At 40.1% G+C, this 61,973-nt stretch overlaps 1 protein-coding gene across 2 annotated transcripts; it reads left to right on the top strand.

The window, feature by feature from the left end:
• The first annotated feature begins 3,760 nt into the window (after positions 1 to 3,760).
• LOC113033000 (metal transporter CNNM4) lies at positions 3,761 to 56,411 on the top strand. Of its 2 annotated transcripts, XM_026186219.1 has the most exons (7): positions 3,761 to 5,453; positions 26,921 to 27,064; positions 27,523 to 27,657; positions 29,666 to 29,835; positions 41,609 to 41,705; positions 52,338 to 52,516; positions 54,555 to 56,411. In XM_026186219.1, exons 1-7 carry the CDS (start codon positions 4,052 to 4,054, stop codon positions 54,810 to 54,812), a joined length of 2,385 nt encoding a protein of 794 aa, XP_026042004.1. In that variant the 5' UTR covers positions 3,761 to 4,051; the 3' UTR covers positions 54,813 to 56,411. The 2 variants fall into 2 exon arrangements, with proteins under 2 accessions (XP_026042004.1, XP_026042005.1); XM_026186220.1 differs by lacking the exon at positions 54,555 to 56,411 and having other exon boundaries at positions 46,896 to 52,405.
• The last annotated feature ends 5,562 nt before the right edge of the window (positions 56,412 to 61,973 follow it).

The following is a 61,973-nucleotide window of genomic DNA, read 5'->3' as shown; positions in this document are numbered from 1 at the left end:
AAAAGCTGACCAGGTTTTCTATTAGAAAACTCGTATTTGTTAAACTGGTGCTAAATGTAGTGTAAAAATGGCAAACGCTATCCGAGTAGTTAAATTGTCTTTCACTTTCTTTAGCTGCTGCACAAATCTGTTTAGTACATTATTGAAATCTTCAGGATGTCTTGACAGTTTCTCAAAGTCTCTTCTTTCTTACACCTTCATTTCCTGAAACTGGCATTTACGACTTTGTTTCCTTTTGTTTTTACACCACTGACATGTTCCTTTCTTTTTCATCTCAGTTTTGTTTGGTTGAAAGTTTCTGCAGCATTTCTCACAGCTCCCTGTCTGAGGTTTCAGTTTCCTGAATACCAAAGGAGGAAACCACTACTGCTTAAAGCCTAAAGTCTAACGCAACTCCAGAAAACTCAGAGAAAGGTTGCAATGTTCAGCAGCTGCAACTAAATGATTTTTATCAGTAATTGATTATTATAAAGGTGAAACGTGCCACAGTGATGACTGCATAGAGTATATGTACCAGTAGGAAAGGTTGAGGACAACATTTTATAAGAATGTATAAAACAAAGAAATTAAATGTTGCCATATATTGTAATCTAACAACGTATTAACACTGTTGTGTTCGTGTGTGCTTCTGTGAACTGAGATCTCTACTGCAACAACCTTCTCACATTTTGGCTTTTTTATGGAATTCAGGTTTTCACGTCACTTCTCGTCATAGACCGCCATGCACAATGCTGAAAACAGCATTGTGCATGGCCACAAGGTGTCGCTAAAAACATATTTTTAAAAAGCACCTTCATGTTCAAAGTTTCATATGTTTTATTCTTCATTTGTTTTCAGTAATCATCCTTTTCAGATGGCTCGCCTTTACTTTACACACATAAATTATTATTAAAAACATAAAAATCCATCAGCAGTCAGTGACTGCAGCCGGGAAATTCTTAACCACTTTGGTCATGGTCTTCCTCTAATTCTTCTTTGTCTTCTTACTCTTTTCCAGGAGTGAACACGTCATTCAAATAAATCATTTGGACACATTTGAGTGGTTAAATATCTCTTTAGGTACTTTTTTTTACTAGTAGCTTGCCACAAAAGACAAAATGTGTTCCCATTTCTTTAGTTGAATCTGATCAAAATGCCAAAGATAGTTTGACAGGAATACATTAGTATTTTTACACCAACAAGGTGATTCCCAAATAGCTATTCACAGAATATTGTGTGTCCTTGAAAAATATTTAATGAAACAAGTGAGGGGCATATTAAAGAAGTGGCAGGGCTAAAAGTAGCTGAGGAATAGTATCTGAAAGTCAGGTCCTTGAGAAATAGGGAGAAAATCCAACAAGGACAAGTTACAGAACCTGAGAGATGCATCAGGCCTTCAGTTGATCCATGTACAGTTCACTGTAGCATCATCAGAAGGGGTCTCAGTGGAAGTGTGGCTGTGAAGAAGCTATTTCTAAGGAAGGGAAATGGGGAAAAAAGACCGGGTACACCTAATTATACAAGAACTCAACTGAAAATCAGTGGCGACTCATATTGTGGAGTGACAAATTATGAATGCAGAGAAGTACACTGAAAAAGGAGACTGGCTATTTCTTGCAAGTTGTCTTGTGTTTTAAAGTTAAGTGTTAATTTACCTCAGTTGTTTAAGTTGCTGCCAAAGAAAATCATTTGTGCAACCAATGTCCACTAGTGAATTAAGTAAATCCAACATGTTCTTTTTTTCAGTGTATGGTCAGAATTTTAATACTATCACTACTATCAGGAAAGCAAATGATGGACCTTACAATGGCTACATTTTTCAGCTTGACACAATGAAAGAATAAATAATAAAGGTTCATGTTGTTCAGTTCCTCGAATTATAGAAACAGAAACATGTGCGAGCTTCTTCACAACCCTGTGAGGAGGGCTAGGTAAGTTAAATAAAAATTTGAAGGAAGTTTAAATTAATCAAATGAATAATGTGGCTCTTCATGTACTTCCAGGTTTTTCTCTAAAGAGAGATTTGTGTTACCATTACACATCGTACAGTGGAGAAGATTATAAAAGGATTGGTGACAAAACACTTTATTTCTTCATCACGTCCTCTAAAGTCTGGAGAACTTTTGTTTTTTATGTTTAGAGTATGATCCAAAATAAAACAGAAATAAGAAAAAAGTACACACAAATTAAACAAAAAAACAAATAAAAGAAAAATGTATTTAGAATATACTAAACACCTCTAAATTCTACGTGCAAACATGATTACCATACAATGAAATGAACATATTGGTTTGTTTGTTTGTTTTTGTTTCTCAAATATATTCAATGTAACAAAGCCAAAGAGGTGTCTTTGCAGTATTTCCATGGATGAATGAGCAATATGTGATTCTCTGTTGAAGACAAGTTTAACTTACAGTGAGATGCAGGAAATCATGCATATCTTTGCTAAAACAAGACTTGTTTAAGGTTAACATGAGGAAATAAAATGGAGTGATAGTGTACAGGCATCAGTATACAATCCTCTGAAAACAAACTAATCCAAACAACATCTGATTAAAGGTTGAAAAAAAGGCTACAAGTTACTGTCAGAAGGATGGAGGAAGGCAACAGTTTTAAAAGATGTTCAAGAACTAGAAGACCTAAAGGTGGGAAAAGAAGGAGTGCAAAGAGCCTGAAAACAGGTTCAGATAAGCTGTCAGATGGGCCAGAAACATTTTCCAGCCTGATCTCAGCGGAGAAAACAAAAAAAGTTTTCTGTCACTAATTACAAGTAAATGCAGAGAATTTAATCCTTTCACTGCAGTTTTCACATTTTACAAATCCATCCAGTGAACTGAATTAGATCCTGTATGGGTGTAGCTGCATGCCTGAAGGCCTTTATTATGTATATACACAATTCTGAGCCTCATTTTTACTTAGAATCATTCGATTAGAATCATTCTCATTTCCTTCACTATTTTCACACCAGCACGTTAGGCTGCATTCACCACGGTTTGACCACTAGATGGTGCTCTGTCCCTCAATAATTGCATTTACATACAATGTCAACAAAAAAGTAATTCAAGATTAAAGTAATACATTTACACACGTGGTTCTATTTACCAGCATCTTTTCGTTTAAAAAAACCGTGTAAAAACTACATTTTAAAACGTTTTATTTATTTTCTCAAAATGCTAAGAGGCATGTGTGTTTCAGAGATTAATCCTTTCATTGTCTTTGGTGTTGTATCTTATCCACCGGTGAGTGTGTCTAGTTTGGCATTCTATTCACTTGTGACCCAAGGTTTTTCTTCTTGCCTCAAATATTCAGTTTGCACAGCTCACAGCACACAGAGGAGTGTTAATAGCATTACTAGAGACAGTAGATAACATTAACATGCATTGTATTTCAAATCAGTGACACTACTTACCCCTTCTAATCTCGTTAAACTGATTTCATTAACTGTCACATTGTGCATACTGCGATTACAAAGGTTCTGTAGACTAAATCATTGACTTTAAACACATTTCTCTGTATTCTACTTATTTTGATACTGCTTCACAATTAAGACAGTTGATACTTTTATGACTCAGTTTGGGTTTTTCTGTGCCATAGAGTAGCTAAATATACAACTTAACTGGTATTTTCTTCAATAAAAATGAAGTTAAAGACCACGTTAATTACTTTGTAACACTGTTTATCTTTTTTCACAATAATTAAGTTATATATATATATATATATATATATATATATATATATATATATATATATATATATATATATATATATATGTGTGTGTAATCGTTGTGGGAAAATATCATAAAAGGTGATTATTGGATGACTTGTGTATTTAAAATTTGTTTATCGTGAATGTTTATCATTCATGCGTTGATTTTCGTCTGCTCCCACACGGTCCACCTTTAAAAGAAATTTCGTCAGTCGACCTTAAAAAAATGAAACTGTTGGGGCTCGGCCCAAGTTTTAGTGACGTAAACGCTTCCGATTGGGTGATATTTATATGTAAATTTGGAGGCGGGCTTGTGGAAACGAGTAGGTGACGTCAGTTCGCCTGTTGGCAGAGAGCGAAACAAACATGGCGATGGATTCGAGTGGCTGGGGATTTACGTTAACTTTATTCGTGTTTTCATACGTTTTTGCGACGAGGCTGGTTGAAGCTTCGGTTTCAGACTCGAGGGAAACCACGCGGATACTCGGCATGAGGCTAGAGAAGAGCGACAAGCCAGCCGAGACCACCGAAAGGGGAGATATTCAGGTGACCGAGGGGAGCGACATCTCCTTAAGGGTCTACGGGCTCCACTTGTTCCCCAACAGCTCGGATATCATCGGGTTCGGTAAACTGTTCGTCAGTAATAAAGAAGATGATGATTTCTCAGATAAATGGTTAAACAGGACTTGTCCCAAAGATCAGAATGATATTGATGTTAGGGGACCCATGAAGGTAAACGACGAAAACACCTCAGGGACAGTCTCCCTCAGCATCAAGCAGCTCCGTAAGAATGAGATGGTGAAAGTGTTCGGCTTGTGCGTCCTGGACGCCCGGGATCAGAAGTGGTACCTGATGGACGAAGAAGACGGCAGGCTGCGCGTGGTGGAAGCGAAGAAGTCCCTCCTGCCCATCTGGCTGCAGATTATCCTCATCTGCTTCCTGCTGGTGCTGTCCGGTATGTTCAGCGGGCTCAACCTGGGACTGATGGCGCTGGATCCGATGGAATTGCGCATCGTGCAGAACTGCGGCACAGAGAAGGAGAAGAAGTACGCGCGGAAGATCGAGCCCATTCGTAGGAAGGGCAACTACCTGTTGTGCTCACTGCTGCTCGGTAATGTCCTGGTCAACACTACGCTCACCATCCTCCTGGACGACCTCACCAAGTCCGGGGTCGGAGCAGTCGTCGCCTCCACTGTCGGCATCGTAATATTTGGCGAGATTGTCCCCCAGGCTCTTTGCTCCCGACACGGATTAGCAGTCGGGGCGAACACCATCGTCCTCACCAAGCTGTTCATGCTGTTGACTTTCCCTCTGTCCTGGCCCATTAGCAAACTCCTCGACTGCGTGCTGGGCCAGGAGATCGGCACCGTGTACAACAGAGAGAAGCTAGTGGAGATGTTAAAAGTCACCGAGCCCTACAATGACCTGGTGAAAGAGGAGCTGAACATGATCCAAGGAGCGCTGGAGCTCCGGACTAAAACAGTGGAGGATGTCATGACGCCAATCAACAACTGCTTCATGATCCACAGCGACGCTGTGTTGGACTTCAACACCATGTCCGAGATCATGGAGAGCGGCTACACCAGGATACCCGTGTACGAAGACGAGCGCTCCAACATCGTGGACATCCTCTTCGTCAAGGATCTGGCCTTCGTGGACCCAGACGACTGCACCACCTTGAAGACCATCACCAAATTCTACAACCATCCGGTCCACTTCGTCTTCCACGACACCAAGCTGGACGCCATGCTGGAGGAGTTCAAAAAAGGTTTGTGGAAATCTTGGTGCTGGTGATATGGTGTGATAACGCAGGAGTGAAACCTGTGATTTGGTTCAGCAGTGTACGGTGCCAGCAAATGTTTCTGGTACAGCTTCATCCACTTCTTAGGTGCATGGAGGAGACGATGAAGTAATCAGAGCTCCAGCAATGTTTTCGCTTATAAGACCTCTGAAAGCCACATGCTGAAAAATGCAGTAGTCAAGCTGGTGTTTTGGCATCTTCAAGTCAAAGTCAGGGGAATCTGTACCCACAGAGTCAGGGGTTAAGTTTGCTCTCAAAAATATGACTGGTCGTTTTTTCAACTCTTTTCAGTAGAAGTGTGACACTGGTTATTTAAACCTTTCCCTTTATCAAATCGCTTAATTTAAGAGTAAATGAAAGTTTAATTCCTGAGATGTATCCTACCTGCACCACAACTCCTGCATGTGGGTCAAGTATTTTGTCTAGAGATGGTCTCTCAGTGGTAGATGCCCTTTTTCTTGAAAAACGTATTCGTTCAAGTTTATCAAAGTGTCGTCTTAATCATTTGCTATATCTGTCTAACAGAAGGTTGTTGTGAGGTTCCATAAGTAGGTTTATTTCTCGAAGTAGTTGTAGTTCTCTTGATCACTTGACAGACAGAAAGTTCTCTGTTGAAAGCTAGGCAGGTTTGTGTTTTGAGATACCATAACACTTCCCAGTTTTACTTCTCTCTTTTGCCTCACACACACACACACACACACACACACACACACACACACACACACACACACACACACACACACACACACACAGGCTCACGTGTTCACACTCGCTCTCAGGACGATTTACAAACACTGACGCTATCTCCCGCTGCAGTATATTTTTCCTTCCTCAGGCTTCTCATCTGAAGGTCAAAGACACAGACACACACACATACACACTGGCTTACTGTGTCTAAATCTTGTAGTATCATTAATATCCTGTCATTGGACTTTGTCGGCATGTTGTCTCTTTCACTGTAACAATTCATTTAGCTCTAATCAAGTGTTGGAAATTGAGTTTTGAGTTGCTGTAGTGGTGCATAGTGTGATATTTGGCCAAGATGTATCTGCAGCTCATCGAAGTGAGCTCGGCTGGCAAGGTGGGAGGCTATGGTAATAAACTGCAGTGCATACAAAAACACACACACTGTAAATCTAGGTGCTTACAGTGTTGAAATCTTGACAGAGAGATTTTCTTTAAGTAATTTTGACAATATGAGAAGTTTGTGTGTTTAAAGTCTTCAGTTTGAAGGTTACAGTGGAGAAAATGTTCGGGCCTCTCGTTGCTGCTATGAGTCATAGTTGATTCCAGTACCGGTACTTATTATTTTTGCTCTTCTTTATTTCTCCCTCTATTGTGACAGAAAAAATAACCATACATTAAAATAGATTTCAAAGACTTTGATCTCTTCTCTTTATCAAGCCATCTTGTGATTAAAAATTTGAGCCAGAGCAGAACTGATGTAACACAACAGATAAACATCTGTTTATGACATCTGTACAAGTCGTCTTATATGCTGACAAGCTGATGAGATTTAGCAAGGGCAATAAATTTGTGCATCTTTTTCTCTCGCCCCCGCTAGTTTCGGCAGATGGCCACCTTCCTGTTAGGTTTCATTTTTTCTCCCTGCTCTTGCTAAGTGCTTGCTCATGTGAGGTGGACGGATTGCTGGGGCTTCCGTCTATAACCTTCTATGATCTTCACCTAATCCTAAAAAGTGCCCTGAAATAACTGTTGCGGATTTTTGGGGGAACTTGACTAAACCTGTGCAGAGTTGAATGCTGGAACAAAAGAAACACAGCAGTCTGACCTTAAGGTTAATCATCTTTTTAACACAATTAGAAACACTTATAAATTAACTGGAGTATTGTTTTTTTTTTTAACCACATTAAAATGTTAAGTCAAATAAGTATTGCTCTGCCAAGCAAACGTTATAGTCAGTGTAATTTAATTAAGGACATAATTTGAAAGACTCTCAGCAGAAAGTTAAACCAAGTACTTTCAAATGTCATGCCTTTTATGTAGATTAGCCTGCTGTGAGTAAGACTCAGTGCTAGTCACTGCATTTCTCCTTGATGACATCCTAGTCATGCAATGTGGAGGGGCCAGGATTTGCATGTAGGTTGTTGGGAAAGAGGCTTTTTTCACACAAACTTCAGCCAGTGTAGAGAAAATCTGGGTTAGACATTCTTTGAAGCTGCTCTTTCCCCACACGTAACACAAAACCTTCAGGTGCATTCTCACTACTGTTTGGTTTATGCTAGAATGTCTCCTAGAAAGAGCATCTAGGTGGCAGGGCACTTGATGCCCATCATCCTCTTTGTTCTTATATCAGAAGCTGGCCGTATAATGTCTGCTCTGACTAAGCTGAACATTCGGTTCTCACATCTGCTTTTCTGGGAAATGCAGAGAAACTTTCAGGGCTGCGGTCCACCTTGATGTGGTGAGCGATTTGTTCCATAAAACCTAGTGAAATTTGTCTGTAGTCACGAAGAACCATATCATTTCTGAATCTGTACTTTGGGTCAGTTGGAGTGGGGGTTCACAGTGGGATTCACGGAAACAGCTGAAATGCATACCTAGCTGTTCTGTTATGGTTTCAGCTAATTCAAGACAGGCAGCACAAGTAATGTTATTTACAGGAGATGATAATCTGTGGTCTGAGAGCTGCTGTTATGCGAGTTGATGTTATCTATTTCCGCTAACACATATCTGTTTGTTTTTATATGACTATTGGTATGAAAGCTGGACAGTTATAAAAAAAAAAAAAACCTCAAACGTTCTTTAAAACTGTTTTTAACAGTAAGGGATGATTTAATATTTGCTATGTTGACATTCTTGCAAATACTGCAAAAACACTGCAGAGTCTGAACATACCTCAGAGTATTACCTTTACCATGTCAGCCTTCACGCTGTGACTGAGGAGCCTATGTTCAGGCTGTGGTGGACGGCTTTAACGTGGTTATAGTATGTGCAGGCTTAATTTCCTGTGCACCCCCTGCTTCTCCTGTGACCCGGCTCCCTGCCTGCAACTCGAGTTCCTCTCACTGCAGCTCGGCATCAGTTACCACAGCGATGGCATCCTGCAGCTTCGAAGCGCACACACAGATTTTTCACAGGGTTTTGCTCCACGTAATCAAAACCACTGAATTTACATTTTGATTTTAGAGTTTGGCTATTAAGTCATAGTCAAGACTGTTTTGAATAGATACCAGTGTCTGTTACACACTCACACACACACAGGAAATGAGTGTGTGTGTTATTCCCACTAGCCTTTTCTGTCAACATGACGTGACATTTCAGATGGACTATGAAGTGACCTTATTAGATGAGATCAAATTTTAATGACATACTGGAAATGGCAACAGCAGACATCAAAGGAAACTTTTATTTATACATGATATTCATCCTCATCCCAACATTTTCTTCCGCTTATCCACGTTGCGATGGCAGCAGGTTAAGCAGACATTTGTTTCCCTAGTAGCATTTTCCAGTTTCCCGTGGGAGATTTCTGAGGTACTCGCAGGTCGGATGAGATTAATAATCTCTCTAGTGAGTTCTAGATCTACACTGAGGTCTCCTGTCAGCTGTGTGCCTGGAAAATCTCCACAGTGGAAGGTGCCCATAAGACATTCTGATTAGATGCTCCAGCCACCTCAGCAGGCTGCCTTTGACACAAAGGAAAGGTAGCTCTCCTCTGAGCTTCTGGATATCTGGAGATCCTGGTATCTCAGGAGACAAGGATTGCACTCACTTATTTTACATAGCCCAGCCGTCCTATAGAAGAAACTAGTTGCTTCTGTGATAATTAACTACTACAGACATAAGTCCGAACACTCACTGGTAAATTAAAACCTCTCATATAAGTTTATGGAACATGGTTAAAGGCCATACTTCTATTACTCGTTCCTCTATAATTTAATGAAAAGGTGATGGTAAAATGGCCTTGCTTGTGGCTCTTGTGTAATTGGCTTAGTGCACACTGGACATCAGGCAAAATTTAGAAAGCACACAAACACAAGTGAACCGCGAATTTCCTGGAGATCCACGTGCACTCTGTCAACAGACTCTCACATGTTGTAATTCGTGTATTTTATTGGCTTGCATTTTGCCCCTGAGGAGTTGTCTTTTGAAAATGCCATTAGGATTAAGTGACAAATGCTTTAGAAAATCTTTATTAGGAATACTAATCTTGTCACAATGAAGGATCGCCACAAGCAATATCATCATGCACGAAGTTGTCATTTTAAGTATGAAGTGAGTTTACTAGTAAAATCATTATATTTTGATACTTGAATTAAGCAAAATGATCTTTATAACCATCCAGTGAAGTAACGGCACTGTGGAAGATTGATTGTGTGTAATTTATGACATATAGATTGTTGCCATCTAACCACAAGCTCAGTGATGCAAAATCTCCACCCAGTAACCACAATAGCATTACTTTGTGGGGTTTTTTCTTGTTTTGTTTGCATGTCTGGAGACAGATTTTTGTCAGTGCAATAGTGTCTAGTAGTGTGTAACTGTGCAATATAACTCAAGTTAGCCTCCTACAAAAGCACAGACCTGTTTTTCCAGATGTTGTCCAGGGTTCTTGTGTGAAATGCCTCTGGTCTCAGGTGTGTACAATAATTCAAAGCCAGATAAAGGTTTGAGTTTGAAGATGGGTGTGGCTGGACACACGAATGCAGAGTAAAGGGAACCTGTATGTCCGTCCTATGTTCTCTTTACTGTATTTGTAATTCTTTGATGTTTTCTGACTTGTGTATAAACCTATAGTATTTTTAACGATGGGTATGATCTTGAGTCTCTGGTGCTTTTGTTGGTGGTTGTCAAGGCCGTCCACATTGTCTGCAGTTTATCGGCGTTCGGGCACTTATCTGCCCCTCCCACCCACCCTGTTATTGTGTGCTCTGGTTTAATGACCGTTTGTCTGTTAGGCTGTGGGTATATTTCCAAAACAGATTAAAAATGAGATTTTATGGGCCATGTAGTGGTTAGAGTTTGGTGTAAATGAAGGATTTCTAAAATAAATTCATAAGATTAGCTTGAAATTCAAACCCTGTGAGGTGAGTACTTTTAGAACAGCTGACAGCTTTCTCCACCTCATTTGGACATAACAAGAAAATCGAAACTTCAGAAGTTTGTGATGGTGGGTTTGCACTGTTTGTTTACTTTTTTTTTAAAATCCGTGTGTTACATTTGGTCCCTTCTCTCAGCACGGATGGTTTTAATTAAGCCTACTCCTTTTGGTGACTGGTTCTTGCGCTTCAAAGCGGGACATTCAACAACAACATGACCAAGTTTATGACAATAGAAACATTCCCTTTCAGTCCTTGGAGCAAAAGTCTGTCGTGGGCTTGAAGGATCCTTTCGTGGGGGAGGTTCTCTGGTGGTAACTTCACGTTTCTGCACAAAAACAGTTTTATGAGTCAGCACAAATTCATCAGCTATCACAGCTGCTTCTTTCAAAGTGGAAACCTTCTGTTCATTAAGGTGTACAACAATGCGTTCTGGCAGGCCATTCTTGAACTCTTCCAGCAGTATCAGTTCACGTAAGGAGTTGTAGTCAGGAACTTTACTTGCTGTTATCCATCTATCAAAAAGAGTAGCTTTTTCACGAGCAAACTCTACAAAAGTCTGATTTGCTGTTCTTTTGTGATTGCGAAAGCGTTGCCTATACGCTTCGGGAACAAGTTCATAAGCAGCAAGGATAGCAGACTTCACTACATCATATTTCAAACTTTCTTCCAAAGACAAAGCAGAACAGACTTCTTGTGCTTTGCCTACCAATTTGCACTGAAGAAGCAATGGCCAAACTTCTCTCGGCCAGTGCAATGAGGCAGCCACACGTTCAAACACATTGAAATATGTATCAACTTCTGATTCACGAAATGGAGGTACCAACACAATGTTTTTACTCACATTGAAACCACCTGGGTTTACAGGGGAGGAGGTTGTTTCACCAACAGATGAATTTGCAGAACTAGGTTGAGTAGTAGTACTTCTTGAAGTCTGTGCCTGTAACTCCAACTGACGCAGTCTGACCTCCCTTTCAATCTGCAACTCCAGCTCCAACTTTTTCAGCTTTAACACCTTTTCTGTCTCTGCTTCCAACCTGCGAAGTTCCAACTCTGCCTGACGAGCTTGGGCTTTATCCTGAGCCTCAAATTGTAATTTAGCCAAACGTACCTTGAGTAATACTTCTTGTCTTGAACGAGGAGAAGATGGAGTAGCAAAAGAAGGTGAGCCATTAGTGCTTAAATTTTCCACCATTTGAAGATGAAGAGTTGGTATGATAAGAAAGCCGTTCCTCGATCTTTCAATCCAGGTGACAAGGTTTTGGTTCTTCTACCAACTGCTAGCTCTGCATTGTCTGCCCGCTTCTGTGGACCATACCAGGTGGATAAGAAAGTAAATGACACTGACTATGTGATTAAAACCCCAGACAGGAAGCGTAAAACACGCTTGTGCCATCTCAATATGCTCAAATCTTTTCATTCTAGAGCTGACTCTCTCTGTGGTCCTGCAGATAAGTCTGTGGCATCTCCGTCCAAGCCAATCTCATCTCCAGAACCTCTCTTGTTGAACTCTTCCTCAGGATTGAGGTCAAGTTTAGATGAAGACGGGCTCAAACTTTGTGATGCCAGCTACCAGAATGCCAGAATGCTTAATTCTGAGGTACTGTCCCAGTTGTCTATATATCTGTCTCACTTGACCCGTGAGCAACAGTTGGACATTGAAAGGCTCGTCACCATTCATTTAACACTCTTTGGGGACATGCCTTCCCGTACTACTGTAATAGAGCACGACATTGATGTTGGGAATGCCGTGCCTATTAAGCAGCATGCTTACCATGTGAATATGGCAAAAAGGGAAATGATGAACACAGAAGTAGACTACCTTCTGAAGCATGGATTGGCTATCCCAAGCTATAGTCCATGGAGTTCTCCGTGCCTGGTTACGCCAAAATCAGATGGAACACCTCGCTTTTGCACAGATTTCCGCAAGGTAAATGCAGTAACAGTGCCTGATTCCTTCCCACTGCCCCGTGTTGAGGACTGTATTGACAGCGTCGGATCTGCTGCTTATGTGAGTAAGCTTGACCTTCTTAAAGGTTATTGGCAAGTACCTCTGACAGAAAGAGCATCAGAAATCTCAGCTTTCGTAACACCTGATCACTTTTTACAATATACAGTCATGGCATTTGGAATGAGAAATGCTCCTGCTACCTTTCAGAGGTTAATGTCAACTGTATTATCTGGTGTGGCAAACTGTAATGTTTATCTTGATGATGTGGTCATCTATTCTTCCAGCTGGTCAGAGCATGTTGACACCTTAACCACTGTGTTCAAGCGTTTAGCTGATGCTTCCTTGACCCTCAACTTGGCTAAATGCGAGTTTGGTAAGGCTACAGTGACCTACCTTGGAAAGGAAGTTGGGCAGGGCAAGGTTCGCCCAATCAGTGCAAAGGTTAATGCCATCCTCAACTTTCCTGTGCCAACAACACGCCGTGAGCTGCGCAGATTTCTGGGGATGGTTGGTTACTACAGGTGTTTCTGTAGGAATTTTTCTGAAGTCGTAACACCACTGACAAACCTGTGCAGCCCGAAGACTTTTCTAAACCTTTCAAGCTTGAAGTGGATGCCAGTGAGGTGGGGGCTGGAGCTGTTCTTCTTCAGGATGATGGACAAGGAGTGAGTCATCCTGTCTGCTTCTTTGGCAAGAAGTTCGATACTCATCAAAGGCGGTACTCGACAATTGAAAAGGAGACTCTGGCCATGCTTCTGGCTCTTCAGCATTTTGACGTGTATGTGGGATCTACTTCCCAACCTGTAGAGGTCTTCACTGATCACAATCCTCTCGTGTTCCTCTCTCGTATGTATAACAACAATCAGCGACTGATGAGGTGGGCTTTAATTTCACAAAACTACAACATTGAAATAAAGCATAAAAGAGGATGTGAAAATATTGTGGCCGATGCCCTCTCAAGAATGTGATGGTGTAAGGTTGACAAACTTATACGTTTGTTTTTCTGGGTGGGGGTGTTACATCCCCCAGGAGGATGTCTCTTCTCCCTATTAACCCTTTGTTTTGTCCAGGCTCCACCTCCTCTGTCCTGATTGGATGCTGTGCAGAGTCCGGCTGATTGGTAATCAGCAGAGCACTATTTAAGGCCTGTGGAGCTGTGCTTCTGAGCCCTCCGGCCATTTTGGTTGCCATACTGGTGCAGGCTTGCATGCCTTTGTATTTTGTGTGAGCATTATTGTTTCATGTTCAGACTGCTTGTAGGGGAGAGCTGCCTTTTGTTTTGACACCCTGTTTTCTCCTGTTTATGTGTTGTTAGGTAGGTTATGGTTATAGGTTGTATATTTTGTTTCTTTGGAGTTAGGTAAGTTTCTTTTATTTCTACGTCAGGGATGTTTTGTTTGTTATGTTGGCCTTGGCTCTCCCTGACGTTACACCTCGGTCTGAACCCACGTCCCATCACCAGTATTAAATAAACCTTTTAAATTTACCATCTTGGCTCCTCCTTCTCTATCCACATTTATGTTCGTCCCTTCAACCCCCTAGACTAGCCAGGGGACGTAACACCGTGAATTACTCGGGTAACTAAAAAAATTAAGAAATAATTAAGTAAGAAAACTATTGGCAAATAAGGATGTAGTTAAAAGCCACAGATGTCTGTATGCGTTTCTAACATCCACTGTATAAAAACATTGGATTTAATATGAAAGGCACTGATGATGTTCCATATGTGCACATAGTTTCAACCACCTGACAGCACGAGCAGCTCCTGGGACCACTGCGTTTGGGTCAAAGCCATGAAAAAGAAACAAGAAGAAGAAGAAGAAGAAAGTGTGTACATTATTGTACTTTATTGAGCCCCGTGGGGAAATTGCTCTCTGCATTTAACCCATTCACTCAGTAAAACAAAGTGCTGCCGATAAAAAGAACAGGGCCAAGGACTCTTATTACACTGCATTACATTCTCACATGAATGCAGTAAACAACATGAATGTCAGGTTCACTTTTCTAGCAGGCGGTTTGTTTGCTTTGCAGACAGCTCAGCGTGAAATTAAGAACTGCACGCTGAGTCCACGCTGACCCTCGTGGTCCCTCGCAGAGGGGCGAGGAGGATATTTGTTTTCTTTTTTGTTTAATCTAAACTTAACTGTTGGCTTTGACGTGCCCTGACACATCAGCCTCTTAACTTCTGTGCCTGTGAAGCAAGCACAGATACACTCGTGCTGGTGCTTGTGATACTCCCTGCACATTTGCACAGACATGGATATACAGTTGTGATCAAAGACATACACACATCACGGGGTGTTCAACAAATCCTTCTTAAGATGGCAAAGAGAAACTATTAGTTGTAATCAATCATGATCACTAATGAAAAGTAAATAGGTCTTGGCCTTGTATAGTTAAAAGACCTTGTAGAACCTTCAGCACCATTTAAAAAGGATTTAAGTGAGTGCATGTATGTAATCGAGCCTGTACGTATGCTTTTGATGCTGTGTGGATTAGAGAAAGTCTGAAATAGCTGTGAACATGAGCCCGGGAACCTGCAGTATTTACAGCTTCTATTTGAGCCTCTAAGGAATGTTTTATGATGTTGAGTAAAAGATTACCCAATCTCAACATGATAGGGCTGTCAGAACAAACCTATGTCCCCACTCCTGTTTTTATGGTGGGTGTGTCTCTCGTCTCCCGCTTTCTCGCTCTGTGCCCCCCCCCCCCATCACTGCCTCCAGTTCTTTCCAGTTTCCTAGTTTTTGCCTCTTCCCATCTGTCCTTGTTTTTTTTGTTTTGACTTTCTAGAGAGGAAGAGTTCCTGTAACTCCTGGTAGAGATTGGGTTTACTGGAATACAAATAGTGTTATGGTTCTAGAAAAATGTGCAGTTTTGTAGAAAGCGGTTGCCAGGTTGTGCAATGACTGTTAGTTACAACTAAAAGCTGGAATTGTACAGATAACTGAACCTTGTACAGACATTCACACAAAAAAAATTGGTTTTTAATTAAATGCTGTTTATGAATCACTTTGAAGTTGGACCTACTTACTGCCTTTGCATTCGTTTTGCTTTATGTGTTGTAAAAATATTATTGTCTTCTCCCACTCTTTTTATAACATAACAAAACAAACTTTAATCTTACATTATATTCATATTTTTCTTTTATTGCTAAATGTCACGTCTATAAATATGTGAATAGTCCACTTTAATGGAATGCATTTATATAGCGCTTTTCTAGGCACCCAAAGCTCTTTACAATTCCACGATTCATTCACTCTCACATTCACACACTGATCCAGGCAAACTACAGTTGTAGCCACAGCTGCCCTGGGGCAGACTGACAGAAGCGAGGCTGCCATATCGCGCCATCGACCCCTCTGGCCAACACCAGTAGGCGGTAGGGTAAAGTGTCTTGCCCAAGAACTCAACGACCAGGACAGAGAGAGCTGGGGGATCGAACTGGCAACCTTCCGGTTACAGATGAGCTTCCCAACCACCTGAACCACGGTCGCCTCCCCTTTAAGACACCTACATATTTTACAGTCACAGCCAAAAGTTTTGAAAAATGAGTTTGCTGCTTCAGTGTTTTTAGATCTTTATGTTGGTTGTTTCTGTGATGTATCATGGTTAATTACACGCACTTTATAAGTCCTAAAGGCTTTTATTGACAATTACATCACGTCTATGCAAAGAGTCAATATTTGCAGTGTTGCTCCTTCTTTTTCAAGACCTCTTCAAATCGCAATGGCATGCTGTCAGTCAACTTCTGGACCAAATCCTGACTAATGGCAACCCATTCTTTTTTTTAATAATCAATGGTTGGAGTTTGACAGAATTATTGGGTTTTTGTTTGTCCACTTGCCTCTTGAGCATTGACCACAAGTTCTCAATTGGATTAAGGTCTGTGGAGTTTCCTAGCCATGGACCTGAAATATCAATGTTTTGTTCCCCAAGCCACTTGGTTATCACTTTAGCCTTATGGCACGGTGCTGGAAAAGGCATTGTTCTTCACCAAACTGTTCTTGGATGGTTTGAAGAAGTTGCTGTCGGAGGATGTTTTGGTAGCATTCTGTATTCATGGCTGTGTTCGTTGGTAAAATTGTGAGTGAGCCCACTCTGTTTGATTAGAAGCAGCCCTACAAATGGGATGCTTTACTATTTGCATGAGACAGGACTGATGGCAGCACTCACCTTTTCTTTTCCGGACAGTCCTTTATGCACTTACCCCAAACAATTGGAAAGGGGCTTCATCAGAGAAAATGACTTTAACCCATTAGCAGTCCACTCGCTGTATTTTTTGCAGAGTACTAGTCTTTCCCTGATGTTTCTTTGTTGTTGTTGTTGTTGTTTTTTTCCACAGCGGTGGATGCTCACATTAAACGTGGTCAAGGTTTCAAATGATCGGGTCAGTGTTTGTGTCAGCAATCCTAATGAGCCAAAAGCTCAGGCTTCAGACTACTCTAATCACTGTTTTAGATTTCAAGCTAGTTTTTCCCGTACTCCTGTCTCTGTATGATGTCACAGAGAAAAGGATATGCCGCAAATGTCAGTCTCAGACAAACCACAATCTTCCTGTTCAAATCTTATCTTTGAATCATGCAAGTGATCAGAAAAAAGCCGGCCTAAAGGAAGGGGTGGCCTTAAACGGAGATGAGCTGCGGCACTGTTTGCCTCTTTGCACCTGATTTCCACTAGCGACAGCTGCGACCTCCAGTAACAACTCGCAAACTTCTCAGCAAATACTTTTTTTTTTTTTCCATAGAAACCAGTGTTTCATTTACTGGTCTCTAGGCCTTTTTAATGGTTCTCTGACAGGACTCGTTTCAGGTAGTGAGCGAACAGACCAGTTGCCCCAAATCCATTGAAAATAAAAAATGAAGTCCCCTTAAATAAAGAATTATTTTGAACTGTACCGTGTATTTTGAATTTCCCCTATAAATCTGTAAAGGTCCTGTTATTATTTGGTGGCTGCACATACTGTTCTGTCTTTTGTAAGAAAAAAGAGCACCTTTTCTTTTTCTGCTAGCCAGAGCTCACCATTTTTTATTTATTTATTTTTTGGTAAGTGTGCATGCTTGGCACTTGTCCATGTACACACACAGACCTGATTGCAGTTTGCAAATGGGTATGTGCAAGGTGGTGGTTTCTTGCGGTTGCCCGCTAAATGGGTTCCTTTGGTAAGATAAATATTGTTATTTATCCAGGATTTTGTGTCTTTTTAACATGGCAGTAATGGAGGATTACTGGTGTCGAAGCCAAACAAGTTCACACTGTAATGCTGAGGTTTACAAAACCATCTTTAGCTTCTGAAGTCTGTATATTTGGCCATGTTAGAGTTTTTGGACAAAATATTTACCTACCAACTAACTACCCAGCTGGCGCTCAACTGCAGTCTCCAGTCCTGTCATTTTTTTTAACAGGTAGTTGTGCCTGTATTCATCTGTTAACAAATATTTGGCTTTCTATTTTTAAGAGACAGACCCTCAGGTGTTCTGCTGAGTCACAGAGCGTAAATGCACACAAGCACACACAGCGACGCATCGAATTTGACTCGCTCACACGCTTGTCAGCTGACTTTAGTGTCTACAGTGACTGAATATCATTTATGGGGGATTAAACCCACGTGAATGATGGGTCTACAGCCATTTTATGGCTCTCTCCATAAAAGGTTGCTTAATCGAAAAGACAGTCAGCCATCCAGACGTGAAAATATTTGATCTGTTAAATGGGTTCAGTGGAAGATGAATTCAAAACCCGTCCTTACATTACATTTTCTATTTTTAGGCTATGATGCTAAGCGTATTTCTCTCATAGAGCAGTGTTCCCATTATGAAAGAGACCAAGTTCTTACACATCTATAAGGTCAAAACGTCATGAACACTTTTGAACAAATCCTTGTCTGTGCTGGCTTAAAATTGACATGGAGAGTTCCTTCTTGTACTTGGGAGCAGCAGTCATAACAAACTTACTACAACACGATAAGCGTTATCAATGTACTGCATTAAAATTGTCACTATTTGCAGCGGGAGACAGAAGTGGCAGGGAACTTGTGGAGAACCTTTGTTTTGTCTAATCAGCACTTATGCAATCAACAGAGTTTCTCTGTTCTTATCAGCCATCCCCGTCTTTCTCTCTTCCTGTCTTGTCCCTGTGGCTGTGGCTTGAGGTGCTGACAGTGCGACTCCAAGTTGGTGTATATGTTTTGTGCACGTGCGCGTGTAAGTGTGTCACATCAACACTTCCCGGCTTACTGCCAAAATGATATCAGTCAGCACGAAGAAAGAGCAACTCAGCAGAATTGTATTGTGTCTCAAACATAGCCACACATGATTGCTTTGTCTGTCAGTTCAAATTACCCGTAAGTGATATAGCATGTAAAATAAACACAACATTGTCATTCCTGACATGTTTTGGATGAGAAGAGTGAAGGTTTTGGTTTTGGATTACACCGGCTTGTTTGTATTTGGGAGTTTTTTGGCATGTTATAAGTTCATGTGCAGTTTGGCCTCGAGGGCCGGTGTCCTGCAGGTTTTAGATGTGTCCTTGACCCAACACAGCTGGTTTAAATGGCTAAATTAGCTCCTCAACATGTCTTGAAGTTCTCCAGAGGCCTGGTAATGAACTAATCATTTGATTCAGGTGTGTTGACCCAGGGTTGGACATAAAACCCGCAGGACACCGGTCCTTGAGGCCTGGAGTTGCCAGCCCCTGGTCTAGTCCCGCTCAAGCTGGTTGCTGAGAAGATGCTGTCCAAATCTCTAATCAGTTTTGGACATTCTCACCCATTACATCACTCTGTGAACACCAAAAGAAGCTGTTTCAGTCACAGACACCTACTTTGTGCCCACTGTCATTACGCCCACGTATCACGTCCCTGAAGGGGCTTTCAGACTGGATGCTAAAATGTCACCTTTGCACTCTGAAAATTATTATTTTCAAAGGCTTGTGCCAAGCAAGGTGTAAACATGTTGTTTCGTGAGGTTTGGGAACTCGTGTGGATCAGGATTCGCATAACTTGAGCTTAGACAACTTAAGAATGAATCCTCCGTAGTCAACAGGAACATCCAGGGCATCCAGCCGACAGCAGGCAGGGGGGACAAAATATATACTATATGTGCGAGGTGGATTCTCATGCTAAGCACAGCCAAACATTCAAATGATGAGCTCAACATATCTTCATATAATCCCTATTCTGCTCTAATTTTTGGTTTCAGACAGATGTTCACAGATGTTTGATGTTGGAGAAAGGGGTTAATGCATAACACACCTTCAGCTCTGCCAATTGGAACAAAGTTGGCTGAAAGGGAGGGTGGGAGGCAGGAGAATGATTTCATTCAGACAATGAATGAAGTGAGGGTACCATCAAGTTCATGTTTGAGATAAATAGGGGTTATATTTTGAACTGTGAGCCATGCAAAAACTACTCAAGTAGAGTCTATGAATAAAAGCTTGAAGTGAGCTTAATAGATCTCTCGTTCAAGGCAGGATGGTGGAGAGTGGACAGGGAAACTGGGAAAGAGAGGTGGGGAAAGACATGGAGTAAAGCTATTAAAATGTATTAATTAAGATAATGAGCAGGAGAATTATAGTGCGGTGAGCCCAGTGATGAGAGGCGATACATGTATCGTGTCTGAAAGCAGTTAACATGTCATTCTATTTTTTATTTTTCATAAGTAATTTGTCTCAACACTTGGTCATATTTTTAAATAATCTTCTACACTACAGTACTTAAAAGCCATTTGTGTTTATTACCAGATTAAATTGTTTTACTGTGCGAAGCACTCTTAATATTCGCTGCATTTCATTGTAATTTTGCTGCTTAAAGTAGAAATGCTCAGGAGGGTGAATAAAGTAGATTCTGTCTCTCTGTCGAGGGTTTTGTTTATAAAAGAATCCGCTATGCTCAGCAGCCATTACTTTCCAGCCCTGCCGTTCCCTAAGATCACAGTAGCTCTATCTGCACGGGGTTCCAGTTTTAACTGGAAAAACGGGTTTGAAGAGTTTGACCTGTCCCACATAACGAGCAAGTGTATGCATGTGTGAATGCAGATTGTTTCGGTGAAGTTTAATAAACTCCTTGCTATCTAAAATATAACAGGACACTGGAGTATATTCTGGAGCATCTCACACTTCTGATAATCAGTTGTCTGCTTGATGTTTATTCAGCTGTGTAAAAACTATAACTTTAATCTCAGACAAACTGATTTACTCAGGAACAAATAAAATACTAAAAAAAAAGCCAAACAATAACATAAGTGACTCATATATATATTTAACCTGAGTAGCGAAAGACAGCGGTGGGTTTGAAAACGATTTGCGGGGAGTCCGGTGTTCTCACGGCGCTAGTGAGCCTAGCGCCCGGCTCGCTAACGAGCTAGTGGGTAACAGATGTCTCCGAAAACGTCGGAGCGCTTTTGAAAATATGTGGTGTCCTGATAAACTGAGCCGATATTTGAGGTTTACACAGCTACATTCTCGCCTGAAAATATGTTAAACGTTTATTTTGTGACCCAGAAAGAATAATAAGAGTAACATTAAAACTAGTGCGTACATGCGTCTGCTGCCGTCCGGGTTTGTTTCAGCCTCTCACAGTGGATATGTTTTGAAGTTGTTGGCTGTGGTCCTGCTGATATGTGGTGGGGTGTGTTTTGTGTGTGGGTAGAATAAGTGTGGCATTCCTTTCTCATTGCTCTCCCCCTCATCTTTTTGTCACCAATATTTCATGTCAACAAGCAGGCCTGGTTTACAGGCTGGTGACATAGAAGCTTGAGGGCAGAGAAACGAACTACACTGTCATCTGACCTGCTGGGACTGTGTGTGTGTGTGAACGCCATTGATACATTCAGTTTAATTAGTGATCTATCAAACTGATAAGAGCAAACTAATTTTCAGATGTCGTATGAAAATAGAGCAGCTGCATTAAACACTTTGGTACTAAATGCTGTGGAAGTGCTCCACAAAAAAGGGAGAAGCTGCAGTTAATAGTTGAGCAGAGCTCAGTTCTTATGGTAAAGGTCAGATTGTTTCTCAGTTCCTGTTTTAGCAAGCTCTCCTCCTGTGCTTTCGCATGCTTTGCTTACTTTATCTGCAGTTCTAGAGAATGTCTGTGATTAATGTTTTTTCTCAGGCTCAAAAAGAATTTACACCATCTGGCTGTGGTGGGTTTTTTGGAGGGTACAGATTTATCAAAACAGTCTCCTGCTTTGTAGCCTGCAGTCGTCCTATTCAAATGACTGAGGACATATTATGTTCTAGCTGTTTTTTTTTTTTTTATTGTTTTCTCTTTTTTTTTAATAACGAGGTTCATCCGTTTAGTGCTGCAAGTAAATGGCATTTTCAAAGCCACTGGACAAGCTGAAAATAAAAGCTGCAGACACACTTGTTCTTTGTGAGAAAGAATTCACTGTCTTGTCTATTGGATTATTTTCTTTGAACAGGCCATTTGGTGGGTGACATTCACTTACCAGCACTTAACTTTAACCACACAAACAAGGTCTCCACAACACAGCACTGGCTAGACATTTACTTAACTGCATTTTATAAGCTAACCATTGTGATTTCTCAGGGTAGGGTAAATCACTAAATTAGCAAAGTTAAAGACAAAACGTCCAGAAAAACCAACCTGGGCTGGTAGCTGATATATTTGTACACTTGTCCAATAAATATTGCATAGATTTGAACGGTACTGACACTTTTTTATCGATATTGCATAAGAAATTACCTTGTTACCTGTAATAGCTGAGTGCTAAATCTGTTTAGTCACTTGTAAATCACTGAATTCAGAGTTTGTTCTCTGCCACCCCATTTTCACATGTCCAAGACTATGAGAAACTCAGTTAACCTCAGTTTTTCCCATGGTTGTTGTATTATTTATTCAATTCAATTTTAATTTAGTTTAATTTAATTTGTATAGTACCAAATCACAACAACAATTGCTTCACGGCAGTTCATATTGTAAGGTGCAATATAACCCTAAAATAATACAGGAAAGACTATAACAATCAGATTAAGAGCATCGCTTGACAACAGTTGGAAGGAAAAACTCCCTTTTAACAGGAAGAAATTTCTGGCTGTATTTTCACTTTTACTAAATAAAATAATTTAAGTCATTTTTTGGGGGGGGGAGGAGTCAAAGTCTAAAGTTTTTAAGTTGTCAAAGTCAAGGAGCTCCTAAGGTGTCAACTATCACTTCAATGTAACAGTGTCTCTGTGTAAAACAATGACAGAGGGATGGATTTTTATTAGAAACACTCTGCTGCCATTTCTGATTCACCATTTGATAAGTGAGATCTGAGTGTTTTTGTGGGAGCCTGAGGTGAGAATGCTGCTCTGTTATCCTCTTTTTTTTTTTTTTTTTTTTTTTTTTTGGTGACAGATCTCAAAAGAAGATCAGCTGGGCAGACAGATGGTACGGATAGTAGCTACGTGTGTTTATTTTTTTAACCGTAGCCTCAGCTCACACAGCTCAGATAATGAATGCATTAAGCAGCCAGTGTTCGGATGAACCTCCTTGTGTGCAAAGTTTTTCGTGTCTGTTAATATCTGTAGACTCTCCAGTGACTCTCAAGTAACTGGGGCTAAGTGTATCTCCTGGGGTCCTACTTCCTCTGAAATATTGACTTGCCAATACAGTGTGGGGTCTCACACACACACACACACACACACACACACACACACACACACACACACACACACACACACACACACACACGGAGCATCTTTTTCCATTACAGTGCTTCTGTTTTCATTGCTGCAGTGATCTTCTGTGGAAAGAGCAATAATCAGCTAAAGAATGTATACTTCTCAAATACCCAAACCACTCTGTTACCAACATTTTTTCCACTCATATTTCGGGATAGTTTCACAGAGAACAGTTATAGATAATATGGTGATCTCTGCAGCTCTGAGTGAGCACAGAAGCCCCGCCCATCACCTCTTCAAATCTTCTGTTTTCAAGGGGCAGCCAGTCAGAAAAGAGTTGATGTAAAAAGGGGGGGGGGGGGGGACCAAGGTCCACTGTAGGATGGATAAGGATAATACTGAACTGTAGATCATGCAGATCGACTCAAGCACAGTCCAGTAATTGATACAGAGCTAAATATAAAGCGATTAGCTTATCTTTTCTATTTAGGTTTCTTAAAACTATAAAACACTACTGAGTTTGTTATTTTAATTAGAGGTTGGCTAAAATGTTAATTACTAAAGAAAAGATACAACTGAAGTGCTGAAGTAGGTAGGATAGCTACTTTTGAAGTTAGTTAAGCTGCTCTCATATTACCTCAAACTCAAAGTTTTATGGCTTCTTTTTCTTTCAGTCATAACACTTTTTTGTTTCTTTCATTTTCCCATACAGTTGAGAAAATGTAATCAGGAAGAATTTGCGTGGGAAACCCACAAAAGGGAACATATAAAATATTGTGATAGATAAATGATGACTCAAGATGAGATCCTGCCAAGATGAGAACTGCTTGCAATTTCTGTGAGCTGACATTGAACAATGTCTTCCGTCTCTCACCCCAACCGGTCTCCGCCCCTCCCTGAGCCTGGTTCTGCCGGAGGTTTCTTCCTGTTAAAAGGGAGTTTTTCCTTCCCACTGTCGCCAAAGTCCTTGCTCATAGGGGGTCATATGATTGTTGGGTTGTTCTCTGTATCTATTATTGTAGAATCTACTGTACAATATAAAGCGCATTGCGGCGACTGTTGTTGTGATTTGGCGCTATATAAATAAAACTGAATTGAATTGAATGTTGAGCTTCCTCATGAGCATCCAAAATAAGTAGACAGACATCATCCACCCACCCCTACTTGCCATGTCTTCATATCAATGACTTTTACTGTAAAGCCGGCCTAGTGGGACACATTCTTCAAAGCTCCTTTATTTTTAATCGTGAGTTAAAACCAGGCAAGGTCAAAGCTGAGACTGTGAAGTGTGTGTCAGTGTGCCAGCAGCATCCATTTTGCAGGACAAACAGTAAGGACATGCTCCCGGAGAGGAAAATCCCAGTGCCTTTGGTCTACATTTAATCGCTGGTCATTTGTAAATTCCATTCATCACACGCTTCCCAACAAAGACCACTGATGGACCTGTGTGGTTTCTCGCATTCAGAGCCTCTTCTAGTGTTTCATCCTTTATCACAGCTTAAAAGCTTGAAGTTATGTGAAAAATGTGAATAAATGTTGTATTTATAGTGTAGCAGATGGTTATTTAAATGTTATTTAATTGACCGTAAAGATAGCTCGCCTTTTATTTAGGAATTAAATTGTCAGAGTTGTTGGCCAGCAGCTCAGATCTAATCTCTTAATGGCTTGTGTGTGTATGACTGTGTGAGAGATGGAGTACTGCAAACTAGCAATTTGCATGTCAATCTCTATGTTATATATGCAAGAAAAATAAGGATTTGAGTCCAACTTTGACATAACACATCTCTATCCAGTTGTTATTAAACACATTGGATTTGAAGTTATGTGGGGTGGAAAAGTAAGTTAAATGGTAAATGGACTGATTCTTATATAGCGCTTTTCTACTCTTCCGGAGTACTCAAAGCACTCTACATAACATGCCACATTCACCCAATCACACCCATTCTCACAAGCACTTTCTCTATACATAGTGTTTTCTAAGTACATTCACACACATCCACACCGAAGGATACTTGACATGCAGACTGGAGGAGCCAGGGATCGAACCACCAACCTTCTGATCAAAACTTTTATTTATCTATTTTTTACCAGCATAACAGAAAGGAGAAATTTATGACAATTCACCCCAACAAAATTGTTTCATCTGTATTTATGGGATGTCTTGAGGGCCCTCTTCAGGTTGTTGCGTCACAGCTGGGTACAGTCAGGACTCTAGCTGTTCAAAAACATTTATTGCAGGCTTGGCCAAATCAAGGCTTCAAAGGCCGGTGTCCTGCGGGTTTTAGATCTCACGCTAGGTCAGCACACCTGAGTCAAATGATTAGTTCATTATCAGGCCTCTGGAGAACTTCTAGACATGTTGAGGAGCTAATTTAGCCATTTAAATCAGCTGTGTTGGATCAAGGAAACATCTTAAACCTGCAGGACACCGGCCCTCGAGGCCTGGAGTTCCCCCACCCCTGTTATTGGTTTATTTATGTGCTTTTTGTCTTGTAGCATTAGCTTCTCCCCCTCTTCATTTTATTGAACTGACCAATCAATGGAAAGAATAAACTTTGTCAGCCATCAGAGTTTGTATGCCTTTATTTGAATAAAGGCTCGAGTTTGTCAGTCATTGAGACTTTTCCTGCCAATTTTGGTTCTTCTGGGTAGAGTCAAGGAATTTACCCACTTGGGGACCATTGCTACTATTCTCTGATGCTTCTCTGTCAGGGTGGTGAATAATTCAGAGCTTCCCAAGGCTTGTTTGGCACTGCTGCCAACCAGTGACCATCTGCACTGTGACGGATTCTTCATTTTAGGAGTTGAGCAGGGGACACATGTCTCATTGTGTACGTGTGTTCTTATGTTGTACAGTAACATTCATGACCAAAGTCCGGACCTAACTTTAACTGCAATGACCTGTACACATTAACAAGCTATTTGTGGTGCAAGAGAAAGGTGTGGGTCAAGGAGTTCATGTTAGAAAAAAGTTGTTATCAGATAGGAATACTCCGAAATGATTGTCTTGATAGCGAGACTCTGACGGGCTTTTATGTTGCAAGATAAAGCTAGACGTTGCGTCGCAAATATGTTTTTTTTTTTCACCCTCAATAACTATGACTGAAAAAAAACTATTAATACAATAATAAAATAAAATATTGATATTTTATATTGCATGATCGTTTAAAAGAGCATGAATGAACCAGTGAGCATGCATATTCTTTTTAGAGGTTAGATAGAGCTGAAACAATATTTAGCTGTTAACCTGAATTTATTATGTCAGCATTACTAAGGCATAACTACATTGTTGACATCATAACTAGATTTTCACTTTATTACCCATCTCTGATTTGATATCGTTCCCTGCTGCTGTTTGTGTAGCAGTGCGGTGCTGACATCATTTATGGTGCAGTTTATCGAGTGCCAAATCAAACTATCCTCCCTCATCTTTTTTTACTCTGTTTACAGAAGAAACCAAACATCATGGGATCATAAACAGTGAGAAAGGAATTTCGAGTAAAACATGTGTGGTACTAATACTGTCTGTAATATTTTAAATCATTGCATCAGGTAAAAGAGCTCCATGCACCTCTTTGTTGCAACTCTCCTACTCCTACTCTCCTGCTACTCTATAATTAAATTCATATAAGTTTTTAATCAGTTACAATAGGACATTTAGAAGATTAATGAGGGAAGATGTTTTATCCCTATTCTTACAACCCTTCTTCTTGTGGATTTAATTATAATGCCTTACAGAATGGTTAAAGTAATCCTCTGATAATCCAACTAATGAGGCTCATTCTCTGATTTAGGAAAATCCCACCTGGCCATTGTCCAGAAGGTGAACAACGAGGGGGAAGGAGATCCTTTCTACGAAGTGTTGGGGTTGGTCACCCTGGAAGACGTCATAGAGGAGATTATCAAATCAGAAATTCTGGATGAATCCGACCTTTACAGTGAGTTTGCTTTTGTTTGTCTTCCTTTATCACTTTATACTAAATTTGTCTTAACTTTCAGTTTAAGTAACACTATTAAATCTTTGAAGTATTACTGTTCAACCTTTGGGATGAATACCTGACAAATGTCAGGTTTCTGTTAACTGAATGAAGTGTAAATTTCACACACGTGTAGATATCCATATTTAGTATACACATTCAGTAATGCGCATACACTCTTATATTGTACATATATTTATTCATATAATTCTCAGATTTACCCGTTCTTATACTTTGCCTGTTCTTATGTTATTGTATTTTTACACACCTCTGTTGCATGTGAAGCTTGCACACAAGAATTTCAGTCGCATGTACTGTACCAGTGTACCTGCACATGTGATGTGACAATAAAAGTGATTTGATTTGATCATTAATAAATGTTGCTTCTTCTGTTTTTGATTTTTTTTTGCTCTTCTTAGCTGATAATCGCACGAGGAAAAAGGTGGCACCCAACAAAAACAAGAGAGACTTCTCTGCCTTTAAACATGAGAGTGAATCTAAGGTGAAGATCTCTCCTCAGCTGCTGCTGGCTGCCCATCGTTTCCTGGCTACAGGTGAGAAAGGAAGTGTGGAAACAGGAAATGACACACATTCACTGTCAGTAATCGCAGTGTTACGTGTACTCAGTAGATTTATGGTAGGCTTCCTTCATTTTGATGGATGTGTTTCAAAAAAACCATCATAATGTAACTTTATTTTATTTTATCATATGAAATGCACAAAAAACACCTTTGGGATGTCGGTAAGTGAAGGATTCTGTCATGTGACCATCTGACAGGAAAGACAGGTCTATGCATGCAGTGATGAGTGATTTATTTACTTTTAGGATCTATTTAAGACCGATCAACATGTCTGCCTGTGCCTGCCATCAACTCTGGACAGACTCTAGCCAGCTGCATGTAATGCTACCAATGACACACATCTCTTGAGAAGTCGTAGGAATCTATCTGCTAAGTGTGTGTTAGCTGATATGAAGCAGTGGCTAACTGCATCGGCTAACTGCATCGGGCAGTTAGCCACTGCATCTGGCAGTTAGCCACTGCTAGCATGACATAGCACTTCCTTCCCTGGCACACACTGTGGTATTCACGTCTGCTTTGTCTGGAGGCATAACGTCAGTGTCTGCTGACTTAGTTTGTTTTCTTTCTGAGGATCTTGGTCTAATATTGCTTTTTTGATTCATCAAACAGGAATAGTTTTTTTGTTGTTCCATTTATCTCTGTAATGTGTTAAAGTTTCCATGTTTATTTGGTCCTTCTTTGTTATGTTCACATTAATGATTCTTTCCCAGCAGATTTGAGAACATGTCTCTAATGCCTTTGTGCACTGCTGCTTTCCTGCAGTATGACTGATGGTCGACAGACACATTTCAGACAGTAGAACGTGCATTATCACATAAATGCTTCCGTGTGGGTTTAAGGACTAATAACTGTTAGCTTCACCAGTCTTGACGACTTTGCTTTTTGGGGTTTTTTTAAGGATATTAAAAGCCATTAATAGTAGACATAAAATTTAAAAGCTACACCTTTGATTTACGAAATCATTGAAAACACTGAATCCCAGCAACAGCAACAATACAGATGAACACTCTGACTAACTATGTAAACCATAGTGAAAGGAGGTTGTTTGCCTTTCCGATGATGAATTCCAACATTGGCAATATACAGTATGCCTCACTTCTCAGTGTGCAGTGACCATGGCTTTGTTTGCAGTTTGGGTGGGGACCAAAGCACTTACAGCTGAGCTCTGATTGCAACAGCCTGACGGTTGAGAAATCCATGTAAACCAAATATATTTCAACAGTTCTTCTTCTTTCTCATTTACTTAAAAAAAAAAAAAAAGGAATGCCAAAAAACAAACAAACAAGGACACCATGCATTAAACATCTCTGCAGCGTTTTTGCTCAATAAACACTTAAACCAAGTGTTTAGTTATCAAAACAATGTATTATTTTTATAAAACTTTATTTATTTTTCATTGAAAAAGTGTTTCAATTGTAGTTAATTCAACTATTCAAACGCTAACATTAGTTTAAAAACAATCCTTTGACAAAAACGTGTCGCAAAAACAAATCTTATTAGATTGTTGGACCATGAACAAAATGTAATTATCAATTCGTCCTTACCTGAATAATCTTTAAACCTTACAGCTGTCACCAGGCGTTAAGAGCCACACATGGGTAACACAATAGTGTCATATTGTGTTTGTTTGTCTGCAGTTTCAGAATTGTTGATTTTCATTTAAGTACATCTGGATCCTTTAATTGAATAGTTGGTGGCCTACCTACTGACAACGTAACATATGATGCACCTTAAACTCAGCTTGAGTAACCTGTGTTTTCATTATGTTTATGCTGGACTGTAAATTATAGGTTGGCCTAACATGTGGATGAAATTAACCAACACTGTTTAATTTCATGTTTACTATTTTAAGAAATGCCTTGGTCTGTTTTGGTCAGACTATATACTTAAGAGTACTTACATTTTAAAAAAAAAGTGTCCTTTAGTCTTCACTAATAAATGGTGTAAAATATCTGTTGTTCTGCTTTTTCTCTTTCGGCAGAGGTGAGCTTGTTCAACCCATCTCAGATTTCAGACAAGGTGCTGCTGCGAATCCTGCGTCACCCCGATGTGATCCAGGAGATCAAGTTCAATGAGAACGATAAGCGGTCGTCCCATCACTACATCTACCAAAGGGGCAAGCCGGTCGACTACTTCATTCTCATCCTGCAGGTACTCAGTGATTCAGGGAAATACATGTGTATTTGACTCCTTTGTTGCTTCAGGCTAGATTTGGAAAAATGGTTGGTCCGAATCCAAAAATCTGTAGTTGCTCACTCTGCTGTCAGATATTTGCTTTGAACTCTTCATTGACAGCACAGCACCAGGATTTTTTTGCATTTTGTTTAGCTGTTGTGTCAGAAAGACCTTAGAAGTACCTGTTGCTGAAGGAAACTGTGGTGTTCTATATGACAAGAGTTTTATCAGCAGATAGCATTTGTTGAATGAAAATATTGTATATCTTTACTTGATTAACAATTAAATTAATTATTAATGATGATTAATTAAGCTAGCTGTTCATCTCTGTAGTTAGGCATAGAAGAAAAGATTTTTGCCCAAAGCTTTAAATATGCTTTTACCGTTTAACATTTAAGCAACATCTTCACATCAGTGGCGGGAAAAAGAAACTCAGCAGAGACATATGATTCGCTTACCTAGGCATAAGCTGCTACGTTCATGGCACACCTGCAGTAACAGGAGATGAAACATGAACCGCACAGTTGAAAACTTCAAATTTTTCCGATGCTTTTCGTCCAGATTTTTCATGAAATATTTCAGCCTGTGTTTCATGCTTCTATTTATCAAGAAAAGACTTGTTACTCTTGTGGCAAAAGGTATAGTAGTATAGGGAATGAAAAGAAATTTGCACCCAAAAGTACTGGGCCACACGCCTCTTACCAATAGCAATTTGTGTTTTCAGTCTCATTGCCATAGATCTGTAAAATCAAGTACCTTTCCATTCAGTCTGCTTCAATTAACATTTGTTTCAATTCAAGCTTGGTACTGTAATAAGATGGCACTGTGGCAACAAGGGAGCTTGTGAAATTCCTACTCTCCTAAATAATTTATTGTTGACTTCAACTGGTGTGGTTCCAAAGTGGAAGCATTTAGGGACAGAGCAGGGTTGCCAAATGTTGAGGATTCATCATTTACACTGCAGAGTCTCAAACCTCCTCTGGTGTTAACATTAGCCCACATGCTTCATTTCTGGATTTCCTGTAGGTGTAATGTTTAGATGACTCTGTACTTTTATCCACAGTGGGAATGTGTTGCCATATTGCCGTCTGTAATTCAGTAGTAATTATAAATAGTGACCTAATAATCAGGTTTGATTGATTAAAAGGGTGAAAAGAAGATTTCACAGTGCAGTGACCTCGGACAGACAAGCGGTGCCGGTAGTAGGGCTGCATTGGGGTCCTAGACGACATGCATTATATGCCTGGAGGAACTGATTACATCACAAACTCGCTGCTGTCAGATTGCTTCAATACACCAATCCCAAAACTGACATAGACACAACCATTTTCATCTTGAAAACCACCTCCTTCTCCACGTCCATACTGTAGCGCACAAAAAAGTAACTTGCCCTGATTTTGCACATCTGCTGCACTCACTCTGTGTACATATAGACGTGCACTCAAATCCCAAAGGGTGGGAAAACTACGCTTCATTGTCTTAATGTCACTCTTTCACACACACATATTTCCCAGAGATCGTTTATGTCATTGTTCCCAAACAGTCATTAGCAGGGTTCACTAATCCGGAGATCTATTTCAGCTTTCTCCCCTCCATTCTCCTCTGTGAGATTTTCCCGGTGGGAGGCCGGATACTGTAGCTTTTGTGGACCCCACATGTGGAATAAGTCGGTGGCATTTACTGTAAGCATGCGGGGCTTACAATTTTCCACCTCTGGTTTCTGCATAGAAAGATACCACAGAAGCCTCTAACTAGGGACCAAGCAGTAATGCTGAACCCACAGTACACAGTACAGTACTTTTCTGATGTGTGCAAACACAAAACAGAGATTTGTGAAGTTTGATGGGTTGCCTCAAGTTACCAAAAAAAAAGAAAATCCAGGGATATGGATTTGGAAAGAGCTGAGATTACTTAACCTACAACATCCACACTAAAACATGGGCAGGTGCAAGCAAAAGAAAAAAAATGGCTTGCACTCGCCGGGGTTCCGCTTTAATTTATTTATTGCCCAAATAAAACTGCAACACATTGTGACACATCGGACTTTCCTGGCTCGAGCCCTCATTAAGCAATACAGAGTACATAACACCAGATTCTATAGTTGATCCCATACACACTATATAAAAGCGGGACATAGGAGATCGCCCACCGATCTGTGTAGTCTCATTTTGAAGTCTTGAGCTGCCATAATGGTTTTCTAAAACCAGATGCAGCAAGCGAGAAGTTGGTCTGATTGAGAAACCAAGGATATTACGTGCTCATGTGGTCATGGACTTGCCAGTCTCAGCGTAGGTCTGGCCTAAAGCATGCTGTGCTTTATTGTCTACTTTGCTCTAAATGGGACCAAAGTTTAGAAAATGAACATTGTGCTATACTAAATAAGACTTGCAACTAACATTTGAGACTTCAAACTCATGAGAATGTTTTACTGAGATTATAAAGCAAGTGAGAGACAGTCGTTTTCCCTTTTACAATCTGACATGTCTTTGCAACTTGAGAAGGAGGTTAATACGATTCTGCATTTGTTTTGTTTTTTAACCCCCCCCCCCCCCTTAAATAATGTGTGCCTTTTAGCTTGTTTCAGTCACAAGGCTGTAAAATAAAGTCAGTACCAGAAACTGCAGTTCCCTTAATGGCCACTTGAAGCGAGCCCTAAATGCGAGGTCCCATTGACTGCCATATTGAAATAGGTCGTCCATGAAGTTTGCTTTTGTGTGTAAAATTCTACTATTTTATTATTGTTCTTCAGCAGTTCATACGACTCATTGACCAAGCCCACTCGCCTTAGCTGATAACCATCTTCTTATCCAAATATGGTCTTTTCTGACTTCAAAATGCAGAGTCCAAAGACGGTTTGGGACGTCTTTAGATAAGGGGAGAAATACTTTCAATAAATCTCTGCTTGTTTTCATAGATTGACTCACTGCACATACTTTGAACTGTATGTTTATATGCAGACGTAATTTTTTTTACTCTTATGTTTACATCAACATCCAGTGTGCGGTTGACTCGTGAGAATAAAAAACCTCAGATATGATAATTCGCTGCACTTGTTCCACTCCTTTTATAGGGTCCACATGATTACTTTGCATATGTGTGTGTTTTCCTGGCAGTGATCCTTGCTGTCAGCAGACAGCCTATTTGTTTATGACCCGAGTGATTTATGCGTCTATAAAGATGCTTAGTGATTCTCACAAAACAGTCAGTATCGCAGCCCGAGTCCAACTTCTGTTGTGTTCGCAGGGTTCACTCAGCTTTAGGAGATGTGCAGGCATCATCTGAACATTTTTAGATGGTGTTTTATTTCAAGTATAAATTTTCCTGTTATGTTTTGATGTTGTACAAGAGGTTTGATCATTTTATTTTTGAGAAATCTCTGTTATGCATTTGTTTCGTGGACAAACTAGTTTCTGAAGTGCTGTACACGCAGTACATTCCAGGGTAATTACATCACATCATTATTAGAGAGAAGCTCCTTCCTGTTGTGAACAAGAGATGGAAAAATGGAGTCCTGTGAGAATAAGAAATATTCCTACACTTAAAAGGAGGCAATCTTTGTGTGTGAGTGTGTGTGTGAGAGAGCGAGAGATGGAGCCTACACCATCGACACGTTAGGCTGGGGTTGAGCTTCTTGTTAGTTGACACTGACTCACACTGTTAAATCCCACTGAGGAAATGTTTGTGTGTGTGTGAGTCAATCAGTTTGCACAAACTGTTGGAGGAAACTGTTCAGTTTGACATCAGCAGTTCATTTTATGACAAACACATGCTCGCAAACCACTAAACACAAGAGGCTGGCAGGACATACTAGGCCTCGCACGTGAAAGCTCACAACCACAGTCTCCCTCTTACACACACACACACACACACACACACACCACAATCAATGTCAGGTTGTGCATGTGTGTGTATGTGTGTGGTTTGAGGCAGAGCCCCTGCAGGCTTTGTTATAAGTTATTAACAAACCGGTGACAGTGAATCCTCAGACCTCTGCAGGGGCTCTACTGAGCTTCACACAAATGCAACCTACACAGCAGGAAGGATCCTCAGACAGTGTGGGTCCTTATCACCTCAATGTGCCTCTGAATCTATTTTCCAGAGTTGTAATAGTCACACAGAATGGCATTTACCTTTCTTTGTGACTGCAACACACAATTCCATCCCTCCTGTAAGGGATGCCTTCTTGTTTGTGACTAGATGGCTGCAATATTGTTTATTGGTTTTCTCTCTTGTGGGAGACATTATGTTATCCCAGATAGGGCGGTTCGATATAACGATATATATCGGATGACGATATAAAAACATCTATTGTTTCATTTTACGCTATCGTTTGTTTCGTGGTGTCGCAAAATAAACTGTTTATGGCAATATTTTTTGATCATTTTGATGGTCGCTGTAGTGGCTATATTAATGTCCTAAAGTTCTCTCTTTCTCTTATATTTAATATAACCACACTACAGATGGACAAGCGCCTGTTTTTATGCGTTGTCGTTAGCAACAACGACGGTAAAACCATCGCGTGTCCACTTGTTTAGTTTCCACATAAACCTTTCACAATAAAGCTCAAGAGACTTTTCAAAATAAACTGAATCATGTGAACTAGTATGCAGAGTATTGACGGATGAGAAGCAAAAAAGACCGTCAGGTGCTAAAAAATAAACCTTAGACTCAAACGTTAGAACAGGCTTTTCCCCGCAGCACGCCGTGCAATAAATACTCACAAAGAAAACGGCGGCTGTTACAACTTATGTCTAAAAATATATATTTTCACGCTACTCCAGGTACACCACGCCCAGCTGGAAACACTTCACGCAAGTCGAGCTGCCTGAGATTCACAGAATTTACAGAAAATGTTAAATTTTTGTGATTTATATCTTGTTATCGGGACGATAGATGTCTTATATCTGGATATGAGATTTTGGTCATATCGCACAGCCCTAATCCCAGAGTGTAAAAGTAGGAGTGAGGGTGGAGATGGCAGCAATGATTTTCCTTGACTATAAGAAACAAAAGCAGGTAGTACAAAAATAAGAGCTAATTAGAAATAAACTGTTGATATACTTCATATTAGGTTTTAATAAATATTCTGCTCTACGAGGGTTGTCTCCTGTGGAACTGGCTCCAGATTTGGGTTCAGGAGGCCTCTCTATTTGAAGATTAGGCTTGAAACTTTCATTTTTGATTAAGCTTACAGTTAGAGCTGCATTGGGTGACTTCTGCCACCCAATGCAGCCACCCTCTGTTACACTGCTATAGACTTAGTTGCTGCGGGGCTTCCCCTGATTTCTGATAAAACGCTTCCGGTCGCCGTGTGTGTATCTGAAACTGCTTCTCTTTCCTGAACCTTAAATATGTCACAGCAGATGGCTGCCCTTCCCTGAGCCCCTCCTGTCTGTCCTCTAAGGTCCTCAAAATGTTTCTTTAGTGACATCAGGTCCTCATTTCAACTCTGTGCCAGGACATCCTCTCTCACCTTGCTCTCTTAAACCTCTTAACCTCTGCTGTCATACTTTCACTGACTCCTCCTTTCTTTTTGAAGTCCTGCTTCCTTGACACTGCCATTGCTATGCTTTGTCACTGAAGTGTTTAGCAGTCGCAGCACAACATAAATGATCATTCAAGTTCACAAAGATCGGTTTGATGCATAAGCTGTCGTTACTGACAAATATCACAGTGCTGATGAGTCCTAACGTGGCCGCTTGAACTTTGGCCAAGACCCACCTACAGTTCAGCAAAAACACACAACCAGAAAACACACCTTCGTTGAACTTTAAGCTGAATAGCTGAACAGCTCAAAGTTAGTTAGAAATGAGCACGAGATGTGTTGCTCTGAGGTTTATTACCACCCTCGGAAACTAAAGCAAATTGTGGTGTACTAACACATTGTGTTGTGGGTCTCGTTCTTCTGCAGTAAGGCCCATATGATGTGTATGTTTATGAATTATGGCCTGTGAGAGCTCCATGTAGTGACAATTGTTTCTGTTGTCCTTTTGGAAGGACAGGCTCCGTCTCTGAGACAAAGAGAAGTGTGTAACTGTTATAGGACACTTTTTTTTTTTTTTAAATTTTTCCTTTTTTCCTCTCAAGTATCACTCGTCAGTCATTCAGGAACTGTGTGTGAAGAAAATTTTAATCAAAGTGGTTTTCATGTATTTGGTGAAAGGACAAGGTGTTAAATATTAACTAGAAAACAAATGAACATAAAAATTAATCATTGTTAAAACGTCGCTTTTCACGAATACTGGATCAGACATTCTAAATTCTGAAGATTATTCCAAACTTTCCTTGAATGGTGATCTTCAGTGAAGTTCCTTTTAGCCTGAGATGGGCCTTAATTTTCAGCTAGTTGCTGGCTGAAAATGTACTAGCTGTTTGAAACTAATATTTAGGGGAGAAATATTCAAAGCCAATCTTTTCGGCCTTTTTGCAGGTCTGCTAAATATACACGTGTTTTATGCATAATTCCTTCATCCACAGCTTGACCGCAATTTCCAGTTTGACTTCTACTAGATTTTTAAATAAATAATCGTTTGCTTCACACAGTAACATGGTCATTTTTTACAGTTTTGGTTATTTAAAAAAAGATGATCGGCATGAAAGTGTTTCTGTGCTGCATTCATTTTTACAGTTAGACTCTTAAATGTTTCCCTTGTGTTTTAAAGCAGTGCACCTGCCTACTCCTTGAGCCTTTCTTAAGAGTCCTCGAGCAATGAAGCACGTCAGAAAGAAAACATTTTGTGCAACAGGGCAGATAAGACTGATTCACCTGTGTCAAAGAATTTGATTTATGGAAGTCCAGTGAGTATCAAGATATGTAAGAGATAAACACCAGAGAGAATATAGTTCCTAATAGTACAGAGTGCTCACAACAACATTTAAAGATTTTTTTTTTTTTTCTGGAAATATAATGTTACTGCTCTTAAAATGTATTCTCAGTGGTTTGATCACCACGAGGCTAGTGTCACTTATGGTTCTCACTCACTTTGTTTTGGGCAGACTAGAGCAGAAAGTCTGAGCTTTTATCTCATACAGGAGCTTAAGAGGGTTTCGTAATTAAGGTTTGAGACAGTTTTTACTGCAGATCTGACTGAGACTTTTAAGAAAGACTTTCTTCTCATATCCCAAATCTGAAAAAAATGACTTTGATACCTAATAAACCAGCACTGGTGGACGGCTAATGAAAGTGCTCTGCTTTCATGATGTTTTCATGTCATGACTGTGCTTTTGCTTAACGTCGGTCAGTGCAGATCCAGGAAAACGGGTCTGATCAGAGCACCGGCAGACTTTACACCTCTCGCGTTTGTCCTCTGCCTCCCTCTGTTTCTATTCTTTCTCTCCTCCCTCCCACGTTAACCTCCATTTAAATTAAACACCAACCGTCCAGCAGCGTGTGTGGCTTATGTCGCTCGGAGTCAAGCTTCAGCATGTTTCTATGTGTGTTTCTTTTTTGTTTGTTTGGTTTGGTTTGGTTTTTAGCATGCATATGTTTCAAGCTCACTATTTGACCTTTGCCAGTATTCACATACACACAGACATGACTAACATGCCAGGAGATGATTGACATCTTTCACAGCTCTGATATACTTGTAAGAGGCAAAACGCTGGTGGCAGAGCAGGTTTAACAATTTCATTAGCAGTCATAGAAGGAAGTCTCGCTACTGTAAACCTTGTATACTTGTGGGGCAACGGTAGAGGAGTTGTTCGAGGGATGTCGAATCTTCCTGGTGGTTGTTTGTTTTCTTTTCTGCTTTGCCAGTAAAGGAGAACAGTTAGAGGAGGCTTGCAGCAAATGTCTGCTCGTCTTTCAGTAGCGGGTTGTCCTTGATTAAGGCATTCGACCTCCGATTACTCTGCAGGAGCCTGTGGGTGCAGTGAGCAGGTGTGAATGATTCTAACCAGACAAATTTGGACCAAGACATTTTGCCAAAGGGAGTCGTGCCAAGTCAACGTAGCCTTCAAAATAAAGCTAAAATGAAAATTCGCCCACTGAGAGGAAGGATTGTCCTGATTTGGGAAATGTAGTTTGATTTTGCCCCCATCCACCCAAAACATGTTCTTGAAATACAAATTTAATCTAAAAGGTCAAATAGCATTACATGTTAATGTTGGCTTGTAAACTGTAGCATGCAGCCATGTGGGAGTATCCAGGACAAGCCTGAAGGTGTGACTGTACCTGAATACCAGTCACCAAAACATGTTTAACATTTGCACAGCCATTTGATCTGACTTTTGACTTCTCCCTTATTCACAAGGAGTCGCCACAGCAGGTAGTGCTGCATATTTAATTCTCTGCTAATGCAGCCCTAAATGGATTCATGTCTCCTCCTGGGATCGAACACGTGATCTTTCATTTGTTAGATGCACTAGTGCAAAACTATAATTTGTAGGTTTTTTTTTAATCACAACTCTCACTGGAATACACTCAGACAGGTCACTGTCAGGACACCCCCACTTCAAATACAAATACATTTTCTTTAAATGAAACTTTACCAACACCCTCATTCAGTATATAGAATAAGCTTAAAGCAAATAAAACATAATGATTCAAATAACCGTTACAACTGCTGCTTGTCTTTGGCATCCATGAATCGTCCTTCGCGGTCTACGTGGGCCTTTGATGAGCGAATAGGTCGGAAGTGCAAAGCTGTGAAATGGGACGGTCTAGCCTTCAGATTTGCGTCACCAGCTGTGTCTGTGGACTTTAATAAACTCAGCCGTCTGCTCCTTGCTCCGTAATATATAACAGGACACTGGAGCAAATTCTCGACCATCTCGCACTTCTGTTTAATCAGTTTTCTGTTTGACGTTTATTCAGCTGTGCGAAAACTATCACCGTCATCTCTTTGTGCTCAAATCTGCTAATCTGCTGCCACTATTTGCAGTTATCCCCAGTAGGGTGATAATTGGTTCACTTTTGTATGACATATGATGGCGTGATGGTTAAAAGCTACACTTCAGAAAAGCGTCTGCCAATTAAAAAGTCGCACATTGTCTCTGGGATTGGGAAAGGATAAAAATGCTGTGCAGTTTCAGATAAAGAGGAACCTCGGGGCACCCTGTGCTGCAGTTAGCAAGCAAACAAAGTGTCAAATAATTAATCACCTGACAGGTCAGCAGATGATTGGTCATTGTTTATTGTCCTTTAGATGTTACCCCCTCTGCACCCTCAGTTCGTCAGCTCGCTGTATAACACACAGTTTCACAGGAATACACATCAGCACCATATGTAACGAATTTAACCCAGTTAACCTCAAATCGTGTGTGTGTGTGTGTGTGTGTGTGTGTGTGTGTGTGTGTGTCTTACTGTTACTGTTTTCTTTCTCTCATCTGTGTTTATGTTAATCAGCATTTTTATCCATTCAATCACCAGATTAATCATTTAATTATTTGCAGATCAAATAAAGAATTGGCAATGATGAAATAGTCTTTTTTTTGAGAGCAAACAGAGTATTTTAGGAAGAGCGAGACCTCAAAAAGGTAAACAAGACTAAATATGGATACACGAATCAGGTTGTATGTGGTTGGTGTCCTAATTGTTTCTAGAGTGTTAGGCTGTGGTGTAGATTTCTGTTCTGATCACTTTTGACATCAGTTGTGAAATGCTTCAGACCGATGTTGTAAGTTTAATTCACCAGAGAGTTTGCGATTGAAACCGCCCACCTGCTAACTCCAGTGACGGATACACTCTCTCTCCCTCTCATCTCTTGTAACAACAAAGCCAGGTTTCTAAATTGGCACGCGCCCTAAAATAGCACAATGGATGGTTATATCAGATTAATTGTGTTTGTTGGCTGCTCGTGGTGAACCAGGAGGTCTTAAAGGGAAATCCACAGATAATTAAGTTAAAACAATCATTTCTGATTGTTAAGTTTTTATGATTTTGATTGCTGAGTTATTAATCTGTGTCTGCAGGTTTTACATGCTGATGATATGCATTTCTATCCACATAAATCCTTAATAAACTCCTGAAACATGAATGCAAACCTGCATTTTTAGAGCAGTGCTTACCTTCTGTTTTTGGTAAAGTTGACACTTTATTAATGTCATTTCAACATTAAACTGAAATATTAGCCAAAGACATAAAATATTTTATGGCTGCTGTGTTTGGAAGCTTTAAAATCTGCACAAAAATTCCAAATTAGGTTTAATCAACACTTAACAGCAAGCTCATTCAGATGTTAGAATTTAAGTCCTAAGCTAATTGTCCTGCTGTATTTGTCACTGCTGTAAGCACGGCCCACCCTCTGTCCTGTGCCCATCTCCTTCTTTTGTTGTCCTTTTATTTTACCACCTGTTATGTTTTCATCAGCTCAGTCCATTTGCAGCGGGGTGGGAGGATGGAGTGAAGGAGGGATGGCAGCATGGATTAACTGTGCTGTGTTGTTGCTGCAGTTCACACATTCCAGCAGGACGATCCGGGCCAACAGCCTCCAACACAGAGGCCTCCTTAACCCCCTTCTGTCCTGTCCTCTGTCCTCTTATCCCTCCATCTCCCTCTGTGTGCCCCTAATCTCTCTTCCATATCTCTTTACAAAGAAACTTGTGCTACTCTAACTCCCCTTTCTCTCCATTGCATCACATCCTCCCTCTGCAGACAGCAGCACTGCCAGATGTGTATCATGTTTCACAGTGTTTATTGACGTCTGATCAAGCCCAGAGTAAACCTATTTCTTCCCACAAGTGATGCAAAACATCTCCCGAGTATGGTCACTAATAACTGCTATACGGTTTTTTCACCTGCTATTGCACCGCCCTCTAGAGGCCAATTTGTATAATTTCACAGAAAAGAAAAGAAAGGTCAGGGCTGCTCAGCAGAAATTATGATCTTCCAGTGCTTTAGGACTTAATTAGGGGAAAGGATTGACTGATTTAACAGAAAGTAAATCAGTATCTCCAGTAATATTTTTAATCAAAATGACCAAACATAGCCAGTGAGTCTGTTTTTAAATATCAGGAATTCGTCCTTTTTATTGTCATACATGATGGCAAACTGGATAAGGCTTTGAAATACTTGATGGACAAAATCAAAGTAAATTTTTTATTTTTATTTTTAAGGTGCGCCACACACACACACACCACTGCTGTGTTGTTATATAACCGACACTGGGGTTAGCGTCTTACCCAAGGACACTACAGCATATGCAGGGACTTCAAATTCAAATTTTATTTGTCACATACGCAGTCATACACAGTACTATATGCAGTGAAAATACGATAACAGTGACTTGTTAGCCTGTGATTAGCGAGAACAGGAATAATAGGAAATAAATAAATGCCTTTTAAATAAAAACTCTCTCTCCTTCTCTTTCACACATATGTTTAATCAGTTTGCTGAAAGTTTAGTTCTGTCGTGAGGATATGACCTTGTCTAATACGCACAGCCCCAAAGGATTCACTACAGAACATTTACATGCCTCAAGTCACGAGGCAATTTTAGAGCCACGTTATGTTTCGCTGCATTTATGTCAAAATGAGTAAGGTCTTTTGTATTATTTTGGCATAGAAACATTAGCTTCAGATTAAATGGATAGCTGGAATCTAAGAACATAAATGTTCCGAAATGCTGCGGTCATTTAAATAGAAATAGATATTTTAAATCATCTATTATGTCTGCCTTAATTTTTCATTGGTTCTGAAATATTGCATGTGGCTCAGCACAAGGCTTGAGGATGAGTTTTCAGAGTAAATCCACATGAACAGTTGCAGCCTTAACTGTTAAAAAACATAAACGTCTGTCTTGATTTTGCAGGGTCGAGTGGAGGTGGAGGCTGGAAATGAGAACATGAAGTTTGAGACCGGACCTTTCTCATACTATGGTATCATGGCACTCAGTGCTCCCACACTGGGTGAGTCCAGAACACATTACTGTATTTCACACACACACAAAGAGCATTACACCAATATCTCAGCTGGTACAGACGGACAGCTTTGCAACATTATTATGTGGCCCAGGATTTCTTTTTAGTGCCACACAGCATGTTGCTTATCATATGTAGTATATGATAAGCAAATTAAATACATTTAACAGCTGACTACGTAAAGTTCTATTAGTTAGTAGTATTAGTATTAGTTAAATAGCAAGAAGGAACCACTACAGAGCAAAGTGTAAACATTTACAGGGACAAAAAAGAAAAAGCATCTAAAAGTACACAAAAGTACACAGCACTCTTCTTTGGCCCGTCCCCCAGGTTCCTGAAATTCAGTCTTGTTTTTAAAAAAAACAAAAAACAAAACATACATATCACCAGTCAGATTCCTGCACTTTATTCCCACCTTGGAGAGGAATTAGAAGTCTTCCAGCTCCACCTGGTGCACAGTTTAAAACATTACAGTTGGCAACTTCAAAGGGCTCGTAAAATACAGTCTGGTGGCAAATTAAAGGAAAAAAATAAACCCGTGAAACTAGAGCGAGGAGAGCTTTTTGGTACCGTGTTTTGTGTTACTGCAAATCACTGACCTTTAACTTACATTGAAACATTTTTAGCTTGATGGGAGTGGTGTCTTCCAGAATCATAGCACCACCAACATCAGGACACTAGAGGTCACTGAATGTTTTGAGTATGAAAATGATCTCAACCAGTGAATCACCTGCAGGTCCCATACGTTAGACAGCAGTCTAAGGGATGCACCAATGTGTGCTGATACCAGTGTTTAAACATCACACCTTGACCAGTGTTGAATGTTATTCCCACGTGACTTTAAGCTCTTTACCGCACAATACTTAAACATAAACAAGCACAACTGATTCAGTAACAGATAAATATGATGGGCTCTCTCATTTGCAGATACCGACTGATATATCAATAAATATGGTGAATATTGGCCAATAACAATATTCTATTGACATTTGGTGCCTCTGGAATCTGTGCCGAAGTCCAGTGAAACTGATCTGGATGCATGAACACAGTTTAAATTGTTTATTATTCAAAAAAAATTAATGTTATTAAAATTGTTGGCTGGCAGGAGGGAACGTGCAAAGCAGCTTGTCAACCATCATGTGTCACAACAGGAAACTGTACGTGTGCGAGTTTCTATTACTGCTTTTTTTCATGCACACAGTCACAAACGTTTTGTGCTTGAGACATTTTCATCGGATTCACATAATTTGTTCATAAACACTTGGTGCACCTCATAGTAACTTATTACATGTTTCATATTTGAAAAACAAATCTGAAAACTCGCTGTTTGTCATACGTGAACTGCTGGTAAATTAGAAGTAACCATAGGTCACGTACTTCATGTAGCTTAAGCGTTACAAACATGTAATGCACGCTCACGTTTCTCACATCCCTTTAACAAGAACTATGTCTTCATTGTACCATGTGTTTCTGCACGTATTCAGCATTAAAAAAAATAATGTTCTGGGTTCACGGAGGCCATGGGATATCACATGTATCTGAAAGGAGAAATGACTGCAACAGTGATTGTGAAACAGCTTTGTTGATGACTTTTTTTTTTTTTCCTGTCACGTTTGGCTATTTTGCCATCAGAATTATTGTCTAAAGGCGAAGAAAGATGCCCCACGGATTTACTTTACCAAATGGACCATCCCAGCCTTGCTGTAATGGTCTATTTGATTCACCTTTTATTGTTTATTTTATTTTATTTTCACTTGTTAAATATGGGACCGACTTGACTGGGGAAAAGAAAGGGAAAGAAAAACAGCAGGGAAGAGGGACGGGGATAAAGGGCAAAAAACAAAAACCAACAAAATAAGCAGACAAAAAATACATATATCGATCACCTGGATCACCTGTTGAGAAAGAAAAAAGAGAAAACAAGCAGGAGAAAAAGAGAGCAATACAATAAACAACATCACGATGATCTATGGGAATATAACAGTAAATACTAAATATTAAACATTATTGTGCAGCACGTAAGATCGACAGCGCACAGTGTGCTGTGAGGTAGGAGCCAAAAAGGGTGTAGTTTGTGTGTGTGTGTGTGTGTGTGTGTGTGTGTGTGTGTGAGCATCCGTGTGTACACCTGTGAGCATGAGCGCGCCACAGCCCCGTCCTCCGGGGCATGAAGCAGATATGGAGGAGATCAAGACTCCAGACATCCAGAGGCCCCCAGAACACAAGAGACCAAGGAAGACCAACAGAGGGGCAGCCGCGCCACTGTCCCAGAAAGAGCTGAGGAGAGCCCCAGACCCAGGTAGTGTTACCCTTTTCCCTGGGGTGGAGAGAAGCAGACTGCCCTGGCTCGGCAGCAGCGGGGAGGCCCCACTTTCCAGACCCCGATCGGGCGGCCATCTCCTCCTCCTAGCCCCCCTGCTCCGACAGGCCGCAGAGAACGGGGGTGTGTGAAGACTCCAAACCTCCTTCCGCCCGCTCATATGTAGTGTTGATGCATGTGTGTTCTAAGGTGCATTTAAAACCCAGGAGGGCATTGAGCTACCTGCCAGAGAGCAGCAGGTAAGCGCATAGCCCCTCCTGATGTTGTTGATGACTTTTGAACTCTCTCCCTTCTATCATACAGTGTCTCATAAAGTCATGCTTTCAGTTCATTCAAAACTTGTCAAGAACCGTAGTTCAGCAGAGACAATACGCCAAGGTGCACGCAAAATAAACTTTATTTCTAACTAAGCGTGTCCCAGAAGGGTTAAAGGAAAACACGCCGAGTAAATGGGAAACAAAGGGGCCGGGAGATAAGCAACTCGGGAACGCCGTAATCAGGACCATGAGAGCCTGCAACAGAACGAAGAGGGTGACTGGGGAGCAGGGGAATAACAGCATACACAGGGTAGAGTTATTAATCTTACGATCAGGGCTGGGCCGTGGGAACCGGAGGGAGGGGTGAGGGTCCGTGGGAGAGCTGCAGGGAAACAGAGGAGATGATGACCGGTGGTGATCCGAACTCCAGGCGGGCAGGAGGAGGCTCAAAACATGCCGAACGGTTACCTGAGCACACAATGAAAGGATTAGCGTTGTTCAGAGCAATCAGAGTTTCACAACCACCATCACCTGGGCACCAAGTTACCGCTGAAAGGTGACTAACGGACTGACGTGAAGCAGCTGGCTGAGCGGGGTTAAATAGTCCACCTGATGACTTCCTGGAATGGGATGCAGGTGTAGAGTCGACAGCCACACCCGTGGGCATCCCATAAGCTCCTTGGACACCGGGCCGCGGACCATGACAAAACTTCCTTCCTTTCTCTGCCAGTTTTATACACAGTGTCTATTTCTGCTTGTATTCAGTTGCCAGCTTATATCTCTGCTGTTCAATCGAGCCGCATCAGTCTTTGCAGCACATCTGTTCAGTATCTGCGGGGAAAATCTCGGTGTGCTTACCTTCGATGCTGGGGTCAGACAAGATATCAGCCTGATAGCAGCTTGATCTGACAGATGTGGGACGTTGCATCAAAAATCTCTCTAGACAACTTACCAGAACCCTTTTTACATAATCCAGGAAAAATACACTCAATCTAAAATACTGCGAGGCTGAACGGGTTCAAACTGAGCTTTTTCAATGTGTTTAGCAGAAAAGCAATATAACAAAAAATGTACATTTATAAAACTTAGATAAAAGAAATTAGCTGGTAATATGCTTTAAGGACTAAAGAAATAAATTCATTCTGATATTAAATGAATTATCATTTAATGTTATACTTTTTTTCCCCCATAACTCTGTTAATATATTGGGACCCAGATGAAGAGATAACACTGTGTTAGTACTGTGTTACTATGATTTAAAAAATGAAGAACTGAAAGTCTTTTGTTTTCATTCCCAACAATAAAAAGTTGTGAGAGAGAATCAGTCAGCTTTCTAAAATCATCATATGCACACACATGAACACACACTGGCATTATGAAAATATTGGACCAGAACACCCCTTCAAAGCTCTACCTCCTCCCTGTATCCTGCAAAAACCATAGCCTTGATTATTTTTCGTCATGTTTTGAATTTGAGTATATTTATCATGACGCTCAAAAGTATTGACAGCTATTGATTACTGAAAAGTGTCAAATGTGAGCACCAAATTAATGCCGGGTTAGATTTACAATGTTTTATTATTTAGTACTTAGTATTATTAAGAAGCTCTATAAAATAAACACTGTTTTCAAATGTTGTATTCATTAGTTCTGATCTGATGATCTGACATAAGATTTTCAAGTTGACCGTACCCTAACTGATTCTAATAGATAAAAGCTTTTTGGTGCTCAAATTGGCATGTGAATAAAAGTTAAGCTCCAATTCTGTCTGCTCGCCATTGCACGGAGACTGTATGGACAAAAGCTAAAGGCTACCTAAACATTACACCTATAGGAAGTGCTCAGCCACTGACTGACTGTACAGCTTTTGTGCTGATGTTAATACCAGAGAAAGATGGGAACTGTGTGGTTATTGAGTCAGCAGACCAGTAGCACGTACACACTAATGCTGCGCCGCAGTGTCATGTGGTCTGCCACTTTGTGGCTGATTTGCTGTGGTTCCTTTATCTTCTATTTTGGTAATACCACTTACAGCTGAGAGTGAAATACTCAGAAGCATGGCCCAATACTTGCATCCACATAGTGTAGGCTGTGAAAACCCCAGAGCAGTGATTGAGTTTCCGTGTGTCTAACATTGCCACATTAAATCACAATTTAAATCACAATGAATCAGCATCTAATCTGACATAAATAATCTGATTTCTCTTCTGTATTTCCTTTCAGTTCCATATTCAGAATAAGTGGTTTACTCTCTCGATTGCCTCAGATGGTGAAACATGTGAAATACTTGTATTTTCTTATTTTCCTTTGTCATCTTCTGTCACTCATTTCATCAAATTTCTGATCAATCAGACTTTCAGAAGAAGCTGAGTAACGAGAACCTGAAAATTTCACTTCACCTTCAAACGGTGTAACCCGACGTGTGGTGATTCTTTCAGTGGAGCAGAGTTTCTCCCGGTTTTGCATGTCCTTGTCCAGACTGGAAGCAGATCTGTCTCTCACTGACTGTCCCTCCCTCGCCTTCATTCCTCTGCCCCCTCTGTCTCTCCTCATCAATATTACCTCCTCTATCCTTCTTTCCTTCCTTCTCTCCTCTCCCAGTGGCTGCACATCGTCCTCGTCGCCTCTCCTTTAAGAGGTTTTCTCTGTTCTCTCGGTTGCCAGGTAAACGCCGGCATGTCTGGGTCCTTTAACACAAAGGACACATGGGTACTGGGTGGATGGGTAGAGCTTGAGTAGAGGGGGGCACTAGCTTTGACTCTGTTGTACATGTTGGGCGAATTGATGCCGGATCACTAAGAGAAGAGAAATTCTCATGGCAGTGCTCTTTGTGGGTTTAAATAATAGATCACAGATAAGACTTTAATATACAGTCCTGTAATTTTTGCTCAGTCCTCACCTGTCCTCACATCACCATTTGATTGCCCAAAGGTGCAGCACGTTGAGGTTTCAGCCCACAGATCAGAAGTACAGCGTTAGCTTTCTTCTCTGTGTGATTCAAGGCGGATTTGCCCTTTAAGGAGAGCAAAGATTTAGAGGTTAACAGCTACTTTTTGGCAAAGAAACTCTTTGATCAACCAAAGCAACCTCAGATCAAACTACATCTGTATTTTATTGTTACAATTTTGGGCAGTAAATGAGCAGGAGGAAAGAAGAAGATGATAAATCAGTGTTTTCTTAATGTAGGCCAGCATTAAGTTAAATTTACTTCATTATAAACAACTTAATCTCTGTTTAAATTAACTTATTTGTAAAAATCCGTTAAATCTTTTTATTTTTTTCTCTCTCAGCCTGAACGGTGTTGGTTTGTGTTGTTACCACAGCCCACTTTGTGAACTCGAGAATGAGGCAAAGTAGGATTTTTAAATTGATTGAAACCCAGTGAACTCGATGCCCCAGTCAAAAGTCAGGTTTTCTGGTAATCTTGGGAATGCATTAACCGAGGAAGTCATCTTGGATTTTCACATATATTATCATAGGTGAATCTGCTCGGAGGCTAAGGGACAGCACGAGCGACTGCCAGTATTTCTAGAGTGTTATGCATTCATTTAAAAGAAAAAAATGATTTTTTTTAGTACTCATAGCTTTGTTTAGTCACAGTCACATGTGTAACCAAAATGGCAATAACTTACCTTTTGACAACCTCTACACCAAATATTAGCCATAGCTCGTTTTTAACCCCTAAATATTTGAATAGGCTCTGCTTTCAAAAAGCAGCATCAGTTATTTCAATTATATGAAGTGTAAAATAATCCCAAATTGCCTTTTATTAGTCTCAAAAGTGTCTTTAAGGGTGTTTTCAAAAACGTTTTTGGATAGTTTGCTTTAGGCTGTTATCCATGTAAAGTATGTTTAGAGTGTTTTAAACTAGATTGGAGAGACTTGAAGACGGATGATGGAGATGTGGAATATTGTGACTTGGTGGTTAGAGAAAAAGAATGATTTTGGTCTGTACAGTAAGCTAATTTTGCACATTCGTTGATTCATAGTAGCACCGAGGCGATGCAAGTGTGAAACTGGCGTCTGTCGAAATTTTTGAAATAATGAAAGTTGATCAAAGAGTTTATCAACCAGAATGTCAGCACGCATCTTAAACTGGGAGGGAATGCGGGGGGAATAACACGATCACGTGGCATATCTAAAATAAAACTCAGAAGGACGGGACAACATCATGAGATGCACAGAAGGGACATGAATCCCCTCGGGGGTTAAGCTGTCTGCTCTTTGCACACTGCTCCTGATAGCTTCAGATGGGGTTGTCTTCTGTTGGCATCGCATGAGTTTTTAAGTATAACTGCTAATGCAATTTAAAAAAGAAAAACACAACGAGCTCCCAAAAGATCGATTCTCTTCATCTGGATGTACTGTTTTCAATGGAGAATGTGGAGCTATTAAGAAGCAGCATGTGAGCCTTTTAATTCAGCTCTTTTTGTTGTCCTTGACCTGACGATGTCACGAAAACACTCGTTTCAAATCGACTAAAGAATATTAATAGCTGTAATAGACTGTAGTGTTTTTAAAGCACAGTAAGAAAAAAAAATTAAAATGGGTGTATGGTGATTGTTATTTAGAATTTGGTCCAATCACTTGTCTGCCTTACTGTTAAAAGCACCGATTCACTGTGCGAGCACTACTTCACAGGTAGAGGGTAGTTCTTTTAAAATTTTCAGAGTTTTGTTCTCAAAGATCCAGTAGGAGACTTTTTGGGGGGTTTGACACAGTGACCAGGGCCCGTATCCCTAAAGAATCTTTGTGCAAAAAGTGGCTCCTAGCGGCCAAATTCTAAGAAAATTCTCAGAGTCATGACGTTTTCTTAGAATTTCCCCTAAAAGTGACACGACAATCCCAGTTAATATAAAAGCTATTCCTCAAGATTCCTAGCGCTTAAAAGGGCTCCTAAGGCAAGATCTGCTAAGAGCAGGGAAGAGGACTTTTAGTGGCTTAGGAGTTCCCCTAAGCAGCTGCACAAAATGGCCAACAGAAGAGGCAGGAGTGATGTCCTGCAAACACTGGATGACAGGGAATTATTGAGATGCTACAGATTGGATCGTGCAGGAATCATGTTTGTGGTGGATCTCCTTAGAGATGCAATTACTTCACCAACTCGACGCCACAACGCTATTACACCGGAGACGAAAGTAATCACAACCCCGAGGTATTTGGCAACCGGGAAAATGCAACAATGCAGCAGTGATGACTTGAGTCTGCAATCACAGACATTGCTAAAAGCTGAGCCATGTTACCCTCGTTAAGACCACACTGGACTTGTAACGTTGTGATTTCTACTTCATTAAGGACAGCCCCTTGAGATAGGCCATCTTGTTTTCAACGGGGTCCATATGGGAGTGAAAGTACAAAATATGCCAGCTAGGATATTTATATGAGCAAATAAGACACGAATCATTATTTGAACAGGGTGTAATGAGTTTAAGTTTTCACATATTTTAGATTCTAATGGCTATAACCCCTACAGCTTACTATTCATTTTCCAGATATTTTCTTGAATGTGAAATATTATTTACAATTACAGTCAGCATAAGATTAGAGTATATAATATGTTTATTGATTTGAGGGTACATCCTTTGCTCATTATCACCAAAAGCTCATTTCCATCAAACTTGTAGGATCAACCAATCACGGCTTTTGAAATGATGACTCATACCTAGCAACGGGGTCAACCACACCTCCTCACTAAGATAGGATTTTCCATCCATTCCTTGCTCAGAGTTCACTGAAAATGTTCTGGAATCACTTCTAAGCTAAAACTCCTGGCAAGGAATTTTTAGGTTAAGTTAGGAGCTCTCTGAGATGATTCTCAGAATCTTTAGGGATACGGGCCCAGATCTCACAATAAGGTTTAAAACTTTTATGTTTTTAGTACACGTGGGCACAGTTTTATAACATCAAAGCATCATTAATAACTCAATCCAGACTAAAGAGTGGCTCTGTTCATCCTACCACTGAGCACATTTTGAACACAGTAAGTCAAGAAAAAGGTTAAAAATGACACTTACTTATGTCATTAAATGAGTAATAATGAGTAGAGAGCTTTCACTGTCCCCACACCTCTGAAATGGTTGTAAAACTATGTATGTGCTAGGCAAACAGCATGATTGGTTCATACTTTTCCCATTTAGGCTTTCAATTGTGTCTTTCCAGGGAGGGCCGGGGTATCGCTATCTTTAGCACTTGCGTTTTTAGCTAGCAGAGAGCATATGTATGGGGGAGAAACTTATGACCTCATTAAACACTTTCCTTATGAGCTTCCTGTTTCATTTTCAAATGTAATTTTATACATTAAGAAAAAAAACATCATGATGTATTTAGGAAAAATTAGACAATAAAGCCGGATATGCTTTATCATTCCTCTCCCTTGAGATAATCAGATCCACTCCTTCATTGTTACATGACAGTTTCACAGAACTAAGATGATGCAAGTTGAGAATTCATAATTCTCACAGATCAATGGGATAATGTCTTTTTTTTTTATAAGGTACTTTTATATGTAAAGAAAGATTTGAAATTAAATAGGGTGCTAACTTGTGAGTGGTTGAGTGTCGTTTTCAGTTGTGGCTGCATAATAAGTTGACAGGATACAACTAAAGAAAGGTTCCCTACTGGATCTTAAAATGATTATTTTAGACAATTATTGTTTCCTGATGAAGTGACATCTAACCACTAACTTAAAAAGTAGCCATAGACAACCAGGATTAACTTTAGAGCTCAATTTCTTGAAAGCTAACACACTTGACATGTCTAGGTAAAACCGTTTCCTATGACTCACTGAGGCCCCCTACTGGAAGACTCACGCCAACTGGTAATAACACACATCTGGTAATGAGCTTGCGTGTGAAGCGCGTGTGTGACACATCCAGGAGTATCATCAGCTGGATGACGTCCGTGAATGTCATCATTGTGATTACACTATGAATGAGCAGAGGGTGAACATAACAAGTCTGAGGGAAGTGGGAGGTGCATGCTGCATGTTATGGCCATCTAGAGCTAAAATGAGCTGAACTAATGGCTAAGCTGTACTGGTTACATTATGATTGTTATTATGTGTCACTTTATAGAGTTCCGTGGAGGTTATTGTATGTAACTCTATACGTCATATGCTCTTGAGTTGAAATAATGTGTCATTTAATCCATTAGTTTATTATTGATTAGCTCTGACTGGGAGTATTTTATGTTTTTCTCAGTTTTATTTCATTCTAAGTCAAATCTTTTACATTTTTCAATAGGACTTAAATTTCTGTGACTCTCAACCAGTTGCTCTTAGAACTGAAGAAGCTTCTTGGATGAACTGTCTTCAACAAAATTAAAGAAGTCCAGTCATTTTTTTTAATATGTCACACAGAAATATTAATTATTCTAAACACAGAAACCTTTCTTCTATCAAAAATTGAATGTAGGAAAGTTTTGTCCAGGGAATTTCCACCTGGAAAGTTTTACAATTGTTGACTAACCAGTGAACAGTAAAATTTGAGGTTTTCAGCAGTTTGTTGTGAGTTATCACTTGAAAATGTGACACATATTTAAACATTGACTCACACTTATGTTTAACAGATTACAGCGTCAAATATTGCTTTCAGCTCTCTTAATAAGTCCTTAATAAGTTTGATGGTGCTCTTGGAAAACTTTTAGATGTTGTTGGCTTTGACCACAGCAGGATGCACGTCTTTGCTTCGGTGCTTAGAGTGGATTAAATACCTAAATATTAACTACCTTTTTTCTCCTTTACTTTCATAGGTTTAACTTTATTTCTGTTTAGGTGTTACTGCTGCTATTGCTGTGCATCCATTACACATTGTGTGTCAGTAATCACTCTCACTCGTTAATTATTCTTTATATTAACCTGCATTTGAAGCTACACTGCATCTTGTGCCTCTGAGGTCTCCACCATCAAAGGCTTTGAAACAGTAACATCAAGCCCAACCAACGGCATGGTTGGCCCGATAGGTGTTTATCACACAACCCTGTCTTTAAATGCGTAACAGGACCTGGTGCTATTAACCTTTCCTGCATGTGTGTGGGTGTTTGCAGAGTTTCGTTCACCATCCCATATCAGCGGCTTGAACCGAACAGCCTCGATGAGCGGAGCCGACCGGATGGAGTCACTTTCGGTCAGCGGCAGCAACAGTCAGCTCAACAACAGCATCCCCATGCAGCAGTACATACCAGACTTCTACGTCCGAGCCCTCACTGACCTACAGTTTGCCAAGGTTGTTTTTTGTTTTTTTTTCTTACCTCCAAATTAACAATCAAGGCCTTTTGTCACCACATAATCTTTCTCCAGGGACTAGAAACCTTTAGGGGAAGTCTTTCCGCCATAAGGACCAGAGTCTAAATTATGTTTTAGAATTCCATTTTTAACTTTTTAACCAGTTCATGGGGAGTGGGTGGAGTGGGTTTGAACAAGCCTTTCCAAAGTTCATGCAGGATTTATGGTCCTGTGTTGGTTACTATCTTTGGCTATCTAAATAGTGGTCATTCAACCAATGCAGTAGCTTCAGAACATGATGGTGCTATGAATATTTATCTCTGTGAAGGTTCTCAGTCATCCGGGTCATCGTAATCTAAGGAGCTTGGAAAGAAAAGCGTGTGGACTTCTTTGAGTTGCTTGAAGACGTTTCACCTCTCATCCGAGAAGCTTCTTCAGTTCTAGGGTCAAATGGTGGAGAGTCCCAAATCTCTTAAACACAAACTTAACAATGTGGTGTATGCTGTACAGTGCAGTGAGGAATGCCCAGACCTCTACATTGGAGAGACCAAACAGCCACTTCATAAACGTATGGCACAACATAGAAGAGCCACCTCCACGGGACAAGACTCGGCAGTCCATCTGCATCTAAAGGACAAAGGTCACTCTTTCGAGGATGCCAGTGTTCATATTTTGGACAGAGAAGACAGATGGTTTGAAAGAGGAGTGAAAGAAGCCATTTATATCCACTGTGAGCGACCATCTTTGAACAGAGGCGGGGGTTTACGACACCAACCGTCTGCCATCTATCATCCAGTTTTGAGATCCCTTCCCAGACACCTTAACGCCCACTCACATCCTGGACCATCTGACCTCAGGAAATCACGTGATGGGGTGGGGCCAGTTTTCACAATGAGCTCACCTGAAACCCTGGCTGATTGTGACCCACGCCCATTTTCAAAGGGGTTGAAGAGGAAGAAATGCATCAAAATCATATATTAGAAGCAAAGACCGTAACCGCAGTGGACACTTTTAACGGTTGGTTTCGCATCACTGCAAAGAAATATATCATAAATATTTTCTTCTCTGCAGAACAGACCAAGCTAAAGGACCTACACCAATACAGTGAATGAAATGAGCTTATGTTACCAGTTTTTCTGGAGATTTGTGACACTGGTGACGGTAAACAGCTACAATATGTAGACATGGGTCTATGAAGTTCTCAAAAGTATAGGAGCTCTGGGAACAAGTGCTAAAAATAGTTCTGATTTTTATATCAGGTGGCATTTAAAATAAAAATAAGGCTTTGACCTATCAGCGAAGCATTGCACTTGATTTACACTCGCCATTATTGCCTTCACAAACAGATGTGCATGCAAGAAGTGACATCACAGCTGCTGGAATGGTGTCTTTGGTGTCGTTTTTTACTACTTTTACTTCTCATGCTCCTCTCAGTTCTGATTACCTGGTGCAACCGACACAAATGCCTGATTGTGTGGGTCTTTACCAGCATTTCAATGGAGTTCAGAGATTCCCAGTTGATACAGATGGATTTGAGAGTGCAGCTTTCTTTGCAGAAGACTCCAGCAAGTGTGGTGAACGATGGCAGTGCTGTGGTGATGTCCCACAATCAATATAGTGATAGGGAAAAAGTCTAACAGATGGACTGACCAGAAACATACATTTCCTTGCAGCGTCAGGAAAAAACTTTTCATCACACGCAGCAAACAAAGGGAATGATTCACTTTAGCCTCTTTGTCAGTAAAGAAGTACAGAGTTTCCTGCACAAATCACACAGTTACGTGCACTATCCTTACATTGATCCAGTTAGACATCACAGTGACGTTATCCAATTTCTCGTAAAGTCAGACAGAAATTCTGTTTAAAATGCAGGCACACCTTTGGTCTTTAAAATTGAAATTTCCAGGACATACAGTTCTGAAAAGTTCTGTTGGCATGCAGTTTTAAAAGTACTCAGTAACTGATAGAAATACAACTGTGCAGGTCTTTGCTAACATATTAAGAATGATAACTATTCTCATTATCCCTCATTTTTTCAGATCACACGAGCTCAGTACCAGAACGGCCTGATGGCATCTCGCCTGGACAGCACGCCGCAGTCCCCCGAGAGCAGCCACAACACTATTCGTATGGATCAGACGCCTCCCACCACCATCGGTAACACCACCATTACGGACCTGGGAGCAGACTCCACCCCTACGGAGAACGGCCCGGACGAGACGACGCTTCTCCTCCTCAATGAGCAGAACTCGCCACACACAGGCAACCACCACAGCCAGGTGGAGAACAGAATCTGACAGCCTCCACTGGTACCAGCCCTCCATACTCCTACATTGGCCCACGTGCACTACTACGCCCGGTTGTATGCCGAGGAGGGGAGGATTGTGTGTGAGTGTGCGTGTTTGTGTGAGTGGGAATGCAGGCACAAGCTGATGAGGCCCAAAGAGTCAAGCCACGTTCATACTGTGTAAATATGCAAAGATTAAACACACACACACACAATCGCGCACACACACAGAGCAAACACACACTGATGAGCCAAAACATTTTGACTGTGCTTAAAGGATGAACAGGATATTTACGGCCATAATGTTTGGGCTCATCGGTGTACACACACATACCAAAGTCTCCACACCTCTACCGATCGATGGAACTAGTATCGCGTGAGTGTTTGCACATGCCTCTTGATCTGAAGGACCTGTTTGTCTGGACCAGAAAGCTCCTCCATTTCTCGTTCAGAGGTGTTACCGATTATTTAAGTGTGTGTGGTGTAGTGTGTGTGAGAAAGAGTGTGCGTTGCTTCTAAATCACTGTCCCTAATCAGAGACTCAGGGAGACTCCGCCCTCCTCCTCATTTCCGGATGTATGTAAAAGCAAGTGTGGTCGAAAGCCCCAAACCAGCCCATCGCCGCATGTGTAGCAACCTGCATCCCCCTCCTCCATACAGCTAGAGGACAAAGACAACCCGAGCATGTCTGCGGAGTTCACACAAAGTAATACGTGTACCATAGAAATTTATAGTGAGATATTTATTGGGGGGATATTGTGGTTAAATGAGGATGGGGATGGGGTGGATTTCTATCTATAGAGATATATTTTCTCTTCCTTGTTTCCTGCATAGAAACAGCTGGTAGCCCAGAGCCTTTATCCCAGAGTTGTTAAGAGATTTGCCGCTGATAGACCACCAGTCTGTATTGTGAACAAGACAATCAACATGAATATTTTGAATGTGTTAAATTAAATATGTAGGGTACGTTAACTGTGGCTGCCCTGCTCTCCAAATGCCATATCTGTGTCACCTTTAATTCTGTTCCTCTGAGGACAGACGTGGAGTTTCTAGATGGGTTGCAGAGACGAAGGCGTTTGAGAGCAAAGAATCCTTTCCTACTTTTTTTTGGGTTTTTTTGTTTTGTTTTGTTTCTAAAGACGATGGGTAGTCTGTGTCTGTGCGTGAGTTTGCGTGTACGAGACCAAAGCTGGCCATCATCTGACTTGTTGGGAGCAGAAACCAAAAGTGAGAAGCTTGATCACCTCCTGACTGGAAAATACTTTAAGAAATCTGAGAGTTTATTTATTGAGTTTAATGTCTGTGTATGCGTGTATATATTCCTGTTGATTTGAAGGGGAGAAAATGCAATTTTATTTCACCGTTTTGGGAGATTTTACATGTTAAAATGTTTCTTTCCATTCAGTGATTATGTTCGGGTTTGCTTTTTGTTTTTAATGTAGGAAAAGGGGGTCACTCTAACATAGTTTTTGTATTTGTGTCTCCAAATGCAACATTAGCCACATTCTGTCCGGTTTTTTTGTTTGTTTGTGTGTTTTTTGGTTATATTTTACCAGTTATATTTTACTGTACGCTCAGACAACGTCTTAAAGAAGAATCTGAAAATCTGTTTTCTGGTGGATTTTTCTTTCCCTGAACTCTAACAGGAGCACAACCGTGTTTCGTGGGTATTTCTTTATTTTGTGATACTCTGCTGCTTTTAAGACACCGGTTGTAGAATTTTATTTACACACTAACAACTACATGTAACAGATGTTCACTTTTTGGTACTTTTTATTAGGCTATACTTAAAAGATGGTCATAGCCTTTAGGTTTGAAACATAAGCCCAATGTGGAAGTGCCTTAATCCTGTGTTCTTTCTAATGGCCAGCAGGGGTGACTTCTCTGGTTGCAAAGAAAATATAATTATATAAAAGTTTATGAGGAAATAAATCTACTTTAAGACCACAGCAAAAAGGTTCCTTTTGAGTTTGCAGTCTGAATTGCAAGTTTTTTATTTAGTATAATTTGATGTTTGTTTAGTAAAACAAGGTCCCAATTAGAGTAAAATTGTGAATGCATTAGCTCATGGCTGTCTTTTGATAAACAGGTTGGCAGTCCTTGGGCTCGCAGTTCCTCCAGTTGTCAACAGTAAAAATAAATGCACAACTTCATTGAAGATGAAGATGATATAAAGTTTATGGTTGCACCGCCTTTACTTTTTCTGTCATCTTTGAGTAGCAAAGATTTTTTTACAAGCAACAAGTTTCCAGCTTTGCTCTAAAAGATGTGACCAAGTCTTCTGGGATATGCAGGACACCAGGAGTATGATACGAAGCAAGCGAAAGGAAAGATGATCACAAGCTGGTGTTAAAAAAATTTATTTTTCCTTTTATTGTTGCGGTTTTTGAGATCGGGAGCATTAACATAACACCCAGCAGCAAAAATGATTTTGAAATTTGAAGAAATTAGTATTACTACATCTACTACTACTTGTTTTCTGGATGAGGAAATCTGAAACCAAAAGCATTTCTGTTATTGTGGAATTTCCTATCTTGTTGAAGTGAGATGTCAATGAAAGTGAGTTTCAGCAGTGGTGGGAAAGGCCAGAGAGGTCAGTAAATTTCCAAAACTTCAGCAAGTGCAACACATGATTAGAATTTTAGTGTCTTTAGAAAATAAACATTTTTGACGTAGTTACATGTAGTTGACTTAATGTTGTTTCACAAATTATTATTATTTTATTTCTTTCACCAAATACAAAAGTGATCCTCTAACATTTCAATGTTAGATGATGCATTTTATGTCTCAGTTGGCAAACCTACAACTTTTTGCACCAAACCAGGTGCTTTGTGAGTGTGACTTGTATATTTGAATCATTTATTTGGCAGGTTTAATTGCATGTTACTGCCTACCAAAGACTAAAGTACAGCACTGATGCTGCTTATAAAGAGGCTGTGGCTGTTGGCTGGCATCTTCTGTGCAAATATTGCAGCTAAACAGTTTTGGGGAAATGCATTTCAAGCAGGCTGTGAATGTATTTGAGCACATGGAAATATATTTAGAAGGAAAAAAAGTGCTGCTTGAATGAGATTTTTCATCTCTTTTTCACACTTAAAATGCCACTAGATAACGCTAATGGGAAGGATTGTCAATAAATGGTAACTGAAGTCATCTATTTAATTATTCATCAATCAACTATCCAGGTTAGTTGACACCAATTTAAATCAAATATTGAAAGAAAACCAGCAGCCTCTCCAACGCTTTAATGACAAGCCCCAGTGAGTAAACACTAGTTCTACTTTTGAATCTGCATTAGCTTCATGTGCTCATGTTTTACTCCGTTTCCAAGAAATGTTTGTATTTCTTGTCTTTTAGGCAAAAAGTAAGAATTTTGCAAGTGACAAAGATTCAAAGAGTCCATGGTTTTTGTGGTCTAAAAACAGAAGCAGCACACAACACACAGTTGTGTCACAATGCTGCTGGTAACCCAAATTTCATAATCATATTATCACTGACTTCATCAAGTGACTGCAATAATTTCACTCCCCTGTCCACACAGAAGCTAAAGGACTTTCTCACTGCTGTGTTGGCTTCACTACTTTTTAATGACTGTACTTTTTTGTGTGTTCATTCCTGTTTTTCCTTTTTCTTCCTTGTTTTTTTTACTTAAACACCACAGAGACACACGCAAACACACACTCCTATTTCAAAGGACTGTATTTTTTTCCATGTTCATGTTGGAGTGGCCCCCCATCCCACAACCCCTGCTTTAAATTGTTCTGGGTTTGGGTTTATTATGGTGCACGTGAATGTGTTTGTCAGTGCCTATATAATGTGGGGGGGGGGGTTCTTTTTTTGTACCTCAGAACACTGTTAGTGATTGTGGTAATAAATTTTTTTATTTTTTTATTTTTTTTTGTCTCGAGTTAAATTTGGGAACAGAGCGAATGGAGCGACTGGCATTTGGGAAAAAATACTGATTGTCCTTCATTCTCTCTGGCATGCTTTAACTTAAATATAAATAGACACAAGGTGTAAATACTGTTTTATAATTTCTGTCTTAATGAGTTTTGAAAATGAAGAAAGTTATTAATAAACCTGAGATATATTTCTCTACAGAGCTTTGTGATTGCCTTGTTTTGTTTCTGGGGCTGATCTGACATTTTTTTTCCCAATAATGGACACATACAATACTACGCTTTTTAGTCCTCTATACTGTTTAAAGCTATAAATATATTTAATGCAAATCTAATTTTTCACCACTGACTCACAGATTTGACTTCTTGTTTTTGATAAAAACAAAACATTGCCTCAGCAATCAAAAACATATTCCTCTAGCTCAGAGGTTCCCAAAGTGTAGGGCCCGCCCCCTAGGGGGGGGGGGGGGGGCGCAGAACCATTGCAGGAGGGGCGCAGTATGGGGGGAAAAAAAGAAAAAAAGAAAATGAATACTTGGACACTGCTAGCATAATTGACAGGTTTTTGACGGGGCTCGCACGCAAACGCAAAGCAGGATATGAAGCATCGCCAAATATGTTTCCAAACCAACTTCATTCTAAGCCAAAGACAAGAAAATATGGTGAAGCTTATCTTCCCTTTGGCTTCACCTGCACAAGTGTCAAGGCAGGTCTCCCCTGCAGAATTGGTTTTCCCTTCGTCGGGAGCAGCGCTGGGCTCTCCAAATAAACAGAATCCCACATTCTTGATTTTTAGTTCACAAACACTTCTTGGCTAACTACTCCTGACATTTTGGAGATGTTTGCTCTTTATACAGTAAAGTTACAGCGGGATACAAATAATATCAGGCTGATCCTGCCACAATTTGTCCCGCGGTTCAAATCACGGACAAACAGTATCCCACAGTTGTTTATGTTTTTAAACCCATTTTGCACAGAGAGGCATTTTTTGAAAAATGTATTGATAGCAATGTTGAATATTAGTTATTAGCCATGAACCATGAAACAATTGGAAGAAAATTCTATTTTTGGAACCTTTTGATCTAATACAAAAAATAAATAAATCTGAAATTGCATAAAGAAGTTCACATTTGTATCGTATTTACTACATCAGGCATTTATTATTTAAAATGCATTGTGCATTTTTTTTATTTAATTTTTTCAGGGGGAAGAAATCAAACGGATGATGTAGAAGTCTTAAATACCTGCATTTCAAAAATGATACACTTGGTTTTGAATGGTTGAATTTAAATGGTTAGGATATGGTGCATAATTTTTACAATAATTCCAACTAGTTTTCAGAGTTTTCAGAAGCACAAGTCTGGATTGATCACATCTGCATCTGTAGATGTGATAAATGGGGAAGAGTAGAAACGCAAGGAGAAGAATAAAACCAAAGAGCCCTTTGTGGTATTGGTCACCATGTTTTTTTCTTCTGACTTGGAAAGAAATTAAATGATCATTCGTTGAAGCCACAATAACGCTCAAAAAATCATTCTTTTCCATCACAAACAAAGTTAGACTTTGGTTAGAGTAAACTGCAACTAAAAAAATGTAAAAACAAAGATTTACTTTAATAATTAATCATTTTACATGAGTGAAACTCCACTTTATGCCAATGTAAATACATTTAACTACACAATCCTTGATTGTGTTTCTTAGCATTTTGTGTGACACCCCTGCAATTGCCCCCATGGTGATCAATCTGTAGAGAAACAAAATGAGACAGAAAGACACACACCAGGCTGTCAGGAGGTTATTAATTTATACAGAGTGGCCTACTGTTCCCTCTCACTCCCAACTTTATTCAAGTGTTCAGCTGGAAAAAACTGGTTTTCCCCAGTTCGCTGTTTATTGCTTGTAGCCGCGTCACTCTCAACGGCAACACTTCAGCGTCTCACCACATGCCAAAACGTTCCCCTTTGATGGATGCTGTTCGCTTTGGATGTACCCATACACACCTGATTCACCCAGGCTATGGTGCGTGCACACACACACACATTCTCGTTTTGCTATCTTATTGAGGACATCTAATTGACCATAACATAATTGGAACCCTGACACTAAAACCAAATTTTCAGTTTAAAAATGCCTTCAAGCTCGTGGGGACAGGCACTTTTGTCCTCATAAGTGACTGTTGGTCCCCACAAGTATAGTAACGTTCCAATTTATGGTCCCCACAAAGATGTCTAAACAGGCACACACACACACACAGAGCTCACCTTTTTTGTGCAGCTACTTGAACATAAAATCTGAGTCACTTATTCTCCAAAAACACTGTTTGTTGTTCCACTTCTAAATGCATGAATATATGGAAACTCAAATGAAGTGTCCTATATTGCTAATCTCATATAATACTCCAGCATTTATTAGTATTTATTTTATAATGATTGTTCTTCAAGATGATCAGTGATATTTTCAGGTCAGAGCTTTTAATGTTGTGGCTAACCGGTATTGATGAAAGCATACATTTTCCCTTTTTTTTAAATGACCAATAGAATTACACTGAAACTATACTGAATTGGTGTCTAATGTCTTTTAAACGTAACCTTGTTAGGTCAAATCATCCACTCGGGTTTTGTTCTGGTATTCTTAAGTTTCCTAGGAGGCTAATTGCTTTGTGGTGAGCCTGTTGAGGCTTGAAATTTTCCTCTTCCGTGTAGTTCACCAGTCATCTGTTGTACACAAGCACTTCATTTTAATGATTATCTGATGTTTCCTGTTGCACCGGTAGTGGGAGAAAAATTTCCCTTAGGGTAAGGCTTTGGAAAGGCAGCGATGAAGAAAGGTTTCAGCTGATGAATGAGTCAACCTACTTTTAATTCCTGTGTGAAAACTTAAAGTCAAGAAATTGAGGTTAAATTTGTTGGAGCATTAAAAAGAGCCCAAGAGCGTCTTACAACTAAAGTCTGATGTTGTCAATTCTAATGAAGATGCAGTCACTTTGGAAAAGCTTCTTTTGTTTTAAACTTGATTCATTTGCATAAACACTGATAGGACATTTTTTTTAATTTTATATTGTCATTTTTGCAACATTACTTGGTATTGCTACAATTGAAATACATTAATAAAGTAGTTGGAGCTGTGTCACCTCGAACACTATTTAAGTAGATTACGTACAGTGGCTGTAGACTAGATTTTACTGGAAGTTGCTTATATCTTTTTCTTTCCTCCTTCCTTGTTGATGATTCTCAGAAGTTGTCTAATACAAAAGATTATCAGCTGAATCTGAT

Source organism: Astatotilapia calliptera, chromosome 12 (genome assembly GCF_900246225.1).
Source record: "Astatotilapia calliptera chromosome 12, fAstCal1.2, whole genome shotgun sequence".
Classification (NCBI taxonomy): domain Eukaryota; kingdom Metazoa; phylum Chordata; class Actinopteri; order Cichliformes; family Cichlidae; genus Astatotilapia; species Astatotilapia calliptera.
The sequence above is the reverse complement of the archived record's forward strand: the minus strand, read 5'-3'. Positions and strand labels throughout refer to the sequence as shown.

What these genes read in the sequence shown, in the direction of transcription:
- LOC113033000 (XM_026186219.1), top strand. Translation starts at nt 4,052, where the DNA reads ATGGCGATGGATTCGAGTGGCTGGGGATTTACGTTAACTTTATTCGTG. An exon ending in ACTTCATTCTCATCCTGCAG is followed by an intron (nt 29,836 to 41,608) that starts GTACTCAGTGAT and finishes TTGATTTTGCAG; the next exon opens with GGTCGAGTGGAGGTGGAGGC. An exon ending in CTGACCTACAGTTTGCCAAG is followed by an intron (nt 52,517 to 54,554) that starts GTTGTTTTTTGT and finishes TCATTTTTTCAG; the next exon opens with ATCACACGAGCTCAGTACCA.